Source organism: Nicotiana sylvestris, chromosome 12 (assembly GCF_000393655.2).
Source record: "Nicotiana sylvestris chromosome 12, ASM39365v2, whole genome shotgun sequence".
NCBI lineage: Eukaryota > Viridiplantae > Streptophyta > Magnoliopsida > Solanales > Solanaceae > Nicotiana > Nicotiana sylvestris.
In genome coordinates this window covers 157408774-157480862 of record NC_091068.1, presented here as the reverse complement: position 1 = coordinate 157480862, position 72089 = coordinate 157408774, and the positions used below count along the sequence as shown (strand labels likewise).

General features: G+C 38.4%; 2 protein-coding genes and 1 non-coding gene across 4 annotated transcripts; all 3 read left to right on the top strand.

Moving 5' to 3' along the window:
- Positions 1-33995: 33995 nt before the first annotated feature.
- Positions 33996-34991, top strand: LOC138883996 (uncharacterized mitochondrial protein AtMg00860-like). The gene is made up of 2 exons (XM_070164732.1): positions 33996-34025; positions 34332-34991. The coding sequence occupies exons 1-2, from the start codon at positions 33996-33998 to the stop codon at positions 34989-34991; spliced, it is 690 nt and encodes a 229-aa protein (XP_070020833.1).
- Positions 34992-39314: 4323 nt separating this feature from the next.
- LOC104216603 (bZIP transcription factor 29-like) lies at positions 39315-42765 on the top strand. 2 transcript variants are annotated; one of them, XM_009766696.2, is made up of 5 exons: positions 39315-39531; positions 40102-41439; positions 41529-41661; positions 41751-41835; positions 42179-42765. In XM_009766696.2, exons 2-5 carry the CDS (start codon positions 40196-40198, stop codon positions 42484-42486), a joined length of 1770 nt encoding a protein of 589 aa, XP_009764998.1. In that variant the 5' UTR covers positions 39315-39531; positions 40102-40195; the 3' UTR covers positions 42487-42765. The 2 variants fall into 2 exon arrangements, with proteins under 2 accessions (XP_009764998.1, XP_009764999.1); XM_009766697.2 differs by having other exon boundaries at positions 39409-39531; positions 40196-41439.
- Positions 42766-44655: 1890 nt separating this feature from the next.
- TRNAL-CAA (transfer RNA leucine (anticodon CAA)) lies at positions 44656-44739 on the top strand. The gene has a single exon. It is a non-coding gene; the product is annotated as a tRNA-Leu (tRNA).
- Positions 44740-72089: the final 27350 nt, after the last annotated feature.

Sequence of the window (72089 nt, the reverse complement as noted above, 5' to 3'; positions counted from 1 at the left end):
AAATAGCAGAAACAAACACGGGAAAAGTAGTTAATAGGGGATCGGGGCGTTAATTCTTAAAATGACCGTCTAGGTAGTTACATAGAGGCTCTATTACTTTAGCCAGATCTCTTACTCTATTCCAAATTTCTTCTAAACAAAAGCAGGTCGGTGGCTCCTCAAAATCAGTTCGGTTCTTCATAAATGCACTTGTATTTTACCTAAATTCATGATTCATTGGCAAGAATCTATCATGGTAGTCGAACCATGTATTTTTTCCTCTATGTTTCAAAGTAAATACTTTTATATCTTCCATACACCAAGGGCAAGCTAAATTTCCAGCAGTCGACCACTCGGATAACATTCCATAAGCAAAAAAATCATTTATAATCTATATCAAAGCAGCATGAAATCTGAAGTTTTGTTTAGTTGATATATTATAGGTTTCCACACCTTGATGCCATAATAATTGTAACTCATCAATCAAAGGCTTCAAATATACATCAATCAAACTTTTTGAATTGCATGAACCTGGAACAATACAAGTTATGAACAAATATAAACTTATCATACATAACTCGGACGGAAGATTAGACGGGGTAACAAATACTGGCCAACATGAAAATGGTGCAGCAGAGACATCAAATGGAGTGAATCCATCTGTAAATAATCCCAACCTAGTATTTCTTGGTTCACAAGAAAACTCGGGAATGCTCTATCAAAATGCTTCCACGCTTCTCCATCTGACGGAAGGCATAGAATACCAGGTGGCCTTCTATGTTCATAGTGTCATTTCATATGAGGATCAGAGCTCATTGATGCTTACAACCTCTTTAACCTAGGAATAAGAGGTAAGTAATGCATCACCTTAACTGGAACCTTCTTTTTTGCATTGGCATTTGTGATTTCCTTCAAACGAGGTTGATTACAAAATTTACAGTTCTCTAAAGATGTGTCATCATATATAGAATAACATGAAACCTTTCTCACAACAATCAATTATCTCTGATGAAAGGCCCAACTTAGCAATTTCTTAGCAGTGTATAAATCTTTTGGTAAGTCAATGTTACTCGGATTCAGTTCATTCATAATCCCAATAATAGAATACATGGCCGCTTGGAAAATAGAACTATCTGATTTAATACTTAGCAATCTAACAGCAACAGACAACTTGGAATGCACTGATCCTTCATACAATGGACGAGTAACTTTCTCTAACTGTTCATAGAAACGCGTAGTCCCATTATTTGGTTTAAATTGAGTACCAGGAAACATCCCAAAAGCATCCCTCATCATTTTATTGTATAAAAAAATTTCAACATTATGCTCCGCCTATGGCGCTACCATCACCACCAAAAGAATTCCGAAAGTCAACATCATCTAAACTTGCATGATTCTCCCCGTGAACAATCCATATATAATAATTTTGCTACAAACCCTTTCTTGTAGAGATGAACTTTAACTTCATCTGTTTTCAATATTTTAACACACTTACATTTCACACAAGGGCACCTAATCCTTCCTCCAATAAGAAAATCATCAAGTGTTTGAGCCTTAATAATAAATTCAGCAACCCCTTTAATAAATTCATCCCTCAATCTTGCACGATTAGGATGATTTCTATTATATATCCATCTACGATGCACAAATTCCATCTACACAAATAGAAATCCAGAAATGAGATATTTAAAATAATTTATTTTATTTAAACTGATTACAAAGTTATACTCTATCAAAGATTCCTTTTAGATGTATATATACACATCATTGTGTCAAAGCACTTTATCATTTGTGCCATCTGAAACTAAAGAAGTTTCAGATAAATTTGAGATTTAAGTTTAATGTATTTGAATATGAAATTTATGACAGTCTATTTAATTTACTAGTTTCAAAATTTATTATTATAATTATTAAAAGTAAAATTCATACCACATTAGAATATAAGCTAAAATTATTAGATTTGAATGAACTCATAAGTTCTATACTACATCCGACACTAATTTTGTTTAAGATAATAAAAGCTCAATAAATTAAATAATCAATAGTAAATTCTAAATCAATAGTTTTAAAAGTGTGACAAAATCTAATGGTAAAATTTATAAAAATTAAATCCTCAAATATAATAATGACAAAACTGAAACATAGTTAGACAAAAAGTATAAGATTTTCATAATCGTCAAATCCTAAAAATTGACTTTCAATCTTCTCACTCCCACCTAAGGGTGTTAAACAGGTGGATCGGGTCGGGATGGGTTGGGATTTTTTGGGCCCGTACAGGTTATGGTCTGGGCTGGTTACGGGTTGGGTCTTACCGGGTTTAACGGGTTCGGGTTCATCCGGGTAAAAATTGAACCGTAAGGGTTACGGGTTGAGGGGGTCGAGCCAGGACGGGTTTAGTGTATTTTTTATTTTATTTTTTGTATTTTGTATAAATATTGTAAGTTATATTAATACAAAGTATTAACATAAAGGATACAAGGAAGATGGGGGAAAATTGCACTTATAAATTGCAAGTGCTATATTTATTTCAAAATTACAAAATTAAAGTTTGCATTTAAAAAGTAAATTAACAAAAAAATAGTAAAACTAAATTTTCATGCATAATAAATTAATAATACTTCATATTAATCTAACAAACTAAAACATTAAGCATAAATACGTCTAATAATTTTAAAATAACACAAATTGTCTTAAAATCTTAAATACGAATTTTCGGAGGACGCTCAAGACAATACTTTATATGCCTCCTTAAACTGCCTGTGTCAGACCCTAAACGAAGATTTAAGACTTGACCACAGTTCTTGCACTTTACTTTCTGTCCTTCTTCATTTTCTTCTACCACCTCAAAGTGTTGTCAAACATATGAGTGCACTCAGAAGTACGAGGCATGATTTAACTTGAATTGAGATTTGAGAATTGAGATATGAGTGAAGAAATGAGGAAGATGAGGGAGGTTTTAATAGTTTTAGAGAAGGTTAATTTTGTAAATTGAAAAAAGGTTAAATTTTAAAGAAAAAAGAGGCTATTAATGCAATTAAGGGTGTTAAGCAACGGATCCCTGCCAGGGATGACCGTTGCCAACAGTTAGTGGGCTCCACAGATTTCAAATAAAAACAAAAAAAAGATTTAGCCGTTGTACCAGTCCGGTCCGGGCCGGTTAAACCGGTACACGGTACTGTTCACGTGGACCGGGTTTGACCGGTCCGATTAACCATTAAAAAAAAATAAACAGACCAACCCCCTCTACCCCTACTACCCAGCCCCACCAGCCCCTATGTACCGGGCCGGGCCGGGTTCGGTTTATTTCGGTTTGGGCCGGTCCGGTTACAAGTCAACCCGGCCCATTAGACACCCTTACTCCCACCCCCAAATGTTGAATCCATTTATAAATACACTTATTGGACTTGTCTTTCATATTCTCATAAAACTTTCTATATCTCATATATAAATACACTAATTAGACAATATTTTTTAAATTAATATTTTAAAGAGAAATGTTACAACCCATATTTGTGTATGTTAGATCATGTTGTAAGTTAGTCGATGTATATTCGAGAAGAGATTATTTTTAAGATGATAAAAATTTAATCCTATTGGTCTTAAACGATACAAGAGTGTATAAGAGTGGTTAACAAGTATTAGAAGTTAAACAAATCAAGGATATTGTAATTCGTATTTTCGGGTAAAATTAGAGGTGCTTAATATTCCCAAGAGGTCGTGGTTTAAATTATTTGAATCATATAATATCCGTATCATAAGTCTTGAAGTCAAACGAGTTATGAAACAAAAGTCGACAAAAGTTGTCGCAACTTACGTTCATAATTTTATTTAAGCTTTAGGTCAAATGTTACTACGTCTTTCTCCCAATTTACTTGGAATTACATGGTGATCTACCTATCAATTTTAATATCTATGAGTCTAGTTTTCAACGCATTAAACCGTTCGTCGATATGATCTCGGAGTAGAGAGATATTCGCATTTTCGCGAGTATGCGCCAAGCAGCTCTCCATGGGGCCCACATAGGCAGTTTAAGACATATGGATATATATAATACGCCTCAACCCCATTTTAAGGCATTCTTTTTCAGTATATTCAGACCTTAGAACCCTAAAAACATTCTCTCAAGGTTCTCTCATGATCCAAGACCCAAACAAATGACAAACAACACAAATTAAGTGTGGGGAATCCCGCGGCGCTAGTAAGTTTCTTGTTCTTCTTGTTGTTGCTGATTTTTGTGTTGTTCCAGCTCGTGTGGGAGGTTGTTTTAAGTGGTTTATGTTCTATAAATTACTAGCTTAAGTTTTTAATATCAACCATAGGTAATTTTAAGTCTTCTAAAGTGATTTTAGTGCCGAAAAACCCTAATTGATTGCTAATTATGCTTCCTTGTTCTTGTGGCAGAATTGAAGGGATATTTCGTGGTCAATTAAGGTAAAATTGGAGTTGCTTTCTGCTTAAAGGTAAGTAACCTCGTACTATACATGTATTTAAGATTATCCAAGTTACGGCTACGTTGTTGAAGCTAGAACTTGTGAGATATATATATCGAAAGGCTTGTTAGTAATGTTGTTGGTTGGTGGACTGCTTTGGGAGGCTCAATATGATTACTATTGATGTTGTTTGGTGATTGTTTTAACTTGTGGGAAGTCATATAAATAGGGTAGGTGTTGTATATTTCATCGTAAAATAGGTTGCGGTCAATACATAATAATTACGACGCCTAAACGATAACGATAGTGTCATTTATCTTATTGTAGACTAAGGAGTCGTGACATTTTCATAGCTTGAGGTTGGGCGGTATATACAAGGTATGTGAGGCTATCCCTTTCATTCTTTTGCGCGAATCTGAGTATACATAATGTAATGAACAAGCTTCCAAAGATACTTCACTCTTAGAAGCTAGTAGTACCTACATTATTTCTCTTCTTATGGAACGATTGATGTTGATGTTGCTTCTTTTATTCTTATGTTATCAATGTTTTTGGTACTTCCTGATTCTTATAAGATTCATGATGTAGAGCTAGTCCTAATAACGTGTACGAAGGATACCGACCTTACGTTACTCCGAAAGGTTCATAATATGATTCCAATGAGTACAACATGCATTATATATATATATTACTTTACCGAGACGCACTATAGTCGGCCGGGTATGACACCTATTGTGCAACTACTGATCAGTTGGGTTTTATTTAGCTCCACATAGCCGGGTATGATTCTACCAAGCCTTATGATAGATAGGTATATTTTTACCGAGCCTATTACGGCTGGGTACGATATGATGATGATGCCCACAGAGGCGTATGTTTTAAAAGTTTAGATATTATGGCGAGATCCCTTCTTCGGACTTGTAGTGGTCTTGGTATGTATTTTTGTTATAGATATTATGGTTATGTCGGGGCCTTGTTCCGATAATGTTGCAGCACTTATGTTCCTTTAGAGGCTCATAGATAGGTGTCGACTCATGTGTAGTTTGGATTTTTTTGTCGACTAATTTTTGTTGTATAGTCTCTCACGGTAGATTGTCAACTCTTATGTAATGACCCGACTGGTCGTTTTAAGCTATAGCGCATTATTCGATAGTTTGAGGCCATGAGAAGCCTCACTTCAGGAATTATGACTTGTACGCATGGTCGGAATTGAATTTCTGGGAACTTCGGAGTTGATTTGGAAAGAAAATTCTCATTTCAAAAGCTTGAAGTTGGAAGAATTGACTAAGATTGGATTTTTGAGTAAACGGCCTTAGAATCGGGATTTGAAGGTTCTAGCAGGTTCATACGATGATTTTGGACTTGGGCGTATGTCTAGATCGGGTTTTGGATGACCCGAGAGCGTCGGCGCCTATTGTGGGAGTTAACACTTTAAAAGAATTTCATAAGTTTGGGTTGAAGTGCATTTCAGCATTATCGATGTTTGTTTGGGATTCCGTGTCTGGGAATAGCTCCGTATGGTGATTCTAGCATTGGAAGCACGATCGGAAGTGGATTTGGAGGTTCGTAGGTCATTTTGGAGTCATTTGGCCAAAGTTAGAAATTTAAAGGTTTTTGGGAAGTTTGACCGGAAGTGGACTTTTTGATATCGGGGTCGGATTCTGACTTCAGAAGTTGGAGTAGGTCTATAATGTCAAATATGACTTGTGTGCAAAATTTGAGGTCAATCGGATGTGATTTGATAGGTTCGGGCATCGGATGTAGAAGTTTGAAGTTCTAAAGTTCATAAAGCTTGAATTGGGGTGTGATTCATGATTTTGGCGTTATTTGATGTGATTTGAGGCCTCGAGCAGGTCCGCGTTATGTTATGGGACTGGTTGGTGTGATTGAACGGGGTCTTGGGGGCCTCAGGTGAATTTCGTGTGGTTAACGGATCGAATTGGAGTTGGGAGGAAGAGCTGAAACTTGTTGTTATCTGGTGTAACTGCACCTGTGAGGTCTTGGCTGCAGGTGCAGAGCCGTAGAAATGGCCTTGATGTCGCAGAAGAGTGAGTGGCTGGGCTAGGCTGGGACCGGATATGAGGTCATTTCAACCCCATTTCTTCCATTGGAGCCGATTTTGGAGCAACTTTGAGGTGTCATTTTCATCACCAAGCATGGGGTAAGTGGTTTATGTTAGTTTTGAGTTAAATACATTGATTTTGTATAGATTTTAGCATGAAAATTGGTAGAAACTTGGGGTTGAGGGGAAAACCTAGAAAATTGGTACTTTCGGATTTTGACCACGATTTTGGACATGAAATCAAGAGTAAATTACATATTTGAGTTCGTGAGGTTATGGGTAAACTTTATTTTCAAAAATTTTTGGAATCCGGGCACGTGGGTTCGAGGGCGTTTTTGTCAACTTTTCAATCGAGGTTAGGGATTGTTATAAATTGAATTATTATGAGTATTGAACATGTATTGATGGGTTTACATAATTATTGGCTAGCTTTGAAATGTTGTGCATCAATTTGAGTCTTCGGAAGGGCATGGAATGCCTGCTATGAAACTTCAGAGCGAGGTGAGTTTCCTTTTCAACCTTGTAAGAGGGAATTATGCTCATAGGTGAATTAATTGGATATGTGCTCCTATTTGTGGGAGCTATGTAGAGATGACGAGAGTCCGTGCATAGCTACTATTATACTTAAGTCCGGGTAGTCTAGGGCCCAAAAGCGTGCTTTACTTGTAATATTTGCAACCTTGTTGTCAACTTAAAAATAGTTAAAACATATCGAACGTATAAATAAATTTCTAAAAGGATAGACATCATTTCTTGACTTTTAAAAGAGAAGCTTGCCTTTTTCTAAATAATTTCTCCTTGATGAATTCTTGATTTGACTATTTGAATGTGTTTATCTATTGTGGAACCAGCCAGACGCCTCAGTAGATTAAATAGATGCATCTATGGTTCGCGCTATTTGACCCTCTGACAGTGCACAATTTAAATATTTGTTGGATCGGGCCGTACAACCTCGGCATGACTTGCGCGTGCTTGTATTTCTTGCCTTGAAATTCATTAATGTTGATATTTGTTTCTTCCTGGCCTGAGATAATGTATAAATGATGAAAATGAATTTGGGAATTTCCTATAAAAGAAAGAATTGCTGACTTGCCTTATGCTATTGAGTTACAGCTGAAAATCATTGATTTACTATATTATTGGTATATTGTTATTGGATCATTAGTAAGTTTCGAAGTTGACCTCTCGTCTCTACTTTTTCGAGATAAGACGGAATACTTACTGAGTATACGTTTTTTTGTACTCATGCTACACTTGCTGTGCATTTTTGTTGCACAAGCACATATACCTCTAGCGACCTCATGGGCATAGCAGTATGGATGATATGGAGACTTAGGTGAGCTGCATCTCTCAAGGCGACCCGCAGCCGGCATAGTCTCTTTCAGTGTATAGTATTTACCTTCTGTCCAATTTGTATCTCGGGCAGTTATTGTACTTTATTCGATTTCCTAGAAATAGCTCATGCACTTATTACACCAAGTTCTTGTGATGACCCGGTCAGTCGTCTCATGAGTTACCGCTCTGTTTCCCCTATTTATGCTTCTTAATGCTTTGTTTATCCGTGTTATATGGTATCAGGTTAGTCGGATCGAATTCAAAAAGGATTTGGTAAGGTTTGAGACACATAGTCTCTTTTAAGGAAGCTTAAATTGGAAAAGTCAACCGAATATTGGCTTATGTGTTAGAGGGCTCGGAAGTGAATTCCGAGGGTTCGGTTAGCTTCGGGAGGTAATTTGTGACTTAGGAGCGTGATCAGAATGGGTTTTGGAGGTTCGGAGTAGGTTTAGGCTTGAATTGGCGAAGTTGAGATTTTGGCGATTTCCGGTTGGTAGGCGAGATTTTGATATAGAGGCCGGAATGGAATTCCGAGAGTTGCATTAGTTTCATTGGGTCATTTGGGATGTTTGTGCAAATTTTTAGGTCATTCGGACATGGTTTGGTTGGGTTTTTGATCAAAAGCGGAAATTGAAAGATTTTAGAAAGTTTGGCTTGAATCCGATGTGTTTTGGGTGAATTGATGTTGTTTGGTTGATTTGATGATCGGAACAAGTTTGGATAAGGTATTAGCATATGTTTGTGCTTTTGATTGAGGTCCCGGGGGCCTCGGGGTGATTTCAGATGGTTAACGGAGAAGTTGAATTTTTGTGCAGCTGCTGAATTTGCTGCTTCTGATATTTTCGCACCTGTGGATTGGGGACCGCAGATGCGGCACCGCACGTGCTGGAGAGGAGCCGCAGAAGCGGATTTTGAGGACTTGCCAGGAACCGCAGATGCGGTGTAGGACCGCACATGCGGAGTCGTAGGTGCGGAAGGCTGAGCGCAGAAGTGGCAGTGGGCTTTTAAGTGAAGGACCGCAGAAGCAGCGGTTTGGCCACATATGCGGTACCGCAGAAGCGGTGGGCTGGTCGCAGATGCAAAAATCCCTGGCTAGAGGGTATATATTGTTTCATTCGCGAATTTTTACAAAGAACTCCATTTTTTAAGACGGGAAAGAGGCTAAGGCATAAGATTTGAATCAAATGGTATCGGTTGGGTAAGTTCCCTAAGCTTAATTACTTGGGTTTAAGATCATTTTTCCATTGTAATCATGGTTTTAGTGGAGATTAAGGAAGAAAAATTGGGGATTAGGGTTTGAGATTCTGAAAGCTTTAAATGGGGATTTGAGGGGTCATTTGGACTCCGATTTCAGTGTTCTTGATATGTATAGACTCGTGGGAGGATAAGGATTCCATTGATGTAATTTTTATCGAGTTTCGCAATGTGGGCCCCGGGGTCGGGTTTTGGTAGTTTATGGATTCTTGGTATTATTTGATTGTTTTCGCTTGGGCTTCGTTCCCTTAGCATATTTTGACGTCGTGATACTAATTTTGGATAGATTCGACGCGAGTGGAGGCCGATTCGAGGGGCAAAGGCATCGCGGAGTAGTATTTTCACCGGTTTGAGGTAAGTAACTATTGTAAATCTGGAATTAAGGGTACAAACCCCGGTATTTGACTTGTTTTGATAAATCCGGTGACGCATATGCTAGGTGACGAGCGTGTGGCGTGCACTAGTAGGGATTGTGACTTGGTCCGTCCCGTAGCAACTATTAAGCCGCATATCTAGTTTGGAAATATTATATCATTCCTTATTTTGGATATTTAAACTGTATTATGGGTTGTATGCCATGTTTGGGGCCTCGTGCCGACTTGTAGAAACTCTTAGGGGCATTTTGACTATTTTCCTCACTTTACTTGCTAGAAGCATATCCTCAGTCATGTTTTACTTGTTCAAATGTTTAAAACTGGTTTATTACTCTATTCGTAATCGTGAGGACTGTTTGGGTTGAGTTCCCTAACTTATATTGTTGTGCCTGAGAGGCTGTGAGGTTAAGGACTGAGAGAGGTTGAGTACCAAATTGTGAGGATATTTGTATATATGCGAGCTATGGATCGGGCTGAATGCCGCAACGATACTTATATGGATCGGGCTGCATGCTGCAGCGATATATATATTAGATCGGGCTGCGCGCCGCAATGATATGACACTTGGGTTGTAGGAGACCCTCCAGAGTTTGTACACCCCCAGTGAGCATAGTCGACTATAACTTACTTGATCGGACTACGCGCCACATCGGTTACTATGATTTCTATTATTATAAGATACTAATGAGCCGAGTGCTAAGAATGAGTACTAAGTGACGAGAGTTGAGTCACGAGTGACTAAGAGGCTGCCCGAGGGGCCATATTCTGAGTGATTCCTTGCCCAAAGGGCCCGATTATGAGGATTTCACTGATTTCACTCCTCTTTTAAACAAGCCTCTGGTGGAAAAGTTACTAAGTATATGATTTCAAGTGTTTTAAACTGAAAATGTTGATTTATGACGAAATTGGTTTTTAAACTGTAACATTGATCCGATATTCTGTTGATTATTCAGTTATATGTTTTATTCGAACTGCTCGTCGCTGCTTTCAGTCCTTATTTACTTTAGTTACTTATTGAGTTGGCGTACTCACGTTACTCCCTGCACCTTGTGTGCAGATCTAGGTGCCCGAGCGGCCAAGTGAGGGTCTTTAGCTGATTCAGCATTTGCCGGAGATTTCGAGGTAGCTGCATGGCGTCCGCAACCATGTTTCCCCCCCCCCCAATCTTGTTATCTTTTCCACACTTTCTAGACTATTGATGTAGTAGGTATTCAAACTTGTATTAGAGGCTCTAGACTCGTGACACCAGATATTTAGGGTTGTGTTGTCTTATGTTTTTATTGGGTTCCACATTAATTTAGTTGTTCTAAACATTTCTCATGAAAAACGGTATTTAATCCTATGTTGGAAAAATGGTTTTATAAAAGAAATTCGATATGATTGATGATTTGGGTTGGCTTGCCTAGTAATATGATAGGCATTGTCACAACCGGGTATTGTCACGACCCAAATTTTCCATCCTCAGGAGTCGTGATGGTGCCTACTCGTAGAAGCTAGGCAAGCCACGAAATTTAGAAAATTCTTTACTTATTTGTTTTAATCCTTTTAACAACTTGCTTTAACAGGTGATAAACATTTAAATAATGGCGGAATATGAGATTAAGCGGAAGACTTAAACGAAATAAACCAAAATAATATGAAAATCAACATATGTCTCTACCTAGAAACTGGTGTCACAACATTCACGGACTATCTATGATTACTACATACAAATGTTTGAAAGAAGGAACAATGTCTGTCTCGGATACAATGATAACAGAACAAAATAACTGATAGAAGAGATGTCGGGCCTGCGAACGCCTGCAGGACTACCTCGGAATCTCGGTGGACTGAAGGCTGGCTCCCAAGCTACTGCTGCTGACCCAATGCTGCTCCGGTATCTGCACATAAGTGCAAAGTGTAGCATCAGCACAACCGACCCCATGTGCTGGTAAGTGCCTGGCCTAACCCCGGCGAGGTAGTGACGAGGCTAGGACCAGACTCCAGATAAACCTGTGCAGTTATATGATATACAGCGGAACGTAAAGCAGGAATAAACAAGTAAGGATGGGAGGGGAAAACATACTTCGGGGAATAGTAGGTAAAACAAAATATCAAAAGAGCTATAAAGGAATCAAAATCCAACCACTAACAAGAATAAGGAAAACAAAAATAGATTTCACTTTCTTTTCACGTCTTGTTGCAAGCGTGCAACCCGATCCCATGTCCTGTATCTCGTGGCAGGCGTGCCACTCGCTCCCATTTTATTTATCTCGTGGTAGGCGTACCACCCGCTCCCATTTCATTATATCTTGTGGTAGGCATACCACCCGCTCCCATTTCATTATATCTTGTGGTAGGCGTACCACCCGCTCCCATTTACAAGCCAACAATAATCACAAGGAATCCCGACAAGGGTACAAGAGCAATATAACAACTTCTCGGAAAGGGAACAATGATATTTCAATAACATCCCGACAAGGGAATAATAATATCAAACAAACATCCCGGCAAGGGAACAATACTATCAAAACAAACATTCCTGCAAGGGATCATTAATATCAAACAAACATCCCGGTAAGGGAACAATGGTGATAATAACATATGAAGCGCAATAAATCACAACGGAGTCATAACAATTATAATACAAGACTCACGGGCATGCTTGACACCAACATATAGATACTTATCACCATGCCTATATGTCATTCTCCACAATTAACATGTAGCAAATAAGACACAACTCCTAATCCCTCAAACTAAGGTTAGACCAAACACTTACCTCGATGCCTCGAACACAACTCAAGTTTCAATTATAGATTTACCCCTTAATTCCTTTGCCAATTCGCTCGTATCTAGCCACAAGTTACTTAATTACATTAATAAACGCTAAATGAATCAATTTGAATGCATGACAATGAGTTTTCCAAAGTTTTACCCAAAAAGTCAAAATTGCCCCGGGCCCATGTGGTCAAAATCCGAGGTTCGAACCAAACCCTGATTATCCATTCCCCCACGAGCTCAAATGTGTAATTTATTTTGAAATCGGACCTTAAATCGAGGTCCAAATCCCCAATTTTTGAAAACCTAGGTTCTACCCAAAACACCCAATTTCTCCCATGAAAATCATTGATTTGAAGTTGAAATCATGTTAAAAGATGTTAATGATTGAAGAAAACTAGTAAAAAATGACTTACAATTGACTTGGAGAAGAAAGGTTGTTTGAAAAATCGCCTCTTATGTTTTTTGGGGTTTTTGAAAAATGCAAAATAACTGAAAATCTCGTCTATTTATACCCCTCTCAGACCCCCTGTGCGGACCGCACAAAATGGACTGCAGCCGCACAGGCCTACCTGAGGGTACTGCAGTCCAGTGCCCTGTGCGGACCGCAAGAAATGGACCGCGGCCGCACCGGCCTCCACCGCGCACCGCACGAAACCGACCGCAGACCGCACTGGCCCCCTTCCGCGGTCGCACACGTTTTTGTGCGAACCGCACTGGCGGGTTCAGAGACCTGCAACTTCTGGTTTTAAGTCTAAAACATCCCGAAGCTCACCCGAGCCCTCGGAACTCCAAACCAAGTGTGCATACTAACTCAAAAACATCATATGGACCTACTCGTGTAATCAAATCATCAAAATAACATTATGAACATCAAATTAAGTCTCGAGATCAATGAAATTTTCTCAAAACTTCTTTAAACATAAATTTTGCAATTTAAGTCCGAATCACGTCATATGACATCCGTTTTTCACCAAATTTCATAGAAATGTCTTAAATCATATATAAGACCTGTGTCGGGCGTCGGACCCAAAATACGGGCCTGATACCATCATGTTCTAATCAAAATTTATTTCAAATTTCTTTAAACAATTCCTTAAAATAATTTCCTTTGAAAATTCATTCCTTGGGCTTGGGACCTCGGAATTCGATTTCGGGCATACGCCTAAGTCCCATATTTTCCTACGGATCCTCCGGGACCGTCAAATTGCGGGTTTGGGTCCGTTTACCCAAAACGTTGGCCGAAGTCAAATTAGCTCATTTTACAGTCAAAACTTATCATTTTTCACAGATTTTCACATTTAAGCTTTCCGACTATATGTCCGGACTGCACACGCAAATCGAGGTGGTGCTAAGGGAGGTTTTAAGGCCTCGGAACGTAGAATTTCATTGCAACACAAGTGATGACCTTTTGGGTCATCACAGGTATTTGGGGTCGTGACAGTTCTGGGATGCTTATGAGATTATTAAATATTAAGTTTGTTAAAAACATCATCTTATTTTAATAAATTTTATTACTTATGGTTTAATGTATCAAAGGAATGATTTCAATAAATATTAAAAATGGGAATTTAATTAACTTCTGGGTGTTGACTTGCCTGACAATGGTGTCCGGCGCCATCACGATCCTTAGAGGAATTTGGGTCGTGACATCGTACCTTATATATAGCTTCATGACAGCCTTGTCGGCTCATATTATATATATTCATGCCATTATCTATCACTATTGGTTGTTTAGAATTCATGTCTATGATTTATCTTGATCTCGTCAGCCCTTATAGATAATAAGAAAGGTTAGATAAAATGTGTATTGGTGCTCAGAAGGTATAGCCCGGGTGCCAGTCATGGCAATCCAGTTTGGGTCGTGACAAGAAATATACAATTAAATTTTACATAATGTCAATTCAACCATACCTAAATCAAATAAACCTACAAAAATTAAAATCCCTAAAACTCAACCATACCTAATTTAACTAGCTAGGATGTTCATATATAGAAAATTCAATAAGCCTACAACAACTAAATTACTAATAATTTAACAATAAAAACAAGATATATGTCAACAAGTACTTACCTCGCCAGAAAAAATGCCGGAGAAGATAGATGGTGGAGTTGCCGCCACGGCGTCACTGCTGCAAAACGAAAAAAAAAGAAGTTAGAAAATTAAGGGGAAAAGGAAGGAGGAGGGAGAGGGAGAAGGGATGAGGAAACGATAGAGAGAGAGAGAGTGAAACCTAGAAGGAGGAGGAGGATGAAGAAGGATGAGTGAAGAAGGAGGAAGAGAGAAGAATGAGTGTTTTTTGGGAACGGGCGTTGGGTAGGGTTTAAAAAAAGATTTCCAACCGATTCGATCAGAAATATAATTAAAATTTTCTTTTTAAAGATAAACTACCGACCGATTTGGTCGAAAATATGGTCGAAATTATTTTTTTAAAATATAATTGATATATTTTTTAAAATTTCGTCGGAAATTTTCGATAAATTTTTTCCATCAAAAATTTCATGTCGAAAATTTACGATTTTCTAGTATTTCTTGGTCAGATATCAGCATACTAGTGCTAAAACTTATATTCTTTTCCCTCTTCTTTTCTATAAAAGGATTGCATATATAACAATGCTGTATATTTTTCCATGAACGGATCAGATACCATTTACTATATATTGACAAAACAAACTAAAAAATATCTAATAATTGGTTTTAGAAAATCGTAGAATATGTTGTTACGTACTCTACGATTAACAATCTAGATGCGAGTGTAGTGCACAAGCCAGTTAAGGTGTCAATCAAGGAGGTCTTTTCCAACATTTATTTGCGAGAAAAACTCAAACCAAATATCACAAAACCAATTATCTCGGGATATTTTTTCATTTATACGTACAATTTTAAGTTATATTCACGGATTGTTTAAAGATTTTTTATAATAGATAACATATATCATAGAAATTTATGTGTAATCACCTTATAAATAATTTAATTATATAAATATTTTATGCAATTTGAGTGCATAAAACTTAAACTACTCTTATGTGTAATATTAAAAGAGAAATCTTAGTCAAATTAACAAGACACGGTATGAGACACGACAGCAAGTCCCATGCATTCAAGAAACATAGGTTTCTTGAATTTTTGGTTACATACACCTAAAAGGTTGAAGTTTTGGAAAATAATTACATACAACCCCATGGATAACGCCTTGGACACCAAATAAGAAAAGAAGCAAAAATGCAATGTCCAAGTTAGAGGCAGGTCTACTACTTCTAAAATATAGGTGCACCATTAAATAAAGGAAAAAAAGTAGTAAGTGAGAACTGATCTGTCCCGACCCGGATTTCCTAATCTCGGGGGTTGTGATGGCGCCTACGAATGAGAGCTAGGCAAGTCAAACCTTAACTACTTGTTACGCTTCCATATTGCTTCATTTTAACAAACACAAGGCAATAATATAATAACAGTGGAACTTTAAATAATTTAGCGGAAGTCAACAATTTAAATATCTTAAGTCTACGTCTATTACAACTTTTAAAACCTCAAATACCTAACCTGGTGTCACAGTGTCACAGACTGTTTAAGAGTTACTACATACAAGGTCTGAAGAAATACAATACACTGTTCCTGAACAAACGGAAATGAAACAGGAAATAGAGATAGAGGGAGACGCCAGGGCCTGCGGACGCCTGCAGGTCTACCTTGGGTCTCCGAGTGGACTGAAGGAAGCCCTCCAACTACTGTCCTAAAGATGCTCCTGGATCTGCACACAGTGCAGAGTGTAGTATCAGCACAACCGACCCCATGTGCTGGTAAGTGTCTAGCGTAACTTCGGCGAAGTAGTGACGAGGCTAGGACCAGACCACAAAATAAACCTGTGCAGTTCATATATATATACAGCGAAAAAGAAATATAGAAAATAACCAGCCAATGTGGGAGAGGGAAACATGTTGTGGGGGAGATAATAGTTCCGAATAGAAAGGCATCAAGTAAGGAAAAAAACAACATAACTAGAATATCAACAAGGAAGCAGAAATCAACAATTGCACGGCATCAATCTTCGTGCTTTTACTCTCATCCTCACCAAAGTAGTTATATAATAAAAATGTGCACGGCATCACCCTTCGTGCTTTTACTCTCATCCTCACCAAAATAATTATATAATCAAAATGTGCACGGCATCACCCTTCGTGTTTTTGCTCTCTTTCCTCACCATATAATCAATAGACTCGGCACGGAATGGTACGTCGTGCGGCACGGCATCACCCTTCGTGCTTTATACTATTTCCTCACAATAACAAACAATGCATGGCATCACCCTTCGTGCTTTAACACTCTTCCTCACCCAAAAAACAATCACAAGCAAAGGGGAAAGGGAATAAACAAAATAGTAATAGAGACCCCGGTAATGGAACAACAGTTAAACAATTAAATTCCGGCAAGGGAACAACAATTACACAATTAAATCCCGGCAAGGGAACAACAAATAAATCAACAATAGCCCGGTAAGGGTAACAACATAATGATCTCTTCTCTTTCTCAATTTTACTTCACAATTCACTTCACAACTCGAGCTAATGCTCTAAAGGTTCGATTATCACTTATACTTTCACAACTCATTTTACAACTTGAGCCAATGCTCTAAAAGTTCAATTGTCACTTATACTTTAACATTTTCGCTATACAACTTGAGCCAACGCTCCTCAATGTTCATAGGTCACAATTCTTTCCACAAACTTTATACAACAATTAAAAATCTTCACCAAGGCATGAATAATATAACGAAATCATGAAAATCACAATATAAGACTCACGGTCATGCTTGACACTAATGTATAGATACTCGTCACCATGCCTATATGTCGTACTCGATAAGAAGAAAATAGCAAATAGGACACAACTTCTAATCCCTCAAGCTAAGGTTAGACTAAACACTTACCTCGATGCCACGGACACAACTCAAGGTTCAATTATAGCTTTATCCCTTGATTTCACTGTCAATTCGCTCGTATCTAGTCATAATTTACTTAATTACATCAATAAACGCTAAATGAATCAATTTTGAATGCGTGAAAAAGAGGTTTCCAAAGTTTTACCTAAAAAATCAAAATCGCCCCTGGGCCCACGTGGTCAAACCCCAAATTTCGAACCAAAACCCGATTATCCATTCCCCCACGAGCTCAAATATGTAATTTATTCTAAAATCAGACCTCAAATCGAGGTCCAAATCCCCAATATTTTAAAAACCTAGGTTCTACTAAGAACACCCAATTTCCCCCATGAAAATAGTTGATTTGAAGTTGAAATCATGTTAAAAGATATTAATGATTGAAGAAAACTAGTTAAAAATGACTTACAATTGATTTGGAGAAGGAAGGTTGTTTGCAAAATCGCCTCTTATGTTTTTAGGTTTTTGAAATGTGCAAAATAACAAAAAATCTCATCTATTTATACCCCTCTCAGTCCCCCTATGCGGACCGCACAAAATGGACTGCAACCGCATAGGCCTTCTTGAGGTGTTGCGGTCCAGTGCCATGTGCGGACCGCATGAAATGGACCGCGGCCGCACAGGTCTCCACCGCGCTCCGCACGAAACCGACCGCGGATGTATAGGTCTCCACAGAGCTCTGCACGAAACCTATCGCGGACTGCACTGGCCCGCTTTCCCGGTCGCGCACATTTTTGTGCGGATTGCACTGGCGGGTTTAGAGACCTGCAACTTCTAGTTTTCAATCTAAAATATCCCGAACCTACCCGAAACTCACCCGAGCCCTCGGAACTCCAAACCAAGTGTGCATACAACTCAAAAACATCATATGGACCTACTCGTGTAATCAAATCATCAAAATAACATCATGAACATCAAATTAAGTCTCGAGATCAATGCAATTTTCCCAAGACTTCTTTAAACATCAACTTTGCGATTTAAGTCCGAATCACATCATATGACATCCGTTTTTCACCAAATTCCACATAAATGTCTTAAATCATATATAATTCCTGTATAGGGCGCCGAAACCAAAATACGGGTCCGATACCATCATGTTCTAATCAAATTTTATTTCAAATTTCTTTAAACAATTCCAGAAAATAATTTTCTTTTAAAATTCATTTCTCGGGCTTGGACCTTGGAATTCGATTTCGGGCATACACCCAAATCCCATATTTTCCTACGGACCCTCCAGGACCGTCAAATCATGGGTCCGGGTCCGTTTATCCAAAACATTGACCGAAGTTAAATTAGCTCATTTTATAATCAAACTTATCATTTTTCACAGATTATCATATTTAAGCTTTCCGGCTACGCGTCCGGACTATGCACGCAAATCGAGGTGACTCTAAACGAGATTTTCAAGGACTCAGAACACGGAAATTTCGTTTTAAAACAAGTGATGACCTTTTGGATCATCACATTCTCCACCTCTAAAACAATCGTTCGTCCTCGAACGGACAGAAGAAGGAAGTACCTGAGTCGGGCAAAAGATGGGGATAAAAGGCTCCGCATATCGAACTCGGACTCCCAGGTCGATGCCTCAGAAGGCTGACCTCTCCACTGAACATGAACAGAAGGAAAACTCTTCGACCTCAACTGATGAACCTGCCGGTCTAGAATAGCTACCAACTCATCCTCATAAGACAAGTCCTTGTCCAACTGGACAGTGTTGAAATCTAACACGTGGGATGGATCGCCGTGATATTTCTGGAGCATGGACACATGAAACACTGGATGCACGATTGATAAGCTCGGTGGCAATGCAAGTCTGTAAGCCACCTCTCCCACTCGATCAAGAATCTCAAACGGGCCAATGAACCTAGGGCTATGCTTGCCCTTCTTCCCAAATCTCATCACGCCCTTCATAGGCGACACTCGGAGCAATACCTGCTCATCGACCATAAAAGCCACATCTCGAACCTTGTGGTCTGCATAACTCTTTTGCCTAGACTGAGCTGTACGAAGCCTGTCCTGAATAATCCTGACCTTGTCCAAGTCCTCCTGAACCAGATCTGTACCCAACAATCGAGCCTCTCCCGGCTCAAACTACCCAATCAGAGATCGACACCGCCTACCATATAAAGCCTCATAAGGAGCCATCTGGATACTCGACTGGTAACTGTTGTTGTAGGCAAATCTGCTAAAGGCAAAAACTGATCCCACGAGCCTCCAAAGTCAATGACACAAGCTCGGAGCATATCCTTCAAAATCTGAATAGTCCGCTCGGACTGCCCGTCCGTCTGAGAATGAAATGTTGTACTCAACTCAACCTAGGTGCCCAACTCTCACTGAACTGCTCTCTAAAAATGCGAGGTAAACTGCGTAGCTCGGTCCGAAATGATAGATACATGCACACCATGAAGACGAATAATCTCCTGGATATAGATCTCAGCTAACCTCTCGGATGAATAGAAGACTGCCACAAGAATGAAATGCGCTGATTTGGTTAGCCTATCAATAATGACCCATATTGCGTCGAACTTCCTCCTAGTCTGTGGGATTCTAACAACGAAATCCATAGTGATCCGCTTCCACTTCCACTCGGGAAGATCAATCCTCTGAAATAAACCACCAGGCCTCTAATGCTCGTACTTAACCTGCTGACAATTCAAACACCGAGCTACATATGCAACGATATCCTTCTTCATTCTCCGCCACCAATAATGTTGCTGCAAATCCTGATACATCTTCGCGGCGCCCGGATGAATAGAGTACCGGGAGCAATGGGCCTCCTCTAAAATCAACTCTCGGAGCCCATCCACATTAGGCACACAAACTCGACCCTGCAATCTCAAAACTCCATCATCATCTAAGGTAACCTGCTTGGCACCTCCGCGTTGCACTGTGTCTCTAAGGACACACAAATGGGGATCATTATATTGCCGATCACGGATACGCTCCAATAAAGAAGAACGAGCGACCGTGCAGGCCAATACACGACTAGGCTCAGAAATATCCATCATCACAAACTAATTGGCCAAAGCCTGAACGTCCAAAGCAAGCGGTCTCTCACCGACCGGAATATAAGCAAGACTGCCCATACTGGCTGACTTCCTACTCAACGCATTGGCCACCACATTGGCCTTTCCTGGATGATACAAGATAGTGATATCATAATCTTTCAACAACTCCAAACACCTCCTCTGTCTCAAATTTAACTCTTTTTGCTTGAACAAATACTGAAGACTCTTGTGATCTATGATCACCTCACATGCCACGCTCCAAATCTTCAATGCGTGAACTATGGCTGCCAACTCCAAGTCATGAATCGGATAGTTCTTCTCATGAATCTTCAACTGCCGCGAAGCATAGTCAATGACCTTGCTATCATGCATCAACACTACACCAAGCCCAATACGAGATGCATCACAATAAACTGTATAAGGCCCTGAACCTGTGGGCAAAACCAACACCGGTGCCGTATTCAGAGCTGTCTTGAGCTTCTGAAAGCTCGCCTCACACTCGTCTGACCATCTAAACTGGGCACCCTTCTGGGTCAACCTGGTCATTGGGGCTGCGATAGATGAGAACCCCTTCACAAACCGACGGTAGTAGCCTGCCAATCCCAAGAAACTCTGAATCTCTGTAGCTGATGCTGGTCTAGGCCAGTTCTTGACTGCCTCAATCTTCTTCGGATCAACCTGAATACCCTCTGCTGATACAACATGACCCAGAAATGCAACTGAACTCAACAAGAACTCACACTTCGAGAACTTAGCATATAATTGACTATCCCTCAAGGTCTGAAGAACCACTCTAAGATGTTGCTCGTGCTCCTCCCGGCTGCGGGAATATATCAAAATATCATCAATGAAGACTATCACGAACGAGTCCAAATAAGGCCTGAACACTCGGTTCATCAAATCCATAAAAGCCGATGGGGCATTGGTCAACCTAAATGACATGACCAGGAACTCATAATGCCCGTACCGAGTGCGAAAAGCTGTCTTAGGGACATCGGATGCCCTAATCCTCAACTGATGGTAGCCAGATCTCAAATCAATCTTTGAAAATACCTTGGCCCCCTGAAGCTGATCAAACAAATCATCGATCCTCGGCAATGGATACTTATTCTTGATTGTAACCTTGTTCAACTGTCGGTACTCAATACATATCCTTATCGATCCATCCTACTTCTTAACAAACAACACCAGCACACCCCAAGGTGAAACACTAGGTCTAATGAAACCCTTCTCAAGCAAGTCTTGCAACTGTTCCTTCAACTCTTTCAACTCCGACAGGGCCATACGATACGGCGGGATAGAAATGGGCTGAGTACCCAGAGCCAAATCTATGCAAAAGTCAATATCCCTGTCGGGTGGCATACCCGGCAGGTCCAAAGGGAAAACATCAGAAAACTCTCGCACAACAGGCACAGAATTAACAAAAGGGACCTCAACACTAAAATCACGAACATATCCCAAATAGGCCAAACACCCCTTCTCGACCATACGTCGAACCTTCACATACGAGATAACACTACGGGTAGAATGACCATGAGTTCCTCTCCACTCTAAACGGGGCAATTCTGGTAAGGCTAATGTTACTGTCTTGGCATAACAGTCCAAGATAGCGTGGTAAGGTGATAACCAGTCTATCCCCAATATAACATCGAAATCGAACATATCTAGAAGCAACAAATCCACACGAGTCTCAAGAGCACCACAATACAAGAAAGATGGAATCGATCTACCATAATAGAATCACCCACCGGTGTAGATACATAAATAGGAATACTCAATGAATCACTAGACATGACCAGATACGGTGCAAAATAAGATGACACATACGAGTAGGTAGACCCTGGATCAAATAACACTGAAGCATCTCTATCATAAACTAGAATAGTACCTGTAATGACTGCATCTGAAGCCTCATCCTCAGGCCTGGATGAAAGGGCGTAACATCGGGGTTGGGCCCCACCACCCTGAACTACATCTCTGGGACGACCTGCAGCTAGCTAGCCTCCATCTCTGGCAGCCTGATCTCCACCTCTAGTACCTTTACCTCCACCTCTAGCACCTCTACCCCTACCTATAGCTAGTTGGGCAGGCTGTGGAACACCTGGTGCCTGTACCATAGCACGAGGACCCTGATGCTGAGAGCTACTCGGTGCTCGAGGGCAAAACCTGGCAATGTGACCCGTATCACCACAAGTGTAACAATCCCTCAGCTGCTGAGACTACTGGCCCTGACGACCTGAATGACCACCCCGAAAACTCTGAAGCGGCAGTGCACTGATAGGAGCAGGTGGTGCACTGTAGGACTGCTGATCGGGATACTACATTTGGGGACCACGACCACCTGAAGTACTGTGAGAAACCTGGAGCGCTGATTGAAAGGGCCTAGGAGGATGGCCTCTACTATATGAATCTCGACCTCCGGATGAGGTACCACTGAATCGGCCTAAATGAAGGGGCCTCTTATCTGACCCATAACCGTCTCCCTATGACAGAACCATCTCAACTCTACAGGCCACATTGGTCGCCTCCTGAAAAGTAATCTCACTCCCAGCCTCTCTAGCCATCCGAAGACGAATCGACTGAATAAGACTGTCAATAAACCTCCTCACCCTCTCTCTCTCTCTCGGTGGGGAGTATGGTGAGAGCATGGCGAGCTAAGTCGATGAACCTGGTCTCATTATGGGTAATAGTCATTGAGAACCTCGTGGCAGCTGTCTAGATAATCATGGGATCCTCAGTAGATGCATCGCTAAAAGTAGAAGTGAAGAGCTTGGTAAACTTATCCAGTCTCCACAAAGCATCGATGGATATAGCCTCTCCATCACCGGTTTGAGCTACCATACCCGGCTGTACTGCTCCAACTGGCTGAACCGCTGGAGTCTGAATCTGAGGAGCTACCCGCTCCAGAGTGCGAGTAGCAAGATTCTGGGCCCCTCCTCCAGCCTGAGAGACGGCTGGTGCCACAGGAAGCAAGCCTGCCCGAGTGACACTCTCCATGAGGCCCACTAATCGGATCAGAGCATCCTGAAGAACTGGGGTAACAATAAACCCCTCTGGGACCTGAACTGGGCCCACCAAGACTGCTGGGGCCGGAACCTCCTCTCAAAGTCAACATGAGGCTCTGCCACTAGCGTTGTTGCTCGGGGCTGAGCTCTGCCCTTACCTCGGCCTCTAGCACGACCTCGGCCTTGCCCTTTGCCCCTCGTGGGAGCTGCAGCTGGGGGCTCGGGCTGCTGAGCGTAGGATAAAGAAGCGCGTGTTCTCGCCATCTGCGAAGAACAGAGTAGAAGTTTAATTAGCATTGAAAAACAAAACCGCACGACAGGAGAGATTGAATGTGAAGTTTTTCCTAACTCTGTAGCCTCTGAGGGATAAATACAGACGTCTCCGTATAGATCCCTCAGACTCTACTAAGCTTGTTTGTGAACTATGAGACCTACGTAATCTAGAGCTCTCATACCAACTTGTCACGATCCGGATTTCCCAACCTCGGGGGTCGTGATGGCGCCTACTAATGGAAGCTAGGCAAGCCATACCTTAACTACTTGCTACGCTTCCATATTGCTTCATTTTAACAAACACAAGGCGATAACATGATAACAGTGGAACTTTAAATAATTTAGCGAAAGTCAACAATTTAAATATCTTAAGTCTACGTCTATTACAACTTTTAAAACCTCAAATACCCAAAACCTGGTGTCACTGTGTCACAGACTGTCTAAGAGTTACTACATACAAGGTCTGAAGAAATACAAACACTGTTCCTGAACAAAAGGAAATGAAACAGGAAATAGAGATAGAGGGAGACGTTAGGGCCTGTGGACGCCTGCAGGTCTACCTTGGGTCTCCGAGTGGACTGAAGGAAGCCCTCCAACTACTGTCCGAAAGCTGCTCCTGGTTCTGCACACAGTGCAGAGTGTAGTATCAGCACAACCGACCCCATGTGCTGGTAAGTGTCTAGCCTAACCTCGGCAAAGTAGTGACGAGGCTAGGACCAGACCACCAAATAAACTTGTGCAGTTTAAATATATATATATATATATAGCGAAAAAGAAATACAAAAAATAACCAGTCAATGTGGGAGAGGGAAACATGTTGTGGGGGAGATAATAGTTCCGAATAGAAAGGCATCAAGTAAGGAAAGAAACAACATAACTAGAATATCAACAAGGAAGCAGAAATCAACAATTGCACGGCATCACCCTTCGTGCTTTTACTCTCAGCCTCACCAAAGCAGTTATATAATAAAAATGTGCACGGCATCACCCTTCATGATTTTACTCTCGTCCTCACCAAAACAATCATATAATCAAAATGTGCACGGCATCAACCTTCGTGCTTTTACTCTCTTTCCTCACCATATAATCAATAGACTCGGCATGGAATGGTACGTCGTGCGGCACGACATCACCCTTCATGTTTTATACTCTTTCCTCACAATAACAAATAATGCACGGCATCACCCTTCGTACTTTAACAATCTTCCTCACCCAAACAATAATCACAAGCAAAGGGGCAAGGGAATAAACAAAATAGTAATAGAGATCCCGGCAAGGGAACAACAGTTAAACAATTAAATCCTGGCAAGGGAACAACAATTAAACAATTAAATTCCAGCAAGGGAACAATAAATAAATCAACAATAACCCCGCAAGGGTGACAACATAATGATCTCTTATCTTTCTCAATTTTACTTCACAATTCACTTCACAACTCGAGCTAATGCTCTAGAGGTTCGATTATCACTTATACTTTCACAACTCATTTCACAACTCGAGCCAATACGCTAAAAGTTCAATTGTCACTTATATTTTCACATTTTCGCTATACAACTTGAGCCAACGCTCCTCAATGTTCAAAGGTCACAATTCTTTCCACAAACTTTATACAATAATTAAAAATCTTCACCAAGGCATGAATAATACAACGAAATCATGAAAATCACAATATAAGACTCACGGGCATGCTTGACACCAACGTATAGATACTCGTCACCATGCCTATACGTCGTACTCGACAAGAAGCAAATAGCAAATAGGGCACAACTCCTAATCCCTCAAGCTAAGGTTAGACCAAACACTTACCTCGATGCCACGGACACAACTCAAGGTTCAATTATAGCTTTACTCCTTTATTCCACCGCCAATTCGCTCATATCTAGTCACAATTTACTTAATTACATCAATAAACGCTAAATGAATCAATTTTGAATGCATGAAAAAGAGTTTTTTAAAGTTTTACCTAAAAAGTCAAAATCGCCTCGGGGCCCACGTCGTCAAAACCTGAGGTTCAAAACCAAAAACCCGATTACCCATTCCCCCATGAGCTCAAATATGTAATTTGTTCTGAAATCGGACCTCAAATCGAGGTCCAAATTCCCAATTTTTGAAAAATCTAGGTTCTACCCAAAACACTCAATTTCCCCCATGAAAATAATTGATTTGAAGTTGAAATCAAGTTAAAAGATGTTAATAATTGAAGAAAACTAGTTAAAAACGACTTACAATTAATTTGGAGAAAGAAGGTTGTTTGAAAAATCGCCTCTTATGTTTTTGGGCTTTTTGAAAAGTGCAAAATAACTGAAAATGTTATTTATACCCCTCTCAGATCCCCTGCGCGGACCACACAAAATGAACTGCGGCCGCACAGGCCTTCCTGAGGTGTTGCGGTCCAGTGCCCTGTGCGGACCGCATGAAATGGACCACGGCCGCACAGGTCTCCACCGCGCTCCGCACGAAACCGACCGCGGCCGCACATGTCTCCACCACACTCCGCACGAAACCAACCGCAGACTGCACTAGCCCGCTTCCGCGGTCGCACATGTTTTTGTGCGGACCGCACTGGCAGGTTCAGAGACCTGCAACTTCTGATTTAAATTCTAAAACATCCCAAACCTACCCGAAACTCACCCGAGCCCTCGGAACTCCAAACCAAGTGTGCATACAACTCAAAAACATCATATGGACCTACTCGTGTAATCAAATCATCAAAATAACATCATGAACATCAAATTAAGTCTCGAGATCAATGCAATTTTTCCAAGACTTCTTTAAACATCAACTTTGCGATTTAAGTTCGAATCACGTCATATGACATCCGTTTTTCACCAAATTCCACATAAATGTCTTAAATCATTTATAAGACATGTACCGCGCGCCGAAACCAAAATATGGGCCCGATACCATCATGTTCTAATCAAATTTTATTTCAAATTTCTTTAAAAAAATTCAGAAAATAATTTCCTTTAAAAATTCATTTCTCGGGCTCGGGACCTCAGAATTCGATTCCGGGCATATTGCCAAGTCCCATATTTTCCTACGGACCCTCCGGGATCGTCAAATCACGTGTCCGAGTCCGTTTATCCAAAACGTTGACCGAAGTCAAATTAGCTCATTTTATAATCAAACTTATCATTTTTCACAGATTATCATATTTAAGCTTTTCGGCTACGCGCTCGGACTGCGCATGCAAATCGAGGTGACTCTAAACGAGGTTTCCAAGGCCTCAGAACACGGAAATTTCGTTTTAAAACAAGTGATGACCTTTTGGGTCATCACATGATCACTGTACCTTTGGGTAAATAGCTCAATATTCTACCAAGTGCACTATTCAATCTTTGTGAAATATGAGTGCCAATAGATGATACTAGATCAATTTCAGAATATATACATACCTAATTTGACGTAAAAACTATGGGTTCACATGTCCCATACAAGGCCCTATAAATCCGCCCCTAGTCCAAGTTTGAAAAATATGCAACATGTGGTTATCCTAGAGAAGAAATAAGCAGCATTAGACTCATTATGCAAATGTTCCAAAATTCCATTGAGCCAAAACGTAATTATTACTCTTATCAACTTTTTCCTTGCTTTAGCCTAGTCAAACTGGTGGGGTTGCTCTTGTACTTGGATGGTTTAATTAGTCTATACCGTAATAAATGGATTATAAATAAACCTGTGGGATAAAGAACTACTATGTTAAAGAGTATAGTATATTTTATTTGTCAAAATAATTAAGTTCCTGACGTCCTTAACGGGACAGCCAAGTTGCCATATAACCAACAACAATTACAAATTCAATATAATCCCATAAAATAAGGTTTCAAATGATAGTGTGTATACAAATCTTATTCCAATTTCATCAAAGTAAAAATGTTATTTTCAATAAATTCTCGGCTCAAAAAAGACAAATCGCCATATAACCACAGTTTAGAATAGTTGTGTCATTGTTCGAATTCCATCTTGACTAATTAATATACACTTTAGTTGAATCTTTTCTTCCTCATCGTTAACTAAGTAAATAAAAAATAAACACAAAGAAGAGAAGAAGAAGAAGAAGAAATAGTTGCATTCTAGTTTTGCACTTCAGTCCACACTCCACGCCAATGGTGTACATATATAGTTCAAATCTCATCAACAAACTTAGTCTCTCCTTTCTTCCAAAAAAACAAAGTTATTCATACTAACGTTTACACTAAATTATAATATTATTTAACCACGATTGGTGGATGGTGATAAAATGTACTAACTATAGAGATACATGTACCTGTGCGATGCGCGGATATTATCAAAGAATATTAGATAGATTAGAATTTAATCTAATTTATTTGAGAACGTTAGATTATGCGTTTTAACTAAATTATTTTTATCGTCTTATTTATTCAATAGTAAAAGTTCAATATAATTAAATTAAACGAATTATATAATAATGGAATAACTTTTGAATGTTACTCAAATATCGTAATTATATACGTTGTGCTACAAATAATACGAAAATATAACGTGATCCAAAACGAATAAGAATACGTTATAAGTAAATGAATCAAAAAAATCTTTATTTACTAATTATCTAGCTTCATTTGTTATTTATCCTTCATTGTCATTACAATATTTAATCCATTCTTACTCGTAACGTATGGTGAAAATCATAAAGTGATTCATTTGTAAATACATGTTTACTTAGAAATAGTCCCATATGAGATTATAATAATCTTAACTTAAATGATGATAAAAGAATAATGCGGTAGAAAATTACTATACATATTTTTATTAAAAAAAATTGTATTTCAATCAAATTCAAAAACTATATCAATAGATTCAAAAATTTATCCTTCAATTCAAATTAATATTTATTACATAACCTTATAGATAATTTTGATTCAAAATTGCTCAGTGACTTTCTATTAACTTATGTTTTTATTTATTAGGTTACCACTTGGCTTAACCTCAATACAGCTACTCTTTTTACTAAGCGAATAGTTCAAGTTTTATTGATTATTTTTCTAACTTATTTGTTATTTGTTCATCATCATCATCATCATCATCATTTCCTTTCTACTTGTAACTTGTGATAAAACAAATAAAGTAGTTCATTTGTAAAATATATTTATTTAGAAATAGTCCAATATGAGATAATGATTCATTTTGACTTATAATAATAATAAAATAATAATGTGATAGGAAATAATCTTCATTTGAAGCTAGAAGGTATTTAACTCAGATGAAGTTAGCATTATTATAAGCATGATCTTTTTTTGTCCAACATTTTTATAACTAAAATCATATCTTATTAAGTAGACTATTATATTTTTTGTTTTTTTTTTATTATTAGCAAATAACTTATATTAAAAAAAATCATCCATTCTTCTCTTCAATATTTGCATTTTTCCTAGGGAATAAAATAACAGTCCATACTTTTATAAATATAAATATATATAACTTAGAGTTAATAATTTTTCCGTGTTATATTATACCAATAATTATTATCAGTAAAGCCTTTCATGAAATTTTTAGCATTATTTTTAATAATTATTGTAATAGTTCGTACAATTAGAATTTTTTATTTTATTTTTAATGTAATATTTTGATAATAATTTGAATTCTTATTAACATGACCTATATTAATAATTACGGGTAAAGTTATTTTAATGATTATTTAGTAGTACATACAATTAAAAATTAGATTTTCTCCCTAAGTTATTTTTAATGTAATAATTCAATCGTTATTAAAATTACCTATAACTAAAAATTTATTATATTTCTAAAACTTTAATGAGTTGTTTGAAAATCCTTAATTTAAACTTTTCTCATCCTAATATAAAACTTTATAAATATAAATATATATAACTTAGAGTTAATAATTTTTCTGTTTTATATCATACTAATAATTATTATCAGTAAAGCCTCATGAAATTTTTAGCATTATTTTTAATAATTATTGTAATAGTTCGTACACTTAGAATTTTTTATTTTATTTTTAATGTAATATTTTGATAATAATTTGAATTCTTATTAACATGACCTACATTAATAATTACAGGTAAAGTTATTTTAATGATTATTTAGTAGTACTACAATTAAAAATTAGATTTTCTCCCCATGTTATTTTTAATGTAATAATTCAATCGTTATTAAAATTACCTATAACTAAAAATTTATTATATTTCTAAAATTTTAATGAGTTGCTTGAAAATCCTTAATTTAAACTTTTCTCATCCTAATATAAAAAGATTTCTCATCTCAAATTCAAATAAGTCCAACATATTTATTTTTAAATTGATTTTTTAATATCATGTCAAAATGCGATTTAGTTTATTTGAGTACATTAAATCATATTGATTTTATAAAATTCTAATTATCAGTTTAGTTCTTAACTCAACATATGAGACTCTTTCATAACTACTTAATATATAAGATTAAAATATTTTGATTGATTACCACAATAATTTGAGTAAATATGGTCTCTTAAATTAAATTACAAAAATATACCCCTATTCTATTGATATATGTATATGATAAATTACATTCAATATTTTATTTTTATTCTGTATTTGTAATCCTCTAGCAACTATTCTAGGAGAGATAGATTTGAATGTAATCTTTCTCTTAGAAGTGAGAGATCCATCCCGTACCTTATTTGTTGGCTCCTTAAATTCTTAGAATAGGTCATTCAACATATTGGATTGTTCTTACTTCTATCAACACGGGCAGAAAACTTAAATAAAAATACACTCCAGAAAAACTAAAGTAACTATAAACTCATGCAAAACTATATCTAATTAAATTATACCTTTTCATCTTTCTTGTCTGCATCCTCGATTTGAATTTTACTTTGCAACAATGATTCGGTCCATCTCTTGCGATTTTCTTTAGGGAATATTCAGGACGATTCCATCATGAATGACACTATTTTATCCTACAACATAACCAATATTTGAATTTTTCTACTACTATTTTCAAGTTGGAAAGTGTAAAAGTTGGAAAAACGGTATAGGAGACCAACTGTATATAGGAGTTTTATTTTAGATTCAGAATTTTAACCACAAATTTAAAAATTCAGAGTTATCTAGAGCTTGGATAAGATTTTTTTTTTTCAAAAGCTTTAACCATACAATAAAAGTTGGAATTTTCTTTTCAATCCCAAAATATGTATTTGTTCCCTCCTTTGAAATAATGTACCAATTTGTTCTTAGTTTGAATAAATTAAAAAACCTACCCGAAAAAACGTGGGAGGATCTCTTCATGTTAACTGAATTGACAGGTTCACATTTATGAACTTGTTTTCTGTTTTGAATTATTTTAAATTTTAAATTCTTAGGTTTAATAAATTTAAAAAACTGCCCAGAAAAGTGATATAACGATTTGATATTAAAGTGTTAATTGAATTAGTAGGCTTCAATTTTTGAACCTAGACCGTTGACGTTAATTGAATTGGCAGGTTTTAATTCTTTAACCTATTTTATATTTTAAAATTATTTTTGAAACTCCAACTTGAAGGTACTCCCCAATTTGAATTGGTAGTTTTTTATTTTTAATTTTTAAATTTTGTTTCTTATAAATAATAATATAAAATTAATTTTCTTTTTAGAGAGAAAAAACGTGTCATTTAATTTGCAAATCAGCTATTATTTTAAAATTTTAAAAATTATGATATTTTGAAATTTGGAAAAAAATGTGTCCTTAACGTTTTCTTTTTTAAATAAATTTGAACCTTCAAATTAGTTGGAGGTTTGTCCTAAAATTAGACACATGTTCACTTTATGTTTTGACACTTGGCACAATATTATGAATTTGCCTCTCCTTTTTTATATTAATAGAAGATTGGCATAAACCTCAGTATAAAAAATGATTTTCATGCAAATACTAAGAGTTAAAAAACTTTTTCCAAATACCCTCTTCACATACAAAATGGCAAAGAGAAAAAAAATACTGGAATATTGTAATAGTCGATAGAATTTACTCTTTCTAAATGACATACATAAATTATATATATATATATATATATTCATTGATTATTTTTAATTTAAGCGATTGAGCGAACATTTATTTAGGTTAATTTTGAAAAAGAATTAATGAATACTAGTAGTAATTTATTTGGACCTATAAAGATGCGAAAGGTATAAATGTTGACAAGAAAGGTTCTTCTCCTCTCTTATTTGGACAGGCCCCAATTAGTTGCCAGATATGTGGGCCATTGATGCTTCACAATTGACAATTGAAAAGCTAAAGCTGTATTATCCATTTCAAAAGCATAACATTCAAACACGTGTGTCCACGTAATGGGACCCACACCCCCAAAATTTCAAGTCAATCAAATTTCCGGTATTTCCGTAAATACATTTTCTGCAAAATAATAAGTGGGCGGTTGGACATAAGAATTATAAAATTCCAAAAAAAAAAAAAAAAATTAAGTGAAAATGATATTCGAAAATTGAGTTGTGTTTGAACATAAATATAATTTTGGGTTATTTTTGAAGTTTTGTGAGTGATCTGAGTGAATTTTGAAAAAACAGCTTTTTAAAATTTTTGAAATTTTTGAAAAATTCCAAAATTTATCTTTCAAGTGAAATGGCCAAACAACAATTTCGAAAAAAGTAAAAAAAAATCTTATGTCCAAACGAGCTCTTAAGTGAGACATGTATATTTTAACCTCTTTAAAAATTTTTGCGTTATATCGAGAATTAATATATCATAACAAATTACCGGTTTTGTTTTTTAGATAATAATTTTTAATAAATGTATAAAAAATTTCATACATTATTGAAAGATTGCATTCGATAATATTTTTGGAGTTAGCGTACTGACATATTTTCTATATATTAACTTTTCTAAATAGACTGACATAATGTAAGTTTTTTCATACTATCAATGTAAATTGTTATTACAAATGTTTTTAACTGATTTATTATCTAAATAGCAAGCGTTCGTGCATAAAACTTGATCACTCAATTTTCAAAACTTTGTTAAATATATACACCTCAACTCTCAAAAATAAAATTTGTCTAATTATTTAAATTTATAACACCGCTTTTTATGAGTTTGCTCACATTGCCCGTTTCAAACTTAAATAAAAAAAAAAGTGCTACTGTAGGGTGACAATTAGTATAAAACCGTTACATCTCGCATTTTTTTCGTACGTTAAAGTTTCGTCTTCAGTAAATTGACATAAACTCAGCGATGATATTATCTGGAGGTTAGCATATTTATGCTATTTATAACAAGCGATAAATAAGTGTGGATATCTCCCGGATTCAGGCATTTGCCCAGAATATAGACAGGGGTAGGCGTCGGCAGCAGAGTACGGAGAGGACTGAGTCAGGGCAGCGTAAGAGGATGAGATTTGCCAGGTCTCAAGAGCAGTCTTAGGGTAGTTACAGGCTCTAGTACTTCGAATGGCCACCTAGACCTCCGCCACCTCAGCTATAGGGTTACAAGTATGACCGTTATACTCAGTCAGGACCAGGTGAGAGCTCTCAAGCGTCAAGTTTGCAGCGGCAACGAGGTTCAAGGCAGACATGGCCAATTTCGCCGCAGTGTGCCATCTGCGATAAAGGACATTTGGGCCAATGCCGAGCCGGTTCCGATGCTTACTATACATGTGGACGTCCGAGGCATATGATGCGAGGTTGCCCAAATAGAGATTTTAGGGGAATGGCGCAACCAGCGAATTCAGCAACAGGATCAACTATGTCCGTGCATCCTTCAGGCCGCGAGTCTCAGTCTTCGGCTAGTAGAGGTCGAGACAGAGGTAGAGGGTCCAGTTCAGGTGGTAACCAGAATCGTATCTATGCGCTAGCAGGTCAACAGGACCAAGAGTCCTCACCAGACGTTGTGACAGGTATGTTGACCATTTGTTCTCGTGATGTTTATGCCTTGATAGACCTAGGATCTACTTTATCATGTATTACCCCATTTGTCGCGCGAAAATTTGGTATAGTGCCTGAAATACTAAATGATCCTTTTGCGGTATCTACACCGGTCGGAGAATCGATTATCGCTTGACGCGTTTACCGAGGTTGTACGATATCAGTTTGTGGTCGTCGGACCTCAGCTGACCTAGTTGAGCTAGAGATGTTGGATTTTGATGCTATCATGGGAATAGACTGGTTGGCAGCTTGTTATGCCACAGTTGATTGTCGAGCAAAGACAGCCAGATTTCATTTTCCGGGTGAGCCAGTCCTTGAATGGGTAGGTAATACAACGACACCCAGAGGCAGGTTTATTTCCTATCTGAAAGCGAGGAAAATGATCGCAAAAGGGTGCATTTATCATATTGTGCGAGTTAAAGATGCAGATGTTGAGATACCTACACTTCAGTCTATTCCAATAGTAAAGGAGTACGCGGATGTATTTCCAGATGAACTTCCACGTATTCATCCAGAGCGAGAGATTGATTTTGGCATCGATTTACTTTTGGGAACGCAACCAATATCCATCCCTCCGTATAGAATAGCACCTGCCGAATTGAAGGAGTTGAAGGAGCAGTTAAAAGATTTGATGTAGAGAGGTTTCATCAGGCCCAGTACTTTACCTTGAGGTGCACCGGTACTCTTTGTGCGGAAGAAAGACGGATCGCTAAAGATGTGTATCGATTATAGGCAACTGAACAAGGTAACTATTAAGAATAAATATCCCCTTCCAAGGATAGACGACTTGTTTGATCAGTTGCAGGGAGCTAGATGCTTTTCAAAGATAGATTTGAGGTCGGGGTACCACCAGGTTAGAGTTCGGGAGAAAGATATTCCCAAGACAGCCTTTAAAACCCGATATGGCCACTTTGAGTTCCTTGTTATGTCCTTCGGGTTGACAAATGCACCTGCCATATTTATAGACTTGATGAATAGCCTATTCCGGCCATATTTGTATTTGTTCGTGATAGTCTTTATTGATGATATTCTACTTTATTCACGTTCATAGGATGAGCATGTGGATTACCTACGAGCAGTACTCCAAACCCTCCGTAATAATAAATTGTATGCTAAGTTTTCTAAGTGTGAGTTCTGGTTAAAGTCCGTAGCATTCTTGGGGCATATTGTATCCGACGAAGGTATAAAGGTAGACACTCAAAAGATTGAGGCTGTGAAATCCTGGCCTAGACCAACCACTCCGATAGAGATTCGTAGCTTTCTAAGCTTAGCAGGATATTATCGGAGGTTCGTAGAGGGTTTTTCTTCTCTTTTAGCACCATTAACAAAGCTAACGCAGAAAGCGACTAAGTTTCAGTGGATAGAGGCCTGTGAGCAGAGTTTCCAAGAGCTTAAGAACAGGTTGACCTCCGCGCCAGTTCTAGCACTTCCAGAAGGTCCAGATGGTTATGCCATGTATTGTGATGCCTCAGGTGTCGGGATAGGATGTGTCCTAATGCAACATGGGAAAGTAATTGTGTATGTTTCACGACAGTTAAAGAAGCATGAACGGAATTATCCGACCCATGACCTCGAATTAGCTGCGGTTGTCCATGCACTTAAGATGTGGCAACATTATTTATATGGTATTCATGTTAATGTGTCACATATCATAAAAAGCCTGCAATATATCTTCAAGCAAAAAGAGTTGAAGTTGCGACAAAGGCGATGACTTGAGTTATTAAAAGATTACGATGTTAACATTCTCTACCATCCAGGGAAAGCTAATGTTGTAGCAGATGACTTAAGTCGCCGATCTATTTAGCACATGTAGAGGCCGAAAAAAGACAATTAACTAGAGAGATTCATCAATTGGCTTGTTTGGGGGTTCGGTTAGTTGACTCTGGTAATGGAGGAGCTGTACTCCAAAATACTGCAAAATCATCTCTCATAGTTGAAGTAAAAGAGAGGCAGTACGAGGGCCCAGAGTTAGTCGAATTGAGAGAGTGGGTTCCGAAACAAAAGAAGTCGTTGTTAGAACTCAAAGGAGATGGGGTTCTCAGATACATGGGTCGTTTGTGTGTTCCAGATGTAGCAAGGCTACGAGACAGGATTATATCAGAGGCACATTATTCATGGTACTCCATTCACCCTAGGTCGACGCAAATGTATCATGACATTAAGGAGGTGTATTGGTGGAACGATATGAAAAAGAACATTGCTGAGTATGTCACTTAATGCCCTAGTTTCCAGCATGTGAAAATAGAGCACCAGAAGTCCGGAGGGCTAATACAGACTATAAAGATCCCGACATGGAAATGGGAGGCGATAAATATGGACTTTATCATGGGTTTACCTCGTTCCCATTGTAAGTTTGATTCCATATGGGTGATAGTCGTCAGGCTCACAAAATCAGCTCATTTCCTACCGGTCTGATCTACATATACAACAGAGGATTATACAAACTTATATATTAAGGAGATAGTGTGACTACACGGAGTACCCGTATCTATTATATCTGACCGTGGGGCCTAGTTCACAGCACATTTGTGTAGGTCATTACAGAAAGGTCTAGGAACTCTGGTGAATCTCAGCACAACTTTCCATCCACAAACGGATGGACAAGCCGAGCGCATGATTCAGACGCTCGAGGATATGTTACGAGCATGTGTGCTGGATTTTAAAAGAAGTTGGGATGAAAATCTACCTTTTATCGAGTTTTCATATAATAACAGTTACCACTCCAGTATCTAGATGGCTCCGTACGAGGCTTTGTATGAGCGCAGGTGCAAATCTCCCATAGGGTGGTTTGATATTGGAGAATCTGGGTTACATGGGCCTGACCTGGTTTAGCAGGGCATAGAAAAAGTAAAGCTTATCGGGGAGCGACTTTTGACAGCTCAGAGTCGTCAGAAGTCATATTCTGACGTGCGACGACGAGATTTAGAGTTCGGGGTTAATGACTGGGTATTCTTAAAGGTATCACCTATGAAAGGTATGATGAGGTTTGGCAAGAAAGGAAAGCTTAGCCCACGGTATATTGGGCCTTATAGGATCATTCAGAGAGTGAGGCAAGTAGCTTATGAGTTAGAATTACCCTCGGAATTGGAGTCTGTTCATCCAGTTTTTCATGTATATATGTTACGAAAGTGCATTGGCGATCCTACCCAAGTGGTGCCCACAGATGATGTACAGATTATAGAGGACTTGTCATACGAGGAAATTCCGGTTGCCATCCTAGACCGACAAATCCGCAAGCTACTAAATAAGGACATAACATCCATGAAGGTTTCATGGAGAAGTAAGAAGGTGGAAGAGATGACGTGGGAAGCAGAGGAAGAAATGAAGTCTAAATACCCCCACCTATTTCAAAATTTAAACTGAAGATATGACTCGAGGGTATAAACTCTCAGGCCAGTAGGTCATCAGATAAACTCTCATTTTTAACTCTCAGAATTTATAATGGACAGTTGTGTGGAGCTAAGTGTTGCTATTTATAGATAGTGGCCATGTGTGGCATGTATAGTAAGTTTTCTGGCTGCATACAGGTTGGTTTCAGTCAGATGTACGAAAGAGACTCCGACAAAAATGTTCCCAAAGTATCTAAGAATAGACATTCGAGGACGAATGTTTCTAGAGGGAAGGGATGTTACATCTCACATTTTTTTCGTACGTTAAAGTTTTGTCTTCAGTAAATTGACGTAAATTCGGGATGATATTATCTGGAGGTTAGCATATTTATGCTATTTATAACAAGCAATAAATAAGTATCATGAAGGATAAAGGATGCACGAATTAGAGAAAACGAGTTTTGTTGAAAATGGCCAATTTGAGATAAAATACGGATCAAGTAATAATACCCGATAATTATAAACTAGTACCATGCGAGGTAGCATATGACCACGGTAGTATAATGTATAAAGTATATTAAAAATAAGTAAAATTTTAAGTAATTTGGGATAATTTTTAAATTATGCGGGTAATTGATTAATTACCGGGTAACAGAACATTACCCAGTTAACTAATAAGTGGATAAAGATTAATTATCTCACCCCCCAACCCCACGCGGTAGCCTTCAATGATATAAGTAATGACTAAGTCATTCCTTGCTAGGTGTCATGAAGATACCATTTCCAAGACTTGACTAATCAAGTCTTTCACTTAATGACTAAACAAAACTATACTAAGTTCATTTGAATTGTTCCAAAACCAAGAACAGACGTAAGACCTCGCACTTCCTGGATGTTAGCCATTTTATTTTCAATCGATTCCTAAAAAAAAATCCCAACAAGAATTATTAAGGTTTTAGCAACATAATTACGTTTTGCGATTCTAGCGGAGTACGGTGCAACCTGTTCCAAGAATATCATACGGATTTCCCCTACTCCAAGTATGTTAAGGCTAAGTTTTTCCTTCATTTTATCATGATATCGTAGTTACATAAGTTTGATAACGAGGCATAGAGAAAAATTCGTATCCCGGAATTTATGCATATTTTGCTAGTCTCGCAAATTACATATATTTTCCTAGTTTTGTAAGTTACCTTACCGGGACTGCATATTCAGTTGAGTATTTCCTTTTTCCGATCAAAAGAGCAGAGAGTTTACATATATAAAGTATTAAAGTATTTTCATTACCATCGAGCTATAATCGATGGACATGCCTCTATTGGGCAACCTCTGATCAGATGGTAAGTTATATACCGAGCCTGTTGTGGCCGAGCGCCTATGAGCGAGCCCAGTTGGTCGAGATATAGAGCCTAGTATGGCCGAGCGTCTATGAGCGAGCCTACTACAGCAGAGCAATTATATATATATACCGAGCCTTCTAGGGCCAGACAACTATTTTACTCACTATATTGAGAGAGTTAGTCAGTATCAGTAGATGAGCATATCTTCAGATTTTCTTTGACCCCCAGTCGTTTTCAGTTATTATATTATCAGTTCAATTTCAGCTTCAGTATATTGCCTTACATACTCGGTACATTATTTCGTACTGACGTCCCTTTCTGGGGGCGCTACATTTCATGCGTGCAGGTTCATACAGACAGACGGGTAGACCTCCTCAGTAGGTGTTGTCCGAGTTCAGCTTTATCGGTAAGCTCCCCTTCTTTCGGAGTTGCTGAGTCTAGCAGTGTGGTGTATATATGTAGATAGGTTATGGGTAGGTCGGGGCCCTGTTCCGATCACAATACATCTATCAGTAGAGGCTTGTAGACATATCCTGTCAGTTAGTATAGTATGTTGGGCTTGTAGGCCCTGTACGTATATTTTGTTGGCTTGTCAGTTGTAGTAATTATAACGTCCTTGCCGGCCCAGCTTTATGTTGACATTAGTCAACGTTAGTCTCCATTTAGTTTTATATTTTGTATCGCACATTATCTTGTAATGTGGCCCATAGCCAAAGTATGACATTACATGTTCAGCGTCTCTTAGTCGCAAGTGGTACGCAAGGATAGATGAGACACTAGGTGCCGGTCTAGCCCCCGGGCTCGAGGCCTGAACCAGTCGATTTTCTGTATTAAGCAATTTTTCAGTCATTACTTTGAAATATTTTCATATTAATATTAAGCTAAATTTAAATTTTATTCAGTGTGTAAGCACTCACTAACTACGTGTGTGGACATAAAAATTAAATTTTTGAAAAAAAAGTAGTATTTTGAGCTAAGTTGAAAAATTATATTTGAAATTTAAAATTATGTTTGTATATGTATTTTACTTGAAAAAATATTATAGTTTTATGAGTGAGGAAAATAAATTCTTGAAAAAATTTATTTTCGAAAATTTTCCAAAAAACTTGCAAAATTTTATGGAACACATTTTAATACCTTTTTTTTAAAAAAGAAAAAAATATTTGATGGACAAAAATTAAAACGAGGGAATATAAATATATTAGATGGAGGAGAAATTCATTGCTACATAATCTGCGGTGATAGAGCTAAAAAGATTGGATAAATGCAGTCGGAATGAAATTGAAATGCGGCCCAAAAGCACATTCCACCTAAATGAAATTGAAATTCATATTAAATTCACGCGTCTTGAGTACTAGTACTCCTAATTACAGAAACAAAGCACCAGTAGACAGTAGTAGTAATATTCATGAAATCCGTGCAAATCACAGTAGTAGTTGTAACCATTCATAGCTATAGAGATTATATACCAAACAAAAAAGCAGCAATAATACACAGAAAAAAATAAGAAGAAAAATAGAGAGAAGAAATTTCCTCCTTTGCCATTTTATATTCAGACCCTTCAGTCATTGCTCAGTTTCAGGTACTCTTAAGCTCGGATTTAGTATAAATTTGTGTAATTTAAAGACCTTTTGATTTTAGTTTGAGTTGAAAATAGTTAGTTCAAATATGTAGATCCGCTCATGGTCTAAAAATTACAGTTTTTATAGTACTTAATGTTCATTTCTTGGTTTATTGATTGTTTATTTGAAGATTAAACTTGGGTATTTCTTAGTTTTTGTTTGAAACCCTTTTTGGGTTTTGTGTTATTTATGAACTTGATGGTCAAAGATTGCAACTTTTTTTTTCTACTGAATATCCATTTCTTGATTATTCCTTGTTTTGGAGCTTGCACTGTAATTTGGTTTCAGTGATTGTTTATTTGTTTGTGAGCCGAGGGTCTATAGGAAACAAACTCTCTACGTTCAAGGTGGGGGTAAGGGCTGCTTATACTCTACCCTCGCCAGACCCCGCTCGTGGGATTTTGTTGTTGTTGTTGATTGTTTGTTTGTTTGATGATTGAAATTGGTCATTTTTTGGTTTTTGTTTGAATTCCTTTTTGGGGTTTGTGGTATTGATGAGCTTGGCTTGAGATTTTACCTTTCAAATTCAGGTGCCAAGAGCTGCAAAATTAGGGATCATTTTTTTTGTAAAAGTGGAGGGTTTAATAAGATCACTGATTGATAATAGTTGAAAATTTGGAGCAGATGGGGGGTGAAAGTGATGAAGCTAATACTGAGATGATGCGGAGACTTCAATCATCATTTGGGACATCATCTTCTTCCCTACAGAAACCCCAATATATTTCGACGAACCAACTCGACATACCTCAGTTGTCTACTTCCCAGTTTCATGGTCAAATGCGGCAGTTTTCTCCTAATTTTGGTGTTGAAAATAGTACCAAAAGGGTTGGTGTATCGCCTTCTCATCCGCAAATGCCCCCTATTTCGCCATATTCTCATATCCCAGTTGGCAGGCCGACAAGCCAGCAACACGGTATGCAGAGTTTTACTACTCAAGGGCCCTCACATTCGCGTTCTTTATCACAACCATCATTTTTCTCACTTGATTCATTGCCACCCCTGAGCCCTTCGCCATATAAAGAATCCCTCTCGACGTTCATCTCTGACCCTGTCGCAGCTGATGTGTCAATGGAGGATCGGGATGGCAATTCACATTCCTCATTGCCGCCCTCACCTTTCTCTAGGTGTAATTCATCAAGGGTAGGAGAGAGTCTTCCTCCTCGTAAGGCTCATAGAAGGTCTAACAGTGATATCCCGTTTGGCTTTTCTAGTATTATGCAGTCCTCACCACCGCTTGTTCCATCAAGGAGTCCTGCACAGTTGGTTAAACGTGAAGCTTATTGGGATAAAAGCAATGATAAAAATGCTGAGGGAATGGGTGAAAGAAAATCTGAAGGAGAAGTCGTGGATGACCTGTTTTCCGCGTATATGAATTTGGACAATATTGAGTCATTGAACTCCTCGGGTGTAGATGAGAAGCAGGGTAATGAGAACCGTGAAGATTTAGATAGTAGAGCCAGCGGTACAAAGACAAATGGATGTGACAGCAGTGACAATGAAGCAACAAGCAGTGTGAATGACAGCGGCAGCAGTATGCATACACTAGGGATGTCTTCTTCAACTGAGAAGAGGGAGGGAATCAAAAGGAGTGCTGAGGGAGATATTGCTCCGACTGTTAGGCACTACAGGAGTGTTTCGATGGACAGTTTTATGGGGAAGTTAAACTTTGGTGACGAGTCGCCGAAGTTGCCTCCATCCCCTGGACCACACCATGGCCAACTATCACCCACAAATTCACTTGATGCGAATTCGGAGAGCTTCAGTTTGGAGTTTGGGAATGGCGAATTCAATGGAGCTGAATTGAAGAAAATTATGGCGAACGAGAAACTTGCTGAGATAGCCTTAGCTGATCCAAAACGTGCCAAAAGGTAGTATTCCCTTTAAAGTGATGCATGGATTTTGATTTCCTTTTCTCCGTGCTCCTGACTTAGCATATATTTTATATTTATTGTTTTAGGATTTTGGCCAACCGTCAGTCTGCTGCTCGTTCGAAAGAGCGAAAGATGAGATATATTGCGGAGTTGGAACACAAGGTACAAACCTTACAGACTGAAGCCACCACATTGTCTGCTCAACTCACTCTACTGCAGGTAATCATCTCTACTTTCGGTATCGTTTAGTTCAAAGCTTCTTGTCTTCCTGTTCTCATATCTTGGACGTGTCTTCTAATTGCATTCAGAGAGATTCTTCTGGACTCACAAGCCAAAACAATGAGCTAAAATTCCGTCTGCAAGCTATGGAGCAGCAGGCTCATCTCCGTGATGGTATGCATCTTTCTTTTGCGATACATTACTTTCATATCTCTGCTCAAATTATATGTGAGTTCGTACTCAAGTATTCACTTTATGTGATATGGTTTCACTGCAGCCAAAGTGTTGCTCTTCCTCCGAAATGACTGATTGATATTTGCTTGCATTTAGCATCGTTTCTGGATCGAATATGATATTCTGTTTATGACAATGCTAATAGTAAAAACGCAAATCTTCAAAATTTTAAAGCCTGTGAGGTTTTGCGGTCTAGAAGTCAAGTATCAAAACCTTCTTTTGCTTTTTTATTAATTTATGAATAAGTATCAAACCTTATGGTGTATTTTCTTGAATATGGCAGCTCTAAATGAAGCATTAACTGCTGAAGTTCAACGCTTGAAGATTGCTACTGCTGAACTAAATGGAGATGCTGCCAAATTTCAGCAGCTTTCTCTCAATCCCCAGATGTTCCAGTTGCAGCGACAGATGGCTACTCAACTAAGCATGCATCAGTTGCAGCATCAGCAGCAGCAGCAGCAACAACAACAACAACAACAACAACAACAACAACAAGAAAAAGCATCATCGCAACATCAACAGCATGCGCAGGCAAAGCAGCAGCAGCAGCAGCAAAACAGCAGTGCACCTGCAATGCATGGGTCGAAGTAGTTGGAAATCTCTGGTTCTCATTATATTTATATTAGCCTCTATGATAGTTTCATAACTAGTAATTTCATTCAATGCATTCATTCATTAGTTCTCCATTCACAACAAAACACCCTAAGATGTCGGTAATTTCTCCATTCATTCAAAGCATGCATGTTCATTTGAGTGACTCATACAGAAGCGTTTCATCGAAGACAGTTTGGTTTAAGATCACATTATATTTTTTTTTGCCATGATATTTGTAAAGTTGCGTTAAATTCAACGTCTCCTCTGTTCTTTTCAGTTTACGTCCAGTTATTTCTTCATCGGCTTCTATTAGTGCTCCTAAATGTGTATGTCAATGGGGATATTGTCCCAAACTTAGGTTATCAAGCTCTTTTATTGTTTTGGACTCGTTCTTTAAATTTTTTTTGGATAAATTGCACCTTTGGATAATGTGTTGCAGTAGCAGGATGAATTTAGCTTAGGTGGTGTTAACCCTCGTAGTTTATGCCATACCTAGAGAGAACTGTGGAATCCGCCATTGCGTCAAGGTATGCTGTCCACATTACACCCCTTGAAGTGTGGTCCTTCTTGAAACCTGCACAAATACAAGATGCTTTATGCATTGGGTTACCCTTTAACTCTGATGTGAGAATTATTCTTATATAAAAAAAAAACTATGATGTGAGAATTATGTTCTGTCTGCACCTAGCATATATGGTTTACAGATCTGTTAATATCTGAGAAAGACTGCCATGACAAAAATGTAAAAAAGATGGAGTTTGGGTTTGATTCAATTCTAAAAGCTGACTAGTGAGGTGAGGTTCGAGATCATTCAACTAGTCTCTAACACCCTTTTAACACATTCAGAGCCTTTTTGGTTGCTTCTCGAAGGCTAAAAGTATTTTTTTTGGTTAAAAAAGTACTTTTTGAAAAATTTGATATGTCAAGATAAAAAAGTATTTTTAAACAGCAGCAGAAGTAATTTTTCTGTTTTTGGGGAGAAGCTATCAATTCTAGCTTCTGAAGCAGAAAATTAATTTATTCCTTATTTTTAATATTTTTTTCCCTTTCCTTTTTATTTCTACCATACCTTTCTTCTCTTTTTTATTTCAACATATTTGTATTCTCTTTCTCCTATTTCTAAGAATAGATTTTTAATTTATATGGAATAATGCATTTTGAATTATTTAAATTATCTAGATACTCAATGTTATTGCTTTGGAATAACTATATTTTATGTTGATTAGAATTTTTAATTTATATTTTTACTTTATGTTTTATATTTTAATTAATTCTTTTATAAGAAAAATTTAAATTTATTTTTCTTTTTTAAATAATATTAATTACAAACTGAATCTTTACCGTCCTTTTTTCGTAACTTGATACTTAAAAGTATTTTTTGGAAAGATTGACCAAACATATTGAGTTTGCAAAAAGCACCACTCAAATGAATTAGCCAAACATAAACTGCTATTTTGCAAAAGTATTTTTTGAAAAAAATACTTTTTAAAATAAGTAATTTTTGACACCTTAACCAAAGAGGCTCTCAGACTTGGACAACTATAGCGTGAATAACAACATAACACAAGGGTGGAACATTATAAAACACTGATATAGATGAGTTTGACTCAGATATTACATAAAGAAAACGAAGTTTATATTCAACTCAACATCCAAAACGGACAAGTTTGATTTAGATATCATGTAAAGAAAATGAAGATTGTCGGGTGTGTTTGGTATAAAGAAAAATGTTTTCCGTGAAAAGTGTTTTTCAAGAAAATATTTTTTTGAAAAATAAGTAGTAATTTTATTCATTTTCTGGTATTTGGTACGTAAATTAAGGAAAATAACTTTTCAAGAATATTCATAAATAATTTAGATACAATAAACATGAAGCCATAAACTTTCGAACGAACAACCTTCCGAACCCACAAATTTCATAAACCTCCGAATCACTAAACTTTTGAAATTTGAAAAAAAAAGCCTTTTTGGAGAGAAGGGGTGGGATAGGTGGGTGGGTATGGGGGTGTAAGGTGGGTTGGTGAGGGTAGAAAAGGTTGAGAAGGAGTTTTGAAAAATATTTTTGCTTCTCTTGATAAGGAAAACAACATTCTAGACGTCGTAGGAGTATAAATGTTCCTAATTATTAACGATACTATATATGTATTTGCTCCAAATGAACACCAAGTCAGGATGGCCGAGTGGTCTAAGGCGCCAGACTCAAGTTCTGATCCTCGTGAGAGGGCGTGGGTTCAAATCCCACTTCTGACATTTTTGCCTTCTCATTTTTCTGCGCCTTTTATTCCCTCTTATATAATTTCTCCTAATGCAATCTGCGTCCCTTTTATTCGTAAACATTTGTTTCAATTTAATTAAGAATATCATTAAAAGGTTATTAATTCATAATGCAATATATGGTATATAGCCTGTACCTTTCCAAATCCACATCTGGTGATTTGTATGTCCCATAATTTTTTTTTTCTATCATTGAAAATCGAAATAACATGTGGAATAGTGATGTCTATGACCAATCATTCCGTGCATGTGCTAGTCGATCCACACTATCTGCTTTGGGAAATACTAGTGTCAGTGTCTGGATAAATGCACAGAGAAACTGGTTTTCCACCACCTCAAAGAATATAACGATTTTCAGTTACTAGGTTTATGTGTTCAATACTTGGGAAAACTTTCTTTACTAAAAAATACCAATGAAAAATATTGATGATTGTTTTCCGGGAAATATGGTTATCCGCTTTAACAGTTATTTTGATAAAAAGAAAGGGATTAAAGACAAGTAAATCGTAATCAATCCAAACCCTTTATCTTGTAGCTGAATCGGTATGATGTATAGCGGCGGAGATAGGATTTCCGCTATGGGAGTTTCAAAAAAAAAAAAAAAATACAAAATTAAAAGGGGCTGTAACCAGTGGAAATTGAACCAGCAACGTCACAAAAGTTTTGAACCCATTGACCATTGAAATATGCTTTCGAGCTATGGCAAGCAGATTCAATATATATATATATATGCATAAAGCGAATTTTGTCTTATATGTATAGTGTAATTTCCCTATGAAAGAGGTTCGGGTGAATCCCCTTCTACCCCTAATTCCGCCCATGATGATGTATATGAAAATAAAGACTAAAGTTATAGCAATGAATAACCAAGGCAAAAGCTAAAGAAGGTTCGATATTAAGTTGTGTATTTCTTGCAAGTATTCTTCGAGAGACAACAAAGAATGAGAGAGAGAGATGCGTTACAAGTTGTCTTAGATGGTTCCCTAGAGGGACGAAAATGTTCCTCCTTTTAGCTTTTATGAGAAGCTAATTATATAAGTCAAGAATGATCTCTTTCTAAATTTGGAAATAATCTAACTTAAATTTCCAACTCTATCCTTAATAAGAAACTTTTATAACCACACAAATACTCTAGACCGCATTTTGACTTGTTTAGGACCACAAATTCTAAAAGTCTTCATTTTTTCTTAAACTCCGTGCCCAGTCAAATATGTTCACATAAGTTGGAACGGGGGAAGTATTAGAAAACATTTCAGGTTTGGCACAGTGCTCGATAATGGCAGGTCTTAGAGGGTTGGTGAGAATGCGCTTTAGCTGACACTAGAGTTAGGACAAAAAAAAAAGATCCGTTGAACCCGGTGTCATTACCCAATCAGTCAACGATAACTTTAATCATTCTGAGACGACACCCTTGTCTTGAGATACCGGTGATCTTTGAAGCCCCCAACCAGGGCCTCCAACCGCGATATCACAGAGTGTCCGACTCTGGTCGGGCCAAGGCTTCCACGTGTCGCATCGTTATTGATTCACGTAGCAGGTCTTGGATTTTCATTCCATACAATGATATCATCTCTTTATATTTTCTATATTATTCGGCCCAACTCATATTTAATCCATGACTTCTTGAATATTATCACAAGTTGAGAGAATTCTTAGTCCCCCAAACTTGAGGAACTCCCAATTTGAGTATTTGCAAATATGAAAGCTAAACTCATTGGTTATCCATTTTTAAGTGTATAATATTACATCTCGCGTTTTTGTGCGGTAAAAGTTTCGTCTTCAATTAATTGACGTAGACTCGGGGATGAGGTTATCTTGAGGTTAACGTATTTACGCTATTTATAACAAGCGATAAGTAAGTGTCTTGAAGGATAAAGAGTACATGAATTAAAGAAAATGAGTTTCGTTGAAAGTGGCCAATTTGGGATAAAATACGGGTTGAGCGATAATACCTGATAATTATGAACTAGTAACATGCAAGGTACCATATAACCACGGTAGTATAATGCATAAAGTATATTAAAAATAAGTAGTATTTTTAGGTAATTTGAGATAATTCTTAATTATACGGGTAATTGATTAATTAAAGGGTAACAGGACATTGCCTAGTTAATTATTAAAATATGAGATAAAGATTAATTCTCCCCCCTCCCAAAAAAAATGTGACAAAAGGCCACCAGTTAAGAGTATTCTAAGGACTAGGTGACTATCTAAGATTTATTGGAATTTAACAAGTAAAGACTTATTACAAGTCTTATCCCATTTTCATTTGGACAAAAGAGAACCAAAGACGTTCATAAATCTAAAAGTAAGAAACATACATCATTTCGTAGTTCAAATACTACAAGAACAGAAGCTTAATTCCATCCAATTTTACAGTTCCAAATTCAATTCCAACGAGAATTTGTTAGAATCGTAGCAACGTAAAAATTTTGTGGTTCTATAGGAGTACGGTGCAATCTTCTCCAAGAGTATTATACGGAGTTTTCCCTACTCCAGGTATGTTAAGGCTATCCCTCCTTTCTTTTTGGCATGATCCATACGAAATAAATGAAACGAGCAAATGCACAACTTTTATAAATGATTCTATTCATAGAAATCCTAGGAGTGTCTATATTCTTGATTCCCCATGTGAATTATTATTATATCTTCTGTTCATGGGTCTCAGAATAATACGCAATTGAAAAAGTTTATCCGCAAGGAATATCGAGATTATTACATATTTTTCATGCATTTCATTCATTTATGCATGTGCATTGACCCATGAACAGATGACGTTATATACGCGTACTTATATATGTATATATATGTAAATGGTATATGGGAAAAAGTTACGACATTATATACGCACTACTACCTGATCAGTTGGTATACGTTGATGATATTGCCCATAGTGGCCGAGACGATATGATGGGATACCCTAAGAGGTTTGATGATATTATGTACACCCATACATATGCATGACACGATATTTATATGCACGTGCATGACATTATAAATGTTTCAGAATTTACAAAATTATTCAGATTTACAGATAGATTTCTTTATTCCATGTTCCATCTATGTCTCTTATGTACTAACTTTCATGCCTTACATACTCAGTACATTTTTCGTACTGACGCCCTATTTTACGGGGCCTGCGTTTCATGCCCGCAGGTGTAGTTAGGCAAGCTGACGGTCCCCCTTCTTAGGATCCTTGATCAGCGAGAGTTGACGTGCTCTACTTGAATCAGAGTTGCCTTTTATTTTAGTACGATATGCTTGTACATGTATATATGGGTATGATGTGGCTCAGTCCCGTCTTTGCACAGTTGTATTTCTATTAGAGGTCTGTAGATATTTATGTCCATTTGGATAGAATGTGTCCTTGTCGGCTTTCAGTTTTAAGTATATAGTTGTCTATTGCGGCCTTGTCCGCTCGCCCACTGTAATCCGCATGTATATATATATATATATATCTTTTGGACACATTTTCCTCGCGTATGTTATTCTCATGATTCAGCAGATATTATTCATGTTTATATCTTAGTCGCATGCTTAAGGGTGTTCGACAGGTAGGACTCGAGCACTTGTCGCAACCCATCAGTTTGGGTCGTGACAAAAGTGGTATCAGAGCAGTTCTGTCCTAGGGTTGTCTACAGATCATGTCTAGTAGAGTATTGTTTATGGGTGTGTTGTGCACCGCACTTATAGACATGAGGCTACATGACATATAGGATGTTATCCTATCTTCTTGTCTTAGATCGTGCAATATAAGAATTCATGTTCCTAACAATATGTTATATTTTCATCGACGCCTCCAAAGACTACAGTCGCCCAGAAGGGAAAGTCCATGGCTGGTGAGACTACTAGTCGAGCGCCACGAGCTACCAAGGATCGGGGAGAGTCTCATAGTGAGATTCCATCTCAGAATTCACATACCCTTTGTCACACCTCCTTTTTCCGCACCCGAGGGGGCGCAGGGGAGTTTTTTCCAATTAAAGGACAATCGAAACGGGATTGGTTTAATTATTTCAGAGTCGCCACTTGGGAGGTTTAGGGTGTCCCAAGTCACCAATTTTAATCCCGAATCGAGGAAATGAATGACTCCATATTACAGTCTGCGTACCAGAAATCCGGATAAGGAATTCTGTTAACCCGGGAGAAGGTGTTAGGCATTCCCGAGTTCCGTGGTTCTAGCACGGTCGCTCAACTGTTATATTTGGCTTATTTATCTGATTTTAAATACAATATGAACTTATGTGCAAATTTTATCTTTCAACCGCTTTTATCATTTACTGTTATTTTTAAGAATTGCAACGTTGTGAAAATGTATCTCGAACCGCGTTACAATCAATGTACCCGTGGTCGTCGACACACTTTGACTCTGTTGAGATTTGGATTTGGGTCACATCAATGTGCACCCGAGTTTAAGGAAATTAAATTATTAAAGGCGAGCCTAAAGCGACTAGCGTATTTATTTTTTGGGTAAGACCGTGGAATTTTACTAAACGGTCCATCCCGAAGTCCAAATAATTTTTAAAGCAAATATTTACTGAGGGCCCCACAATTTGTATTTTATTTGGCGAGGCTCATCTCATTCTTATTTTTTAAAATGAATTTGCAACGTCATGGACACGCATCTCGAACCACGTCACAATCAATGTACCCGTGATTAGAAACACATTTCGACTCCGTTGAGAATTGGATTTGGGTCACATAAATGTGCACCCGAGTTTAAGAAGGTAAAATTTATTAAGGCGCGTCCTAAAGAGTCTAACGTATTGTTATTTTGGGAAGAGGCCGTGAAGGTTCATTAAACGGCCAAATCCAAAGTCTAGTCAATGGTTATGTATTTTATTGAGGGCCCCGGCGGTTTGTGATTTATTTGGCGAGGCTCGTCTCATTTTTATTTTAAAAGGATAAACCTATAGCGACTACATTTTCTATTAAGTTCGTCTCTAAAATAAAAGAAAAATCTCCTAATTATTTACATGCTGAAAAACGCAACTTATTAGTTATTAAGTTACGGCTTATGTGAACGGAAAATTGCGATCGCGTTTGTACAAGGAAAAACTGCTTTCATTTCACATTTTATTATTTGCTAGAACATGAGATAAATACACAATAATATCAAAGCCGATTAACTATTCTTCAAATAATTTAAACTAGCATTATTAGATGAAGAAATCATACATATGCAACCTCATTACTCATTAATTAATCGACTACATTTTTATACGAAGAGAGGAAAATTAATATTCAAACACAGATCCAAACAAAAGAATTCAACAGGAACAGGAGCCTGATTAATATTTCATTTTTCGCTTCAAGCCAAGAGTGTACAAATGTGTACCTGGAAACAGCAGTACAAGAACAAAGAAGTAGGAGTCAGCAACAGTAATAACGCAGCAACAGCAGGTTCCGCAACACCGCAAAACCAGTAACGACCAGTAGAATAACCCAGTGACAGATTGAAAACTCAGCAGTGAAAAAAGTACAATCGCAGTCAAAGCAGAAGAGAGAAAAGACACGAGATGCAGTAGCTTCGGATTTTTGAATAACACTCGAAGAAAAGCGAACAGAAATTATTCGAGTGAAAGTTCAAATTGGATTTCTCTTTTACTCTCACAAACTCTCTCAAGTATCTCTTAATATTCAAGTTCTAAAAACTCTCTTCTTTTTTTTCTCTAAAAAAAATCCTCTCAAGGTTCAAGTTCTACTCTTTTCAAAAAACCTCCTCTTAATGTCAAGAATAGTCCTCTATATATAGCAAGACAAGTCTTCAATTCCCAACCCCAAAATTATTCTCCCAATGGCATGTTTTGTCCCACTACATAATGTTTTCTTTATTTTAAACTTTGTCCCCCATGCCTACATTAAATAAATACCACATTCCCAACCCATTACCATATGTCCCCCATGCCTATATTAAAAAAGTACAAGATTCCTCCCCATTATGTTTTGTCTTGTCCCCCATTACATTAAACAAGTACATCAAAAACCCCACCCCATTATATTTGTTCCCCATGCTTAACATAAAGAATCAAAATAATGTTTAATTACCAAACTACCCCTCCTGCCTTGTTGCAATTACAAATCTACCCCCGAATGCAATGCAATTTACCAAATTACCCTTCTGCTCTAAACAATCAATTAATCATAACTCAACCAAAATATAGTCAAGATGACCAATTTCTCAACAATCTTCAACAACAATTTACATGAACATGATGAACAACACAAACTCCAAATTAATGGAAATAAATCAACCATATCGGGAACCAATCCTGGTTAATTTAGACCATTAATGGATGAACAAAGAGACAATAATACAAACAACAATATGCATGATTCAAATTAAACTAACAAATCAAAGACAAACATAAACTCATATTAAATCACTGGATTTAAACATGAACTTCAAACCAAGACGAACATGAATTTAATCTATCTTTAAGCAACAAACATGACGGATTCTAACGATTCAAACAACATTAATATTTTCTGGAAAATACATAACACATGAAACAAATTGAAGAAATAATTAATTAAATTTCAATTTGAATCTAACAAACATCAAACCAACAAATATTCACTTAAACCACAATACAAACATGAAATAAATATGAAAAACAGTTAATTAATCTTTCATTTGAAATCTGAAAAATTAATTTAACAAACAACACATGAACATGAACTAAAAAATTAATTCAAACGATAAACAAAACAAACATTTGCCGATTTTAGATTCGAAAATATCAAAACAAAATACGGACAAAAATAAAACTCAAAAAAAAACTAACCGGATCGAAACGACGAACAACGACTAAACAAACAACGAACTCGACGAGCCTCGACCAAAGCTCGAACCAACGATGACGAACACGACGAACATGAACCTACGAAGCAATATCGGCGGTTGACAACTGAATCCATGCCGAAGCTATACCGGCAGTTGGCGCGGCGGAAGTGAAGCAGCCAAAGCATCCATGGACGACGAGGGTTTAGTACAAACCCATATGAGAGGTCGACGGACAGCGGCGACGCGACAGTTGGGGACGACTGGACGTCGAGCAGCTGCTCGTCGAGGAGGAAAGCTATGGCGGACAGGCGTAGCTCGGGGGACTGCCGGACTGGTTTGGGTGGTGTCCGCGTGGGTTCGACGGGCAGTAGTAGCTTGCGCGAGCTTGCAGCTGAAAGCAGAAGAAACAAGGTGGAGGAGGGCAGTGTTGACGACGGGGTTTGGAAGATGAAACAACAGCTATGGCTGCCGCTTGACGATGCTGGACGGGTGGTGCTAGAGGCGGAGGGGTCTGTTTGGTGGTGAAGCTGGTGGCGACGGGATAGTGACGACGCAACAGCAACTAATGGAGAAGATGCATCGACATCCATGGTCGTAGCAAAAGCTAGCAGCAGCAAGTGCAGCAATGGCGGAGAAGGCAGCGACGACGAGGCAGCAACTGCGTAGCAGCAGGGTTAACGACTGAACGTAGAAGCAGCCATGGATGTCGAGCAAGCTTCGAGCTTAACAAATGGAATGAAACAAATGGCAGCAGGGTCGCTTGGAGGATCAACGACTTCCAGCGAGTTTTGGGCGTGTGTGTGTTTGTGTTGTGGTCGGCTTTGGTTGTTGTTTAACAATGGTGAAGATGGGGTAGCCATGGTCGTTTGGACGAAGTTGCAAGGGGCAGCCATGGGAGGGTTTTGGGAGCTTGAGGAAGAAAGAGAGAATGAGAGGGGATGGGGGCGGATAGTTTAGGTTTCTTTAGGGTTTTCCTTTTTTTCTTTTTCTTTTTTTTTGTTTTGTTTTGTTTTGTTTTGTTTTTGTTTTTTTGAAATGCAAGATAGGGGTGTTGGGTTATGGGTTGGGTTAATTGGGCGGACAGGGTCGACCCATGTGAAGTGGACTGGGTCGTGGACAATTGTTTGGGCCTGGGGTTGAAAATTGAAGAAATGACCCAATCCGATTTTTATTTGTATTTTTGTTATCTTTTCTTCTTTTATTTTCTAAAACTAAATAATAAGAATACTTAAATTATTATTAGGAACTAAATTAAGTTATAAAAGCGCAAATTAACTACCAATAACAATTAACGCACAATTAAGTAATAATTAAGCATAAAATTGTTCATTTGGGCATTAAATGCTAAAAATGCAAAATATGCATATTTTTGTAATTTTAATTTTTGTAAAACTAAATTAATTACTAACAATTGTAGAATTAAATCCTACATGCAAAAATGTGACCTGTTTTTGTATTTTTTATTAATTTAACAAATAAGCAAACACAGACAAATACAAATAATTATCTAACAATATCACAAAAGTACTCAAAATTGCACACCAAGGAAAATCATTTTATTTTGCATTTTTTGAGAGTATTTCTCATATAGGGCAAAAATCACGTGCTTACAGCTGCCCCTCTTTGCCCGGAGACACGAAGGGTTTTCGTGCAAAGATAAAGCGAGCGATTTTTGCCCATCCGAGTACTCCGTGTGAAGCATTTTTTTTTTTGAATTTGAAAAAAAGATTTAACCGAACCTTTGCTTCAAAGGTTTCCTACATATCCCTGGCTAAAGGGGAATCAGGTTAATGTAGTTCGGGAAGTTTTGGTAGCTGGGACTACCGTGGGACTGCGATGTTACTGCTGTTGCATGCTGCTATTACTGCTTACCGATCTCCTTATTACACCGTGCTTAAAAATAAAACAAGAAGCTAGGCTAGATTGAAATTTGTTCCTGTTGCCTTGCTTTCTTATCGGCTTGTATTTCATCCGGTGCTTTTCTTCCTTGAATTTTGGAATGATACTGGCCATTTGCTTTTCTGAATACCAGTTTTCATCATTTTGCTCGGTCCGCTGGGGACATGGCTTTCTTCATCAAACTTGTTATGCTGGGCATGATTTAATGTTCACCAGCTGCTTTTTTTTTTCAAGACGCTTTTTTCCTTCCTTTTGACTCACGCGCCTGAATTTGTGCTAGGATCTCTTGTTGCAACCTTCTGCTTCCCGGTGCTGGGGATTTTTATTGTTTCCTGTAGGGGATTCCCGCTGTAACCCTCTGTTTTATTGTCTTCTGACTTGATCTTGAAAAATATTCCTCTGTTCTACAGGCGGACTCATGACTTCTTCTATCTTCAACACGCCACAACCTCCGTTCTACAGGCGGGTCCCTGACAATCAAAACAAACAAAACAAACAAAATTTCCTAACCCAGTTTGTACTGGGAAGATTTGTTAGTCGTTAGCAAAATCGTAACTCACTTACACTACTGATGCAATGATGAGAGTAAACTAAAGACTAGGCTAGGATGTGCATCTCCTATGAGTAAAACCAAAACTCTTGCTAGCAAATGTGTCTGCTAAAATAAAAACCTCAATGACTCAAACTAGAAAGTGTGTCTTCTATGGTTGAATCGGAATGAGCTAAACTAGGAAGTGCGTCTCCTAAGGGTGAAAACTTCAGTGACTAGAACTAGGAAGTGCGTCTCCTATGAATAAAATCTCGATTAGGAAGTGCGTCTCCTACGGGTAAACTTCAAAAAAACTGGACTAGGAATCGTGTCTCCTATGGTCGGACTTAAAATGAATCAAACTAGGAAGTGCATCTCCTAGGGGTGAAATCTCAATTCCGGAAGTGCGTCTCCTGAAATAAAATATAATCTAAAAAGCCAAACTCGGGAGTGCGTCCCCTAAAGCAAAAGTATAACCTGAGTGAACCAGACTAGGAAGTGTGTCTCCTAATAATGAAAACTTAATTCAGGAAGTACGTTTCCTGTGCATGAAATTAAACTTAGGAAGTGCGTCTCCTCTTGGTAGAACTGAACTTAGGAAGTGCGTCTCCTATTGGTGAAATAAACTTAGGAAGTGCGTCTCCTATTGGGGAAAACTGTTCTTAGGAAGTGCGTCTCCTACTGGGTGAAACTATTCTTAGGAAGTGCGTCTCCTACCGGTAAAACTTGTTCTTAGGAAGTGCGTCTCCTAATGGTAAAGCTGAACTTAGGAAGTGCGTCTCCTATTGGTAGAACTAAACTTAGGAAGTGCGTCTCCTATGGGTGAAATGAACTTAGGAAGTGCGTCTCCTATGGTGAAACTGAACTTTAGGAAGTGCGTCTCCTATGGTGGAACTGGCTTAGGAAGTGCGTCTCCTACTGGTGAAACTTTTTAGGAAGTGCGTCTCCTACTTGTGAAACTTTTTAGGAAGTGCGTCTCCTACTTGTGAAACTTAGGTTAGGAAGTGCGTCTCCTATTGGTACAATGGACTTAGGAAGTGCGTCTCCTATTGGTGAAACTGAACTTAGGAAGTGCGTCTCCTATTGGTGAAACTTGCTTAGGAAGTGCGTCTCCTACTGGTGAAATATTTTTAGGAAGTGCGTCTCCTACTGATAAAACTTGCTTTAGGAAGTGCGTCTCCTATGGTGAAACTGAACTTAGGAGGAAATGCATCTCCTATGGGTAAAACTGAACAAACCTAGGAGGAAATGCATCTCCTATGGGTAAAACTAAAACTTAGGAGGAAATGCATCTCCTATGGGTAAAGACGTGGAATGTATGCCTCTATTATCTGGGCGGGCTCCCAATTTCAACACTTGAAATAAAAAGACTGAATGTATGCCTCTGTTATCTGGGCGGGCTCCCAATTTCAACACTTAAAAGTAAAGACTGAAACCAACATATCCTATTTGAGGGCGGATGAACCCGACAAATCCTATTTGAGGGCGGATGAACCCGACAGATCCTATTTGAGGGCGGATGAACCCGACAGATCCTATTTGAGGGCGGATTAACCCAACATATCCTATTTGAGGGCGGATTAACCCAACATATCCTATTTGAGGGCGGATGAACCCAACATATCCTATTTGAGGGCGGATGAACCCGACTTATCCTATTTGAGGGCGGATTAACCCGACAGATCCTATTTGAGGGCGGATTAACCCGACAGATCCTATTTGAGGGCGGATGAACCCGACAGATCCTATTTGAGGGCGGATTAACCCGACAGATCCTATTTGAGGGCGGATTAACCCGACATATCCTATTTGAGGGCGGATGAACCCAACATATCCTATTTGAGGGCGGATGAACCCGACTTATCCTATTTGAGGGCGGATGAACCCGACTTATCCTATTTGAGGGCGGATTAACCCGACAGATCCTATTTGAGGGCGGATTAACCCGACAGATCCTATTTGAGGGCGGATGAACCCGACAGATCCTATTTGAGGGCGGATGAACCCGACAGATCCTATTTGAGGGCGGATGAACCCGACAGATCCTATTTGAGGGCGGATTAACCCAACATATCCTATTTGAGGGCGGATTAACCCAACATATCCTATTTGAGGGCGGATGAACCCAACATATCCTATTTGAGGGCGGATGAACCCGACTTATCCTATTTGAGGGCGGATTAACCCGACAGATCCTATTTGAGGGCGGATGAACCCAACATATCCTATTTGAGGGCGGATGAACCCGACTTATCCTATTTGAGGGCGGATTAACCCGACAGATCCTATTTGAGGGCGGATTAACCCGACAGATCCTATTTGAGGGCGGATGAACCCAACAGATCCTATTTGAGGGCGGATGAACCCGACAGATCCTATTTGAGGGCGGATTAACCCAACATATCCTATTTGAGGGCGGATGAACCCGACAGATCCTATTTGAGGGCGGATGAACCCGACAGATCCTATTTGAGGGCGGATTAACCCAACAGATCCTATTTGAGGGCGGATGAACCCAACAGATCCTATTTGAGGGCGGATGAACCCGACAGATCCTATTTGAGGGCGGATGAACCCGACATATCCTATTTGAGGGCGGATGAACCCGACAGATCCTATTTGAGGGCGGATTAACCCAACAGATCCTATTTGAGGGCGGATGAACCCAACAGATCCTATTTGAGGGCGGATGAACCCGAAAATATCCTTAAGACTTGAAATGTCTTACCTCGAATACTTGTTGGGGATTGGGATGAATTTTCCCCCTTTTTTTCATTATTATCTTTTTTATTCTTTTTTTTTTTTTATTCTCTTTTTTTCTTTTTTGTTTTTGCATAGCTTCTTCCTTCGAAGACTACCTCCCTTGATTTACTTACCTGTTGGGGGTAAAATGTTATCAGCTGAGGGTACCTGACTTCCAGAAAATTTTCTAAATGAAAGGAAAATTTTCTGCCCCAGTTTGATAATATCCCTTGTGGCATGCGTTTCTGCATCAATGCCATTTCCTTTACCTGTTTCAAATCAAACAAAATTTGTTAGTTTAAAACATGGTGGTTGGCTGTGATACTCCTACTGGGATGGCTTTCCCTTTCTCCTTCCTTTCTCTGTGCTCCACAACTTGTTGGGGATGATATCGTGTGCTGGGGATAATCCCTTCCTGCTGGGGGTATCCCTCTTCTTTTGTGGCATAGCTCGGAAACTGGCATTTTCCCGACCCTTTAGTCTAGTATGGATTTCGCCCAATCATGCTCACTGCTCTCCTTGATCTGTTCATGGGCCTTGGCCTTTGAGGTTTATAACCTTGGTTTTGGCAAGGATATCTCTCTTGACGCTCGTCAATCCTTCTGTCAATTCCCTTTTCTGGGGACATCTTTTTTGACACTGACCTCGCGCTTGTTCCTTGCTGACTATACCATTCGGATATACTAGTCAGATCTCATCTTGGAAAGCTGATGGCATATTTTGAAGTCATTTCATACTTGTTCTGACCGGACAGACTCTATTGGGGAAAATTTTTTATGAAAGGAGAAAGATAACATAAACAAAATAAAAGACAAAGGAAACAATGACTCTTTTACAAAAGAAACTATAAATAAAAACCTATCAAACGCAGATACCGACTCTAATGGCCATGACATGCGTATGTGGCCTATCCTCTGTCGTCAATCATCTTTTAAGATCTTCCATTGGCGATTCCCCCTCTGATTCTCAATCTTATTCGACTTGTAGTGCCCGAAGGGTTTTCACTATCAAGTCTCTCTCATTTTGGTTTTCTCTCAGCTTTCATCGCCTTATGGTGCCTGTGAAGGTTTTCACCGATAAGACTCTCTCATTTGTATCACTTTCCAGCTGGGGATTTGGAGTGTCGCCGGTATGACTCTTTCCGCTGGGGATCAGAGTCCTTTCTGCTGTGGAACAGAATGTTATGTTCGCCGGTAAGACTCTTATTTGGCATCTTTTAAAGACTGATCAGAAGGTCTTTCTTTGGACCGTAATGTGGGTTTTGGATAGGGCTAGAAAGAAAGGGTATAAAAGGCTCAAAAATGCATTAATTTTGGGTTATTAGTTACAACCTTTGGAATTAGATTTATTCACAATAAACGCGACATTTGCCCCAGTTTCTTGCTTGGGGATATTTTAATTGATTTTTTCATTTTTCAAAACTATGACCGAGCCGTGAAGCGCCTACGTATCCTCTTTGAGGAATCAGGTCAAACGTAGTTCCCAATTCCTCTTTTTTCTTGTGACTTTCTTTTCACTCATTCTTATCTTTGTTTTCTTTTTCTTTTGCCTTTTTCTTTCTCATTTCTCCTTTCTTTTGTCGTTTTTTTTTTCTCTTTTTTCTTTTATTCTTCTTTTCCATTTTGTTGTTTTCTTTTCTTTCTTTTCTCTTATCTGCCATGCTTGCGTATTCTAATCGCTACTACCAATTCCGAACGAGGGTATGAAAGAAAAATAAATAAGGGTCAAAGGGCTAACGAAGGATAAAGTGTTTGGGTAGCAGAACAAAATGCCTTCGTCATTCCAGTCTTCAACACATGCCAAGTACAAACAACACAATTAAACAATAGATTTATAGTCTCTTCCGATGGTGCCGGACTTGACAATTATATTCAACATCTGTTTGTTCACTTGTCACTTCTAAAACACCGTTGGGCGACACTCTCATCCTCATTATTATGAACGACCCTCATGCCAATTTAGGCGAATCTTTCTTTAACGGTTTTCTTTGTGTTTAACTTGCCCCAGTTCCACATGACTCGGGCTCCAAATAGTCTCAAACCGTCCTTATTTTCTTTAAATGGTTTGATCGCCTTTCTGGGGTTTTATGATTAACTTTAAAGACTAGGCCCAAACTGTGTGCGCATGTCGTGTCACTAGAATCAGTGCTGAATAAAATGACATAATGACTAAACAGAAAGATGACTGGGAATAATCAAAGACTGAATTTTTTGCATTGGACTGAGCAAATGGTTTTAAAAACAAAGCAAAACGGAATAAAATCCTAGACAACTTGGACAAAACTTAAACAAACCGCTATGACAAAACGGAAAAATAAGCGGAAAGTCATTGACACAAAACAAATCCGAATTACAATCCTAATAATCCGAACAACGGAAATGACAACAAAATAGACCATCAAAGATCCTCTCCGGTTGACCCAAAATGGAGTGTCTTTCCAACTATCCAAGCACGGCATCTCCGGCTGACCCAAAATGGAGTATCTTCCAACTGCAAAGCATGACATTTTAGCCATTGAGCTCTATATCAACATTGCCAAGACCATCCCCAACTTCAGTATTATCAACATCAATCAACAAGTTCTCAAGATGATTCGCCTGCTCCCTGTCACTGTCGTCGATCACAATTGCCCCTTCCTGAATCATTCTTTCGATTTCCTTTTTCAAAGAACGACAATCTTCAATGCTATGTCCTTGGACATTAGAGTGGTACATGCATCGTACAGCAGGATTGAACCCTTTTGCATATGGATCTGGAGTATAGCCAAGGAGCGGCTCAATTAGTCCTGAAAGCTTTAGCTTTTCAAACAAACTTGCGTAGGACTCCCCAATTGGCGTGAAATTGTTTCCTTGCCTTTGTTTTCCCCCATGCCCCAGTTTTCTAGGGTCGTTGGGTGCTTGGAAACGATGTGAAGGCAAGAATGCATTACGTGGTGCTGGCTCTCGCCAGCCGGGGTGACCTGATGGTTGACCCTGCGACCGAACCTTGTTTGGAGGAAAATATTGAGGCGGATTATATGGAGCTCGGGGGCAGGCTTGGGCATGATAGGCTGAAAATAGTGGCTCTGATGGTGGGTAGTAGGGTTGTGGAAGGTTGTATGGAGTGCGTGGATAATTTGGATGACTGGGCTTGGGCTGGTAGTGAGAGGAAGGACCTCTGAATTTGGACCTAGTACCTGCTTCGACTGATGCGACCTCGCGCGCACCTCCCGTGCCGCTCTGAATAGCCTGGGTCGTTGCCTTGAGCGCTGAGTAATTTAGGATCTTGTTAGACCTTAGGCCCTCCTCTATCATGACCCCTATCTTTACCACTTCATTGAAGGATTTCCCAACCGTTGTCACCAAGTGACCAAAGTAAGTTGGATCAAGTGTTTGCAAGAAGTAGTCCACCATTTCTCCCTCTTTCATGGGAGGATCAACTCTGGCCGCTTGTTCTCTCCAGCGGAAACCAAACTCACGAAAACTTTCCCCAGGCTTCTTTCCAGTCCTCAGCAATGTGAGACGGTCAGGGACTATCTCGAGATTGTATTGAAAATGACCTGCGAAAGCCTGCGCCAGATCATCCCAAGTATACCATCTGCTGGAATCCTGCCTGGTATACCATTCTAGTGCCGATCCACTCAGACTTTGGCCGAAATAAGCTATCAGCAGCTCATCTTTGCCACCTGCCCCTCTCATTTTGCTACAGAATCCCCGCAAATGCGCCATGGGATCACCGTGCCATTCATATAAATCAAATTTAGGCATCTTGAACCCGGCCGGGAGTTGGACGTTCGGGAAAGGGCATAGATCCTTATAGGCCACGCTGACCTGGTTGCCCAAGCCGTGCAGGCTCCTGAAGGACTGCTCCAGGCTTTTGAACTTTCTTAACACCTCATCCTGTTCAGGGGCTTTAACCAGTTTTTCGATCTCTGCCGGTACCTCCAAGTGTGGGTTGTAAGCATGTGGTTCGGGGGCATGGAATGCAGGCTTAGGGGGATAGTATTGCGTATCGTGAGCCTGAAACAAAGGTTCACTGGTCATTCTGTGCAAGGGGGATGATGTGGGTCCCACAAAAGTGGGAATATCGGGTGTGGGGAGAGGTTGATGGGGTGGTGGAGCCTGGGAATCATGAGGGCTTCTTTCTTGATGGTAACGGGGATTTGGGAGGCTTGTTGAAGGGCCGGAGTGAGGGTATTCCGGCATGTGCCCCAATGGCTCAGGGCTCTTTTGTGCTTTGGCTAGAGCTAGCTGCATTGCATTCATATCTAGTCCCATCCTTTCTATCTTTCCCATCGCTTCCTTTAACAACTGGCTCATCGGCCTTTCTTCCTCGGTACTATTCTCTGAAGTAGTCATGCTTGTTGTTATCGGTCCTTTGGATCTAGTTTGGTAAGGGTGTGTTGCCAGAATTCTTTAACAACTAACTGTTTGAGATTCGGAAAACAACAAACTTGTTAGCGTTTAGAGTGTAACAGATTTGATAACAACACATTGAGGATGCAATGCCCCTAGGCAGTTAACCGTTTCTAACATGCTTTGCTTCAAACAACATGCGTCACCCCGGCTTGCTTATTTGCCCCTTTGAAGTACTTTGGGAACCCCTGTATTTATTCTATTTTGTATTTTCTTTTTCTTTATTACTGGCGGTCGAATCTTATGGAGATTGCCTACGTATCATGACCCCGCATGAATCAGACCTTGCGTAGTTCGGACCAATAAAAGATAAACAATACTAAACACACATTTTTTTTAAATTTAAAACAAACTGGGTTTCAAGGATTTAAAGATTACCCACAAACTTGAAAATTAAACAACCCGCATGTTCTAATCAAAAGATTGGTAGACTCAAAAACAAATGGCCAACTTCCTTCTTCCATTTGCTAATTTTAACCAAATGGTTGTTTTTTGCAAACGTGGCCCTTTCCAACTCTCACATGAATTTTGAGGTCGAGGAGGATTATTTCGACACTTTAAAAACTTGTCCATTCTTTTACGAAAATAGCCTTTCGACAACTGAAAGATACTCTAAGGCTATTTCGGCAAGAACGGTTTAAGATGCGGCCGAAACTGGCTCGGCTTATTATGACAAAAGACGGTATTCACATGACCGCTGACTCTTTGATTTTTTTTCAAATTACAATAAAAGACTTGGCGTCGTAAACACGGCCCTTCAGCGCCTCGGGGACGAAGATTTATAAGGCTGTGTGGGTCAACTTGGACCAAAAATTCTAAACATGACCCGAAGGTGGCTATTTATGCAAAGTCAGCCTTCCGGCGTCCCTTTCGGGAACATTCGGCTATGTCTTGATAAAACAGCGTCACCCGACTTCTTTATGACAAAAGCTAAAATTTGACATATATTTTTTATTTATTTGTTTTTTTATTATTATTTATTTGTTTTTGTCTTTTTAGCAAAAGGTGGGGTTGGACCCAATGAGGGTTGCCTACGTATCTCACATCCGGTGAGAATCAAACCCGCGTAGTTCGGGCGAATGAGAATAAGTAGGCAAATAAGAATAAGTAGATGAACTAACTTTTTTTTTTTTGAATTTGCGAAGGATCTACTTTAAAAGAAGCAAGGAAGTATTTTTTTTTGATTGATTTTCTTTTAAAAGAAATACTTCTAAGATATATTTTTGAATTCCATTTGTTTTTTTTTTATTCTAAAGAAGAAGAAGAAAATATTTTTTGGAATTTTACCTTTAATAAAAGAAGTGCTTCTAAAAATGTTTTTTTTTTTTATGAATTTTCTAAAGAAGAATCAAAATATTTTCGGATTTTTATTTATCTATTTTATCTTTTTTGAATTTTGAACCTTCTTTTGAATTTTGTTTTGGATTATATATATACTTTTTTTTTAGAACAAATAATAAAATCACATTTAACGCCGGACTCTTTTTAGTTTTATTTCTGGCATTTTCATAGACAAACAAAATAAATAAAACATTTTTTTTTAAAAAAAACAAACTCTTTTTTCATTTTCATTTAATGGCAAAACAAACTATTTTCTTTAATATTTTTTTTTAAAAAAACAGACAGAACAATGATTATTATTTTTGTTTACTTTTCCTTTGCTTTTAATATAACAAACTAATAAGACATTTTTTCATTTTCTCAAAATTTCGGCAGAGTTTTGACAATATTTTTGTATTAGGTTTCTTTTTCAAAAATAAACAATCAATTCCCTAACTGCTATATTTTTTTTTTAATTTCACAATATTCATAATATTCAAACACTGGTCAGCGAGACAAAATAAATGCATGGAAAACAAATAGGATGCATCAGAATGGTCTTTTCATATCAGGTTGCTAGTCCTAGACGGACCCAACTCCTATGTTGAGTCCCCTAAGTCAAATGCACATGATGCAAATAAACGTTCCTACTAGGGATCCGGCATGTGGCTTTGTTATACTAGGTTCAAAAACCTGGGTCGGTGTTCTAGACAGTGTACCCGAGCGGACAACTCGAGCTGAGGAAGGAGCTCCTTTCCGGGAACCAAAAGGCCAGCCGGCTTAGAAACTTTCCGAGCCTCTTTTATTTAGGGTATGACACTAACAGAATAGGGAGTCTCAACCAGTAAGCACATCCCCGGAGGTAAGAAGAGAAAGGTTTCGGCACAGTTTATATACAGTTCAAATAATATCAAAGCGGTAAAAGCAGCATTTAGCACATTAGGCTCAAAACATGTAATAATCAGATAATAAATAAAGCCAAATAATAACAACTATTCTAAGCTCGAATTCTTAACCCTGAACCAGTGGTTCTGGGTTTGATTATCCCCAGCGGAGTCGCCAGAGCTGTCACACCTCCTTTTTCCGCACCCGCGGGGCGCAGGGGAGTTTTTTCCAATTAAAGGACAATCGAAACGGGATTTATTTATTTATTTCAGAGTCGCCACTTGGGAGATTTAGGGTGTCCCAAGTCACCAATTTTAATCCCGAATCGAGGAAAGAATGACTCTATATTACAGTCTGCGTACCAGAAATCTAGATAAGGAATTCTGTTAACCCGGGAGAAGGTGTTAGGCATTCCCGAGTTCCGTGGTTCTAGCACGGTCGCTCAACTGTTATATTTGGCTTATTTATCTGATTTTTAATACAATATGAACTTATGTGCAAATTTATCTTTTAACCGCTTTATTATTATTGTTTTATAAGAATGTGAACATCGCTTAAAATATATCTTTGGACTGTGTCACATGAAATGCACCCACAATCCGAAACATATTTTATTTGATGTTTTAGGATTTGGATTTGGGTCGCATGAAATGCGCACCCGAGCTTAAGAAAGTAAATTATTAAACACGCGCCTAAAGAGACTATCGCGTTATTATTTTGCGGAGGCCGCGAAATTCGCTAAACGACCCTCCTGAATTCTAAGTAATTTTAAACAAGTATTTACTGAGGGCCCCGCAATTTGTATTTTTATTCGGCGAGGCTCATCTCATTCTTATTTTTTAAAGAATTTGCAACGTCATGGAAATGCATCTCGGGCCACGCCACAATCAGTGCGCCCGTGACTAGAGACATATTTCGACTCCGTTGAGATTTGGATTTGGGTCACATAAATGTGCACCCGAGCTTAGGGAGATAACATTATTAAAGGCGCGCCTAAAACAACTAGCGCATTATTATTTTGGGGTAGGGCCGTGAAATTTGCTAAACGACCCATCCCGGAATCTAAGTATTTAATACATATACTTTGTGAGGGCCCCGCAATTTGTCCCTTTTATTTGGCGAGGCTCGTCTCATTTTATTTTTTATTATTATTATTTATTTATATTTTTTTTTTTATTTTTATTTTTTATATTTTTAAAGGGATGCCATTTTTACGCTTTTAACCATACTAAACCTTACAGCTTCTTTACAACTAAAATCTCATAACTTGTTAGAGGTTTAATAAAAGAGTTTTAGCGAATGAGTATTTCGGGATTAGTAATAACATGTACTAATAATAATTTTTTTTGAATGAACTAAGCGAAGTAAAGGACGAACAAATTAACGTCAAACTTGTGTCATAGAACAACTAGCCAAACTTAATTAAACGACATCAAATAAACAAGAATAACATAACATGAAAATGAACAAAAATGCAGACAGTGAAACATAGGCAGAAAATTTCCATACCAATTTTTATATTGCATCTCAAACATTCAACGTAAAGTTTATTTATCTAATACATCGAGGTTTACTAACCTTTGCACCTCGACAAACTCAGAACGACAAACACGATTCCGACGGAACTCAAGCCGGACCTCTCTGAACGAAGAACAACGACGGAACCTCGGACAGCACCTCGACGTACCGGACCTCGACGAACCAAAGTCGACCTCGACGGAAAACAGAAAACTCGGCAAGGCGGGATCGCGGCAACCCACAACTGCCCGCGAAAGACGGAACGACGTCGACAGCAGTAAGGTCGACGCGGGGGAGGGGGGCTACTGACGGACCTGTTAGGTGGTTTGGACGTGGGGGGTGGTGGTTATGGCGTCGGGGTGGTGTTTGGGAAGATGAGGGTGGTCGTTCATGGATGGACCTGCGGCAGTAGGTGGTTTGGACAGTAGGGGTACCGGGGAAGGTGTTGGTCGTAGTGTTGGTGAAGCTGGTGGCGACGCTAGATGGGTAACAATGGTGGTTTGTTGATGGTGGGTGGTTGTTCGGAGGTTGACGACGGGAGGGGTGGTCGTGGTCAGTAGGGTCGTTTGTGGTGTTTGGACGTGGAGATCGGTGGGGGAAGGTGATGGGTTGAGGAGGGTGGTCTCGTTTCGTTTTTTTTCCCCGTTTTTTTTTCGTTCTCTTCTGCTTCTTCTTCTTAAGAAGAAGAAGATAAACAGTACATGTTTTCTCTTTTTTTTTTTTTTTTTTCAAAATTCTCAAAATCCCTCCCTTTGTCAAATGTGTAGTCCGTGTATTTGGCATGGTTTGCCATGAAAAATGAGCCCACGCGTGGTGGGGTTCAAGGCATATGTCCCCCACGCGTGGTGGGGTTCCCCATGTGTCCTGGACACTGTTTATTATGGGCTAGGTCCGAAAATTAGGCCTAAAACCGGGTAGTTTAAACCCGAATATTATTCTTTTGCCCGGACCCGAGAAATAGGAACACGTTGCTTAACTAGTCCTATGTAAGCAAAAATAACTACCAAAAATAAGACTAGTATTCAACAAAACTATATATTTTTAAAATATTTTTTAAAGATTTAAAATAGCTACAAAATATTAATGAAACTATTTTTTTGTAATTTTCGTTTTTCTTAAATATTAAGATAAAATATGAAGTAATAATATTTTTTGTATTTTTCAAAGTTAAAATGATTATAGAATATTAATAAAACTATTTTTTGTAATTTTCGTTTTTAATAAAGACAAAAATAAAAAGTAATATTTTTTGTATTTTTCCAAAATTAAAACGACTACAAAACATTAATAGAATTATATTTTTTTGTAATTTTTTGAATTTATATAAAGTACAAAAATAAAGTGCAATTTTTGATTTTTTTTTTTTTCAAGTTTATGAGGGATACATAAACTAAAATTTATATATATACTTTTTTTTGTAATTTTTCTTTTTGCAATGAAATAAAGTAAAAATAGTTAAAATAGCTATACTAGACCCAATTTCACATATTCACACTAAAAATGTGAAAATTCTCGGGGAGGGTCAAAAATCACGTGCTTACACCCTTCCCTTTCCAAAAGAGTTTCGAGGGGCACCAACTCCAGCGCCCTCCCCTGTACGTCCATCTCCTCAGCCCAATGCACCGGGTCAGGAAATGAGAGATGTTATTCAGCTATTAACCCGATTAGTAGCCGCACAGGCTCAATGTAAGGAAGTAGGTATTAGTCATGCAGATAGGTCTGTTAGTGCGAGGGTTCGTGACTTTATTAATTTAGACCCTCCGGTATTCACTGGGGCAGATCTAAACGAGGACCCTCGGATATTTATTGATAGAATGCAGAGGACGTTAAAGGTAATGAAGGCCACTACAACGGAGTCAGTTGAGCTAGCTTCCTATAGGCTTCGAGACGTTGTAGTTAATTGGTACGAGTCTTGTAAATTATCCAGAGGTGAGGATGCCCCTCCAGCAGTATGGCAGGAGTTTACAGAAGCTTTTCTTCGTCATTATCTACCACCAAAGCTTAGACGGGCCAGAGTTGATAGGTTCTTGACCCTTCGATAGGGTAACATGAGTATTCGGGAGTACAATCTTCAGTTTGATTCAATGACTAGGTATGCTCCCACTATTATTTCTAAGATGGAGGATCGGGTTCACCGGTTCATGATGAGATTAGAGCCGCACTTGCTTAATGTTGTATGTCGGTCTCACTTCAGCTGGACATGAATATTTCTCATATTCAGGCATATGCTCAGGGTGTAGAGGAGCTTAAGCAGAAACAGAGGGCCGATCGTGAGCATGATAGGGCCCAAAATAAGAGAGCAAGGTCTTCGAGTCCTTCTGGTGAGTTTCGAGGTGGTCAGAGACAATAGTACCTGAGATATCCAGCTCAGCCATTGGATAGCGCACCCTCTCAGTTTGGCGGTAAGAGATTTGATCGCTCTGCATATTCAGGGCCTGGTCAGAACTCCAGGGCCTCAGGTTCTCAGTATAGGGGTGAGTCAAGTCAGATGAGGCCGCCCTTGCATGATGTGCTCAGTGTGGTAAGCAGCATGCTGGGTAGTGCCGTATGTGATTGTGTGTTTGTTATACTTGTGGTTATTCGGGCCACGTTATGAGGGATTATCCGGCGAGAGGTAATGCAAGCATAGCTCAACCAGCGGGATCTGTAGCTGGTTCGTCATCATCAGTACGCCCCCTGGGCAAGGTCCACAAGCACCAATGGGTCGTGGTAGAGGCAGAGGCGGAACATCTGGTTCGAGCAGTCCTCAGAACCGCATTTATGCGTTGGCAGGACGACAGAATCATTCCCCTCATCTTGAAAAGAATTCGTCCTTGAATTTGAACCTATATCAAACAAGGATAAGTCTGCAACATTGAAAGTAGCACTTACTTGAAACTCACCTGGAAGGTCCAATTTGTAAGCATTATCTCCAATTCTTTCAATTACTTTAAATGGCCCATCTCCTCTAGGGTGTAATTTTGTCTTCCTTTTTGAAGGAAATCTCTCCTTGCTCATATGAACCTAAATCAAATCACCAGGCTCGAAGATAACTGGTTTTCGACCTTTATTTCTTCGTAAAGCTATTTGCTCATTCCTCCTTTCAATTGCAAGTCTCGTATGCTCATGAATAGTTTTCATCAAATCAACTTTCTTTTTTCCATCAAGACTAACCATCTCATTAGTAGGCAAAGGCAATAAGTTAAGGGGTGTAAGGGGGTTAAAGCCATAAACAACTTCAAAAGGAGAATAACCAGTAGATGAATGAACAGTTCGATTGTAAGCAAATTCTACCATAGGCAGCTGATCCTCCCAAAAAGTTAATTTTTCCTTTTAGAATAGCCTTTAACATATTTCCTAAGGTTCTATTTACTACCTCAGTTTACCCCTCAGTTTGTGGATGACACGACGTAGAAAACAATAATTTTGTTCCCAATTTTCCCCAAAGCACCCGCCAAAAGTGGCTTAGAAACTTAGCATCCCTATCACTAACAATAGTTTTAGGTATACCATGCAATTTAACAATTTCTCTAATAAATAAATTAGCAACATGAGAAGCATCAATTAATCTTTAAACAAGGAATAAAACGAGCCATTTTTGAGAACCTATCTACCACAACAAAGATGCTATCCTTACCATACCTTGTTCTAGGTAGTCCTAACACAAAGTCCATAGAAATATCAATCCAAGGTGAAATAGGCACATGTAATGGCGTGTATAAACCATGTGGAAACACTTTAGATTTAGCTTGTTTGCATTCAAGGCATTGAGCACAAATTCTTTCTACATCTTTTCTCATATTAGGCGATAAGAAATTTTCAGCAAGGATGTCAAGTGTTTTAGGCACACCAAAGTGTCCCATAAGCCCCCCGCAATGTGCTTACCTCACAAAAACTTCTCGCAAAGAACAATTAGGGACACAAAGCTTATTCTCTTTAAAAAGAAACCCATCTTTCAGATTATACTTCTCAAATGGCCCATTTAAACATGCCGAAAATGCTACATCAAAATCAGAATCATTAACATATAAATCCTTAATATGATCAAATCCTATCAATTTAGAAGTAAGAGTAGAAATAAGAGCGTACCTTCTTGAAAGCGTATTAAGAGTAGAAATAAGAGCGTATCTTCTTGAAAGCGCACCATCAACTATATTGTCTTTACCTTGCTTGTAGCTAATCACATAAGGAAATGTCTCAATGAATTCAACCCATTTGGCATGTCTTCTACTCAATTTACCTTGGCTTTTCAAGTATCTTAAAGACTCATGGTAAGTTTTTATCATAAACTCCTTTGGCCACAAATAATGCTACCATGTAGCAAGAGCCCTTACCAAGGCATACAATTCTTTATCATAAGTAGAATAATTCCATGCAACCCCATTCAACTTCTCACTAAAATAAACGATTGGTTTAGAATCTTGCATTAAAACATCCCCAATACCTCTACCAGATGCATCACATTCAATTTCAAAAGACTTATTAAAATAAGGTAATTGTAACAAAGGAGCAGAACATAATTTATCGTTCAAAATATTAAATGCATGCTCTTGTTCTTTTCCCCAATTAAAAACATTATCCTTCTTAATAACTTCAGTTAAAGGTGCAACAATTGAACTAAAATCTCTAACAAACCTCCTACAAAAGCTAGCAAGTCCATGAAAACTTCTAACTTCAGTAATGCTATTAGGTGTAGGTCAATCTTTAATCGCTTTGATTTTATCTTCATCTACTTCAACACCTCTAGAACTCACAACAAAACCCAGAAAAACTACCTTATCTACACGAAAAGTGCACTTAGATAGATTTGCATACAATTGTTGCTCCCTAAGCACATTACAAACTTGTTTCAAATTTTCGACATGCTCTTCTAAAGATTTAGAAAAGATCAGAATATCATCAAAATAAACGACTACAAATTTTCCATGAAAATCCATAAAGATATGGTTCATTAACCTCATGAATATACTAGGTGCATTAGTTAACCCGAACTACATCACTAACCATTCATACAATCCATATTTAGTTTTAAAGGCAGTTTTTCACTCATCTTTAGGATTCATTCTAATTTGGTGATATCCACTCTTCAAATCAATTTTAGAGAATATTTGAGACCCATGCAATTGGTCAAGCATATAATCTAAACGAGGAATAGGATGGCGATACTTTACCATTATTTTATTGATGGCGCAACAGTCCACACACATCCTCCAAGTGCCATCCTTCTTTGGCACCAATAGCACGAGCACAAAACATGGACTCATGCTTTCTCTTACAAATCCCTTTTCAAGAAGCTCCTCTACTTGTCTTTGCAATTATTTTGTTTCTTCGAGATTTCTCCTATAAGCAGGCCTATTAGGAATTTGTGATCCTGGCACAAAATCAATTTGATGCTTTATTCTTCTTAAAGGTGGTAAACCTTTAGGAAGATCCCCAGGAAAAACATCTTCAAAATCCTGCAAAAGGTTAGAAATAACACTAGGCAAAGAGGATGTTAGTGAATCATTATTAAGCAGAACTTCCTTATAAGTGAGCAAGATAATAGGCAACCCCTCTTTTTTTGCAATTAAATACTCTTTGGCTTTTGCAAGACTCACTTTTTTTTCAATCTTAGCCTCTTTCCTCTTACCAATGCTTTTTTTCTCTCACTATTCCCCACCTTTTCCTTTCTCTCATTGCTGCCCTCTCTCTCCTCACACCTTACTTCATATTTTCCATCTTTTTCTTTCCCTTTAGTCTCTCGTTTTGATCCCTCCCGATGTTTCCCCATTGATTCTTTCATCTTTTTTTGATCTTCATACACTTGGGAATGAGTTAAAGGTGCAATAATGTACTTCTTGCCATTATGCTCAAGTGAGTATCTATTTTTCCTCCCATCATGAAAAGCACTCCTATCATACTGCCACAGGCGCCCCAACAAGATATGACAAGCGTGCATGGGTACTATATCACATAGAATTTCGTCAGTGTACCTTCAAATATTAAAGGAAACCATACATTATTTATTCACCTTGACCTCTCCACTATCATTGAACCATTGCAACCTATAAGGTCTAGGGTGCTTCGTCCATTCCAACCCTAATTGTTCCACCAAATATGCACTCACAACATTAGCACAACTCCCATTATCAATTATCATAGAACAAATTTTATCTTTAATCCCACACCGAGCATGGAATATGTTTTCCCTTTGTTCTTCATTAGAGTGACCCAAATTAATATGCATAAGCCTCCTAACCACAAAATTCAACCCACTATCAATGTACTCCATCTCTTCCCCTTCTTCATTCTCTATAATGTTTTCTTCTTGTTCTTCACTTGGTTCACTTTTTTCACTCTCATATCCCAATCCTTCTTGATTATAATGTTTCTTCTACTTGGTCATTCATAAGCCTTATGCCTTCTCCCTTGACACTTGAGACATTGAATAGAAGAAGAAGAAGAAGAAGAAGAAGTAGAAGTTTTAGGCATAAAAGACTTACCCCCATCCTTGGATTCCAATTTGCTCCTGGCCTTGTCTTCATGTAATTTAAGAGTAGGTGTCTCCTCAGATTTTGGCCATTGCTTGTTTGGAATAGTAGTTGGCCGGCTTCTCCATGAGCTAGATTGCTGTCTCCTTTTGTTTTGTCTTTCTACCTTTACAACTAATTCAACTAACCCATCTAAAGTTACATATTGTTGTAATTCGACTACATCAACTATTTCCTTATTTAGATTCAAAAACCTAGCCATTGTAGCCTCCTCTTCCTCCATACAATTAGCTTGGATCATAGCCATATCCATAGTCTTAAAGTACTCATCTACAGACAAGGACCCTTGCCTCAAAGTTTGAAGACGTTGTTGTAGATCTATTTGAAAGTGTGATGGCACAAATCTCTTCCTCATTACCCTCTTCATCTCAGCCCATGTAGCAATGGGTGCTTGTTCTTCTTGCAATCTATCCCTAGAAAGCTTTTTTCACTAGATTGTTGCATAGTCAGAAAACTCAACAGCAGCAAGTTTAACCTTCTTACCCTCTGAATAGTTGTGGCAGTCAAAGATGGCTTCCACTTTTCTCATCCAATCAAGGTACAAGTCTGGATCCCTTGTTCCCTTGAAAGATGGTATCTTCATTTTTATACTACTTATATTATCATCTTCTAGTCTTCCTCTTTGTCCTCTCCTATCTCTTCCTATCCTATCAAAATCAATATCATCATTAAAATCATCGATAAGGTTTTCTTGATTTACAATGCAGGTACATTTCTCCTAGCTTGGGGTCTAGCGTTATTTCCCC

What these genes read in the sequence shown, in the direction of transcription:
- LOC138883996 (XM_070164732.1), top strand. Translation starts at nt 33,996, where the DNA reads ATGTGTATCGATTATAGGCAACTGAACAAG. An exon ending in ATTATAGGCAACTGAACAAG is followed by an intron (nt 34,026 to 34,331) that starts GTAACTATTAAG and finishes TCACGTTCATAG; the next exon opens with GATGAGCATGTGGATTACCT.
- LOC104216603 (XM_009766696.2), top strand. Translation starts at nt 40,196, where the DNA reads ATGGGGGGTGAAAGTGATGAAGCTAATACTGAGATGATGCGGAGACTT. An exon ending in GATCCAAAACGTGCCAAAAG is followed by an intron (nt 41,440 to 41,528) that starts GTAGTATTCCCT and finishes TTATTGTTTTAG; the next exon opens with GATTTTGGCCAACCGTCAGT. An exon ending in CTCAACTCACTCTACTGCAG is followed by an intron (nt 41,662 to 41,750) that starts GTAATCATCTCT and finishes AATTGCATTCAG; the next exon opens with AGAGATTCTTCTGGACTCAC.